This window comes from Callospermophilus lateralis, chromosome 7 (genome assembly GCF_048772815.1).
Source record: "Callospermophilus lateralis isolate mCalLat2 chromosome 7, mCalLat2.hap1, whole genome shotgun sequence".
Taxonomy (NCBI): domain Eukaryota; kingdom Metazoa; phylum Chordata; class Mammalia; order Rodentia; family Sciuridae; genus Callospermophilus; species Callospermophilus lateralis.
Window position 1 is genome coordinate 45,728,751 of NC_135311.1, and position 72,089 is coordinate 45,800,839.

General features: G+C 37.8%; 2 protein-coding genes across 2 annotated transcripts; both read right to left on the bottom strand.

Moving 5' to 3' along the window:
• Window positions 1–16,086: 16,086 nt before the first annotated feature.
• On the bottom strand, window positions 16,087–34,302 carry LOC143404244 (putative vomeronasal receptor-like protein 4). Its single transcript, XM_076862495.1, has 2 exons — window positions 34,165–34,302; window positions 16,087–16,980 (listed from the first exon to the last, which is right to left on the bottom strand). Exons 1-2 carry the CDS (start codon window positions 34,300–34,302, stop codon window positions 16,087–16,089), a joined length of 1,032 nt encoding a protein of 343 aa, XP_076718610.1.
• A 26,347-nt stretch (window positions 34,303–60,649) lies between these two features.
• Window positions 60,650–61,597, bottom strand: LOC143404245 (vomeronasal type-1 receptor 90-like). The gene has a single exon (XM_076862496.1). It carries the CDS (start codon window positions 61,595–61,597, stop codon window positions 60,650–60,652), a length of 948 nt encoding a protein of 315 aa, XP_076718611.1.
• Window positions 61,598–72,089: the final 10,492 nt, after the last annotated feature.

A 72,089-nucleotide genomic window follows, 5' to 3' on the forward strand; every position in this document is an offset into this window, starting at 1 on the left:
TTTGGAGGTGTAGCCTTGGCCTGTGTAGGGTGACTCCAGGAGTTTCACTGCATCTGTAAAGGTGAAAAAGGATGGAAGTGATGCCTGCCTCTCAGGCTATTGTGAAGCAAAGCCCAGATTATGGTTCTCTAAAACACATTTTGATACTGTCATCATTTACTTTTATATATAGAAATATTCTCTTTGTAATAAAAAAAATACTTGTTTTTATTAGTTATACAAGATAGTACAATATATGTTAACATACATATAAGGAGTAGAACTTTTCAGTCTTCTGGATGCACTTGTTGTGGAGTTACACTGGTCATTTAATCATATATGCACATAGAATAGTAATGTCTGATTCATTTTTGTAGCTTTCCTGTTCCCATTTCCCCTCCCTCCCACTTTGTCTAATCTAAACTATTTCTGTTCTTACCTCACCCCCACACCCCTGCATTGTGTATTAGCTTCTGTATATCAAAGAAATCATTCAGCCTTTGATTTTGAGCGGACTGGCTTATTTCATTTAGCATGATAGTCTCCAGTTCCATTAATTTACCTGCAAATGCCCTAATTTCATTCTTCTTTATGACTGAGTAATATTCCCTTGTGTGTGTACACATACCACTTTTTCTTTACCAATTTATCTGTTTAAGGGCACCCATGTTGGTTCCATAGTTTACCTATTGTGAATTGAGCTTCTCTAAACATTGATGTGGCTGTGTTACTGTAGTATTCTTATTTTAAATCCTCTGAGTATACATCAAGGAGTGGGAAATTTGGGTCAAAAGGTAGTTTAATTCTAGGTTTTCCAAGGAATCTCCATACTGCTTTCCAGAGTGGTTGTCCCTATTTGCAGTCCCACCAGCAATATATGTGTGCACTTTTTACAACACATCCTCACCAACATTTATGTTACTTGTATTCTTGACAATTGCCACTCTGACTGGAATGAGATAAGATCTCAGTGAAGTATTAACATTAATTTATCTAATTGTGAGAAATAATAAACACTTTTTTATATGTTTCTTTTTTTTCTTTTTTTTTTCTTTTTTTTTTCTTTTTTCATCTTCCATACATTTGATTTAAATGAATTATGCATTTCCATTTTTACCCCAAATACAGATTGCAGAATCATATCAGTTACACATTCACAATGTTTACATAATACCATATTAGTGACTGTTGTATTCTGCTGACTTTCCTATCCCCTACTATCCCCCCTCCCCTCCCCTCTCATCTTCCCTCTCTATCTCATCTGTTGTTGTTCCATTCTCTCCCTTCGCCCCCTTTCCCCTCACAAACTTGTATATGTGATTTCGTATAAAAATGAGGGTGTCCTTCCGTTTCCATGCACTTTCCCTTCTCTCTCCCTTTCCCTCCTATCACTCGTCTCAGTTTAATGTTAATATTTTCCTCATGCTCTTTTCCTCTGTTCAGTTCTTAGTTGCTCTCCTTAAATCAAAGAAGACATTTGGCATTTGTTTTTTAAGGATTGGCTAGCTTCACTTAGTATAATCTGCTCTAATGCCATCCACTTCCCTGAAAATTCAATGATTTTGTCATTTTTTATTGCTGCATAATACTCCATTGTGTATAGATGCCACATTTTTTTTATCCATTCATCTATTGAAGGGCATCTGGGTTGGTTCCACAGTCTGGCTATTGTGAATTGTGCTGCTATGAACATGGATGTGGCAGTATCCCTATAGCATGCTCTTTTAAGGTCCTCAGGGAATAGTCCGAGGAGGGCGATAGCTGGGTCAAATGGTGGTTCCATTCCCAGCTTTCCCAGGAATCTCCATACTGCTTTCCATATTGGCTGCACCCTTTTGCAGTCCCACCAGCAATGTACAAGTGTACCCTTTTCCCCACATCCTCGCCAGCACTTATTGTTGTTTGACTTCCTAATGGCTGCCAATCTTACTGGAGTGAGATGGTATCTTAGGGTGGTTTTGATTTGCATTTCTCTGACTGCTAGAGAAGGTGAGCATTTTTTCATGTACTTATTAATTGACTGTATGTCTTCTTCTGAGAAGTGTCTGTTCAGGTCCTTGGCCCATTTGTTGATTGGGTTATTTGTTATCTTATTGTTTAATTTTTTGAGTTCTTTGTATATTCTGGAAATTAGGGCTCTATCTGAAGTGTGAGGAGTAAAGATTTGTTCCCAGGATGTAGGCTCCCTATTTACTTCTTTTATTGTTTCTCGTGCTGAGAAAAAACTTTTTAGTTTAAGTAAGTCCCATTTGTTTATTCTTGTTATTAACTCTTGGGCTATGGGCGTCCTATTAAGGAATTTGGATCCTGACCCCACAATATGTAGATCGGAGCCAACTTTTTCTTCTATCAGGTGCAGGGTCTCTGCTTTGATATCAAGCTCCTTGATCCATTTTGAGTTAACTTTTGTGCATGGCGAGAGAAAGGGATTCAGTTTCATTTTGTTGCATATGGATTTCCAATTTTCCCAGCACCATTTGTTGAAGATGCTATCCTTCCTCCATTGCATGTTTTTAGCCCCTTTATCAAATATAAGAAATTTGTAATTTTGTGGATTGGTTTCTGTGTCCTCTATTCTGTACCATTGATCCACCTGCCTGTTTTGGTACCAGTACCACGCTGTTTTTGCTACTATTGCTCTGTAGTACAGTTTGAACTCTGGTATCGCTATACCTCCAGATTCGCACTTCCTGCTTAGTATTGTTTTTGCTATTCTCGGTCTTTTGTTATTCCATATGAATTTCATGATTGCTTTATCTATTTCTACAAGAAATGCCATTGGGATTTTGATTGGCATCGCATTAAACCTGTAGAGAACTTTGGGTAATATCGCCATTTTGATAATGTTAGTTCTGCCTATCCATGAACAGGGTACATTTTTCCATCTTCTAAGATCTTCTTCTATCTCTCACTTTAGGGTTCTGTAGTTTTCATTGTATAAATCTTTCACCTCTTTTGTTAGGTTTATTCCCAAGTATCTTATTTTCTTTGAGGATATTGTGAATGGGGTGGTTTTCCTCATCTCCATTTCAGAAGTTTTGTTGCTGATATACAGGAATGCCTTTGATTTATGCGTATTGATTTTATATCCTGCCACTTTGCTGAATTCATTTATTAACTCTAGCAGTTTCTTTGTAGACCCTTTTGGGTCTGTTAAGTATATTATCATGTCATCCGCAAATAGCGATAATTTAAGTTCTTCTTTTCCTATTTTTATGCCTTTAATTTCTTTTGTCTGTCTAATTGCTCTGGCTAGTATTTCAAGAACTAAGTTGAATAGAAGTGGTGAAAGAGGGCATCCCTGTCTAGTTCCAGATTTTAGAGGGAATGCCTTCAGTTTTTCTCCATTTAGAATGATGTTAGCCTGAGGCTTAGCATAGATAGCTTTTACAATGTTGAGGTAAGTTCCTGTTATCCCTAGTTTTTCTAGTGTTTTGAACATAAAGGGATGCTGTACTTTGTCAAATGCTTTTTCTGCATCTATCGAGATGATCATATGGTTCTTATCTTTAAGTCTATTGATGTGGTGAATAACATTTATTGATTTCCGTATATTGAACCAGCCTTGCATCCCAGGGATGAATCCTACTTGATCATGGTGCACAATTTTTTTGATATGCTTTTGCATTCGATTCGCCAGGATTTTATTGAGAATTTTTGCATCTAAGTTCATTAGAGATATTGGTCTATAGTTTTCTTTCTTTGAAGTGTCTTTGTCTGGTTTTGGGATCAGGGTTATGTTGGCCTCGTAGAATGAATTTGGAAGAGCTCCTTCTTTTTCTATTTCTTGAAATAGCTTGAAAAGTATTGGTATTAATTCTTCTTTGAAGGTTTTGTAAAATTCTGCTGTATACCCATCCGGTCCTGGGCTTTTCTTAGTTGGTAGTCTTTTGATGGCCTCTTCAATTTCTTCTTTTGTTATTGGTCTGTTTAAATCGTGTGTGTCTTCCTGACTCAATCTGGGCAGATCATATGACTTAAGAAATTTATCGATATCTTCACTATCTTCTATTTTATTGGAATATAGAGTTTCAAAATACTTTTTAATTATCTTCTGTATTTCTGTAGTGTCTGTTGTGATATTGCCTTTTTCATCCCGTATGTTAGTAATTTGCGTTCTCTCTCTTCTTCTCTTCGTTAGCGTGGCTAAGGGTCTGTCGATCTTATTTATTTTTTCAAAGAACCAACTTTTAGTTTTATCAATTTTTTCAATGGTTTTTTTTGTTTCAATTTCGTTGATTTCCGCTCTGATTTTAATTATTTCTTGTCTTCTGCTATATTTGCTGTTGTTTTGCTCTTCCTTTTCTAAGGTTTTAAGATGTAGTGTGAGTTCATTTATTTGTTGGTTTTTTCTTTTTTTGAGGAATGAACTCCAGGAAATGAATTTCCCTCTTAAAACTGCTTTCATTGTGTCCCATAGATTCCGGTATGTTGTGTCTGTATTGTCGTTTATTTCTAGGAATTTTTTGATTTCCTCCTTTATATCTTCTGTAACCCATTGATCATTCAGTAACATATTGTTCATTTTCCAGGTGATGCAGGATTTTTCCTTCCTTCTTTTATCATTGATTTCCAGCTTCATTCCATTATGGTCAGATATGGTGCATGGTATTATCTCCACACCTTTATATTTACTGAGAGTCGCCCTATGGCATAATATATGGTCTATCTTTGAGTAGGATCCATGTGCTGCTGAGAAGAATGTGTATCCACTTGATGATGGTTGATATATTCTATATATGTCTGTTAAGTCTAGGTTATTGATTACATTATTAAGTTTTATAGTTTCTTTGTTCAGCTTTTGTCTAGAGGATCTGTCCAATGGCGAGAGTGGTGTGTTGAAGTCCCCCATAATTACTGTGTTGTGGTCTATTTGACTCTTGAACTTGAGGAGAGTTTGTTTTATGAACGTTGCAGCACCATTGTTTGGTGCATATAAATTGATAATTGTTATGTCTTGTTGGTGGATGGTTCCTTTTAACAGTATATAGTGTCCTTCTTTATCCCTTTTGATTACCTTAGGTTTGAAGTTGACTTTATTCGATATGAGAATGGCCACTCCTGCTTGTTTCCGATGGCCATGTGAGTGGTATGATTTTTCCCAACCTTTCACCTTCAGTCTGTGAATGTCTTTTTCTATCATATGAGTCTCCTGAAGGCAGCATATTGTTGGATTTGTTTTTTTAATCCAGGTTACTAGCCTATGTCTCTTGATTGGTGAATTTAAGCCATTAACATTTAAGGTTACAATTGAAATATGGTTTGTACTTCCAGTCATGTTTATTTATTTATTTATTTTAGATTGGTTAGTTTTCCCTCTTTGGTTATTTTTCTTCCCCTTTACTGAGATACCTCCCACTGTTAGTTTTGGGCGCTATTTTTCAGTTCCTCTTCTTGTAATATTTTGGTCAAAATGTTTTGCAGTGCTGGTTTTCTGGCTGCAAATTCTTTTAGCTTTTGTTTATCGTGAAATATTTTAATTTCATTGTCAAATCTGAAGCTTAGTTTTGCTGGATACAGTATTCTTGGTTGGAATCCATTATTTTTCAGTGTTTGAAATACGTTGTTCCAGGATCTTCTCGCTTTCAAAGTCTGTGATGAAAAATCAGTCGTTAACCTAATTAGTTTACCCCTAAATGTAATCTGCTTCTTTTCTCTCGTAGCTTTTAGTATTCTCTCCTTGTCCTGTATGTTAGCTATCTTCATGATTATGTGTCTTGGGGTTGGTCTATTATGGTTTTGGATGTTTGGGGTCCTGTAAGCTTCCAGGATTTGGCAATCCATTCCATCTTTCATCTCTGGGAAGTTTTCTAGTATTATCTCCTTTAGTAAGCCATCCATTCCTTTGGACTGATTCTCTGTGCCTTCTTCTATCCCAATGACTCTCAAATTTGGTTTTTTGATAAGATCCCATATCTCTTGGATAGATTGCTCATGAGATTTCAGCATCTTTTCTGTGTTAACTATATTCTTTTCAAGTTGATAAACTTTGTCTTCATTATCTGATGTTCTGATTTCTACTTGATCTAGTCTGTTTGTAATATTCTCATTAGCGCTTTTAATCTGATTTACGGATTCTTGCATTTCTATGATTAAAACTTGATTTTTTTTTAACACCTCTATCTCCTGATAAAGCTCATTCTTTACTGATTGAATTTGTGTGGTTAGTTCCTCTTCAAAATATACTTTCAATGCTTGGATTTGCTGTCTCATGTCTTCTCTAATATTCCGTTCCATCTGAATTAGGTATGCCTTGATTTCTTTCCCTGTCCATGTTTCTGTTTCTGCTATGTCCTCTTGTACATTTAGATTGTCCTGCATTGTTTGTAACCCTTTTTTCCCTTGTTTTTTCATATTGTTCACGTTGCTATCCAGCTCTGTTTGACTGCTTTGTAACTGCTTTCTCCTATACATTTGTTTTGGCTTTGTATATCTCTGTTGTCTCTCTTTTGTGTTGGGAGATTATGCCTAGAAATGTTGGGCTTTGTTGTGCTTTAAAGCAGATTCATTCAATTCATATAAGGCTTCTAGGTTCCGTATGCATATAATGTTTTGCTGTTTGTTCTTAGGTCTATACATTTAGGTTAGGTGCTCTGGTGGTACGATGGTTAGTATGTCTTTGCTACTTTAGAAGATTGCTCCACTGAAGGTGGATACTACCGGGCAATTGGATCAGGGTGTTGTTAGTAGCTAGGTATTTGGGAGTCTTATAGACAGCCTCGAGATATTCACCTATTTGCATTTAGACAATTACACGCAATGGAAGATGTAATGCTTGGGATGAAAGTTGGGGGGTAAGGGGATGAAGGTGCTGTTAAAAAGATAAAAGGATGGAGGGAGAGATAGATTAGAGGGGAATGAAAAGAACAATAAAACTTGAAATGGGATAGAGAGAGAGAAAGAGTAGGGGGGAAAGGATCAGGGAGAGAATAAGGAGAGAGAAAAAAAATATATCGGCAGCATCAACAACAACAACAAAAAAATAAAAATAAAAATAATAAAAATAAAAATAAAAAATAAAAAATAAATTAAAGTCTTGGAGATCCTCCTTCTTCTCTTCCAGTAGGTGGAGCTGTGCCCTCCAAGTGGAGCGTCTGCTCTGTACCTGCCGAGAGCTATCTCTGTAGGGCGTCTCCTGGGAGTCTCTCAGACTTGTCAGTCCCGAGCCATTTCACTTCTCCAGCTCTTAACCCCCTTCCTCCTGTCAGCCTGCCAGCCAGGTCCTGTTCCCCATAAGTGATTCTCCAGAGGTCTAGTTACACTTGCAGCCCCACCGTGTGTCCCTTTTAAGCCCCAGTGCTGTGGTAAACTGGCGGCTAAGACCCTGGCGGTCACCGCTGGTGATATGGGGGCCTTGGGGTCTGGGATCCCCTCTGCTTCCCTACGGACACGACCCCTGAGAAGTCAATGATGTTTCCTGCCTGCCTGTATCAGTATGGGAAGTCACGCACCTGCTAAAGTGGATTCTGCTGGGAAGGAATTCCGCTGGCCGAACTCCAATGACGTCACCTCTCAGCTATGGCGGGCCCCAGGCTCCTTGCTGTAGTGTCCGAGGGGAGGGGTGAAACTGGTCCGGCCCGGTTCGCCTCAGCTCCTGCGTCGTGGGGGCTTGGCTAAAGACTTCTTCCTGCCAAGCTGTGTCTCGGCATCTAGCAGGACCCAGTCACTTTTGCTGCGGGCGGGTGGACAGATCTGCAGCTGTGCCCGCGGTGCGCGGACTGTGGAAGGTGAATCTGGTACTCCGCATCTAGCGGCAGGGTCCCGCTCGTCCGGGTCACATAGACGTTTTAAAAAAATCCTAGTAGCTCCCGGGCGGTCTCTCTTCAATGGAATTTTGCTAGGAGAATCTCCGTTGGAAGGATCCAAGAGTTATCCTTGCAACTTTATGCCCCCATCACTGGGAGTACAGTGAAAGTGCAGCCTCTCTGCCCGCCGCCATGTTGGATCTCCCCTTTTTTATATGTTTCTTGACTGTTCACATTTCTTCTATGAAGTTCTTGTTCATTTCCTTAGCCCACTTATTGATTGGGTTATTTTTTTTTTTTTATGCTGTTAAGGTTTATGAGGTCTTTGGGAGATTAATGCACTATCTGAGGTGTAGATGGTAAAGATATTTTCTTATTCAGTAGGCTCTCTCTTCATCTTCTTTATTGTTTCTCTTGCTATGAAGAAGCTTTTTAGTTTGATTCCATCCCATTGATTCATCCCTTTTATTTATTTATTTGTGATGCTGGGGATTGAACTAGTGGCCTTATGCCTGTGAGACAAGCTCTCTACAAATTGAGCTATATCCCCAGTCCCCATTGGTTGATTTTTAATTTCACTTCTTGCACTTTATCAGTCTTGTTGAGGAATTTGATTCCTAAACAAACATGATGTAGATTTGGGTCTACTGTTTCTTCTATTAGATACACGGTTTGTGTTCTAATGCCTAAGTTCTTGACCCACTTCGAGTTCAGTTTTGTGTAGGGTGACAGGTAGGGATATAGTATGAGATAACTCTATTTATGTGAGTTTGTCAGGGACTCATATGTGCTAGGCAAATGCTCTACCACTGAGCCACAATCCCAGCCTCCAGGGTCTTCTAAATACAAAATCATACCATTGGCAAATTGAGATTGTATTTTGAGTTTTTAATCTCCTACTTGTATCCTTTTAACTTCTTTCTTTTGTATAATAACTCTGTCTAGAGTTTCAGGGACCAAGTTGAATAAAAGTAGTGAAAGAGGGCATTTTTTCCTTGTTGCAGTTTTTAGAAGGCCTGCTTTTAATTTTTCTCCATTTAGAATGCTATTGGGCTTGGGTTTAGCATATATAGCTTTTACAATGTTGAGGTATGTTCCTAGTATCCCTAGTTTTTCTAGTGTTTTGAACATGAAAGGGTGCCATATTTGTCAAATACTTTTTTTTTCATCTATTGAGGTAATCATATGATGATTATCTTTAAGTCTATTGATAGGATAAATAATGCATATTGATTTTCTTGTGTTGAAACAACCATGCATTTTTGGAATGAACTTCAAATGATTGTGGTGCACTACCTTTTTAATATGCTTTGGTATCCAATTTGCCAGAATTTTATTGAGAATTTTTGCATCTCTGTTTACCAGGGACACTGTCTGAAGAATTCTTTCCTTGTTGTGTCTTGGTAGAAGGGTGTTACTAGCTTTATTGAATGAGTATGGAAGAGTTTCTCTTCTTTTCTATTTCATGGAAGAATTTGAAAATAATTCATGTTAATTTTTTATGGAAGGACTTTTAGAACTAACTCAGCTGAGCATTCATCCTGGGATTTTCTTAGTTGGTAGGCTTTTGGTGGCATCTTCTATTTCTGTATGTTAAATCAACCTTGGGATTTTTATTCCATCCTCAAATCTCAAATTGATCTGTTTAAGTTGTATACATCCTCCTGATTCAGTATGGGTAGGCCATATGTATCTAGAAATTTGTTGATGTCTTCAAGGCTTTCTATTTTATCAGAGTTAAATTTTCAAAATAACTTATAATTGTTATCTGTATTTTAGTACAGATGTCTATACTGTCTGTCATGATATTTTCTTTTTCATCATAAGTTTTAATAATTTATCTCACCTTTAATAATTTATCTCTCCTTATTAGCTTATGTTAATGGTTTATCAATTTTTTTATTTACTTCACAAACCAAATTTTGTCAATTTTTTGAATAATTTCTTTTGTTTTAATTTTATTGATTTTAACTCTGATTTTAATTATTTTTTATCTTATGCTGTTTTGGTATTTATTTGTTCTTTTCCTAGGGTATGAGATGCAATATTAATTTTCTTTTAATTTGACTTTCTTTCTTTCTTTTTTTTTTAATGAATGAGCTCAATGCAGTGAACTGTTCTCTTAGAACTGCTTTCGTAGTGTCTCAGAGATCTTGATATGCTGTGTGGCTGTTCTCATTTACTTGAAAGATTTGGTTTTTTATTCCTGATTTTTTCTGGTATCCATTGGACATTCAATAACATTTTATTTAGTCTTCATTTTTTTATTTTACCCTAGATTTCTAATTTTATTTCATTATTTTCTGATAGATGATATAATATATTCTCTATTTTTTGTATTTGTTAAAAGTTGTTTTGTGGTATAAGATATTATCTCTTCAGAAAAAGATCCATGTGCTCTTTAGAAGAAAGTATACTTCATCATTGATGGATAAAATACTTTATATGTGTCTGTTAAGTCTAAATTAATGATTATAATATTTGAGTATATTTTTTTATTTAGTTTTTGTTTATAGGATCTATCCAGTGATGACAGAGTATGTTAAAGTTACCCAGTATTATTGTATTATAGTCTATTTGATTCTTGAAATTGAGAAGAGATAGTTTGTGTATATAGATGTTCCATTGTTTGGGGCTTAAGTATTCATTATTGTTATCTCTTATTGATGTATGATTCCTTTAAACAATATAGAATGTCATTCTTGGTCTTTTCTAATGAACTTCGGCTTAAAATCCACTTTGTCTGTTATGAGGAGAAAACTCTGTTCATTCAATGACATGTGTGATATGGGTTTTTTCTTTTCAATTTTCACCCTCAGTCTGTGGATGTCTTTGCCTATGAAGTGAGTCTCTCAAAGAGAACATATTTTTGAATTGTATATTTTACTCCAATCTCCCAGTCTATGTCTTTTGATGAATGAATTTATACTTTTATGTTTAAGGCTATTATTGAGAAATGATCTCATTTCCCAGTCATTTTTTATTTATTTCTAGTTTTTATTATGAATTAATTTCTCCTTTGATTATTTATTTAGTGTAATTAAATTAATCTTTTTGTTGGCTTTTACTTTTCAAAAATTTTATCTTCATGAAATATTTTGCTGAAAATATTGTGTAGTGCAGACTTTCTGGTTGTGAATTTTTAATTGTTTTTATGGAAAGCTTCTTATATTCCTCTAATCTGAAGCTTAATTTTGCTGTGTATGGTATTTTTTGTTGGCACCCATTTTATTTCGGAGCTTGGTAAATATTATATTAAGACCTTCTAGCTTTGAGGGTCTGTGTTGAGCAACCAGATGAGGTCTGAATTGGTTTTCCTCTAATGTTACCTGCCATTTTTCTCTGGCAGTATTTAAAACTCTACCCTAATTTTGTACATTAGAAATTTTTATAATCATGTGGCTTGGTGTGAATCTGTTATAATTTCATACATTCAGAGTTCTGTAAGTCTTCAGCATTTGATTTTCCATTTTATGTTTTAGGTTTGGTAATTTTCTGATGTTATTTTACTGAAGAGATAGTACATTCCTTTGGTTTTTATCTCTGCTCCTTTAAATATCCCAATCTTACTTTTGGTCTTTTCAGGTTACCCCCTGTTTCTTGGAAGTTCTGTTCATGGTCTCTTAAAATTATTCTCCATAAACTCTATTTTCAAGGTTATATGTATATATTTTTTTCATTGCATGATACTATCTTCCAAGTGGTCTAGTCTGTTGATGATGATTTCCTTTGAATCTTTAATTTGGATTATTGATTACTTCATTTGGAGGATTTCTGCTTGATGTCTTTCAGAATCTCTCTATTTACTGTTGTGATACTTCACTTCCTGAATTTTATCCCTAATTTCAATACTTAAATTATCCATTACCTTTGGATCAGTTTAATGTGTTCATTTTAATCTCCTTTTATTTCATTTTTCCACTGTGGTATCAATAAATTCTGTTATTGGAGGATCTTGTATTTTTTTTTTGGGGGGGGGGTGATGTGTTCTTTTGTTTTTTCAGGTTCTTTTTTGTTTCTATCCATTTATCAGCATGGATCTGAGGCAATAGGGTTTCTGCCCTATAAACATATTGTGTCCCTACAGGGGAAGACAAATAATCAACCAAAGCAAGCAATATACATCCTCAAACCAAATAGTTTTTACAAAGATATTTATAGTTTTGTCACAACAAATGTAAAGGATATGTTCAGCTATTGCCTATGACTATAAACCATAGGGTCCTTTGGATCACATATCTGATAATTCTTCATATAATTTTGTATAGGCTACATTGAAAACCGAATTATAATTATATATATTTTTTCTACCAGGGACAGTGTGAGCTTCTTCCTGGCTCCAGTAGTTGGGAACAGGGATCTCCTTCCAGTTTTTCTTAGAACATAGTCCTGCTTGGGTTCTGCCTCAGCCTTAATTATGGTCAGTGGGCCTCTGATCAACTCAACCACATCCACCAGCTCTGCCTTGACTTTTCCATATTTTGCTTCATTTGTTCTTTTCTCTTTTATTATGGAGACTTTACGAACTTTTAAATTAAGGTTTAATTGCTGTACATAACAGTTGAGTTTATTCTGACAAACACATACATGCTGTTTCATTTCTTTTTAAATCCTCTTTTAAATTTTATTTGTCTTTTTTTTTTTGTACCAGTGATTGAACCCAGGGACACTTAATCACTGAGCCACATTCACAGCCCTTTTTTCCCTTTCTATTCTGAGACAGGGTCTCACTAAGTTGCTTACAGCTTCACCAAGTTGCTCAAGTTGGCCTTGAATTTGCAATACTGCGTCAGCCTCCTAAGCCACTGGTATTACATGCATGCTTCACCATGTCTGGCTCTTCTTTAAGTTTGACTGGCAGCTTGAATCCTAAAGTTGAAGACTTGGAAATTATGGAACACAGGACCCTGTAGTACCTAGAAACCAAGTGCTCTATGTGACAGCACCATGTCTGGCTCTTCTTTAAGTTTGACTGGCAGCTTGAATCCTAAAGTTGAAGACTTGGAAATCATGGAACACAGGACCCTGTAGTACCTAGAAACCAAGTGCTCTATGTGACAGTGCTAAGGGAAGGGGATTTCTGTCACACATGGCAGGAAGAGGGCCCTCAGAGCCACTGGGAGGACTCAGAAAATGCCAGGAATCTCTCACTCCAAAGTCCAAGAATTGCAAAGTATGAAATAAGTTCACACTAATTTAAAGTTGGGATCAAAGTCCTGAAATTTATATTGACTACATGATCTGACCCTTCAGGTCCTTCACCCCTCTGTATCAGTAGAACTCATGTCAGGGAAAATTTTTGAGTACAGTTCTCCCCTGAGTACTATCATCCAGGAAAGAATTAAAAAATTAATAAGCAAGTGAAATGTTCCACTTGGGACACCATGGTTCTCTCCTCCCCAGGGGAAATCCCAAAACACTTATGGAGGCACTAAAATTGCAGACCTGCAGAGAGATGAGTTATGATGGTTTTTCTCAGGTCATCACATCCTCCTGAAAGTGATCTGGGTAAGTACTTCTCTGTTCCACAGAAGCATGCAGCATCAGAGGGCAGGCAGGGCCTGGGCAGATTATGGAGGAGGCCAGTTGGAATTCTGAGTCAGATTTCTGTAAGTTCAGTTTGGTCAAACAGAGCCTCTCCCAACTATGTAAATCAGCTGATTCCTCCTCACAAAATCATAGTCAAGTGTCCCTAATTATTTCAAAACACTGAATGAGCTGGACTCTTTGAATTTTTTTTTTTTTTTTGCCTAATTATTGTCTTCAGAATCTTGAAATAGATGACTCTCTCTAAAGACAAAGAATTCCATATATTTAATTATTTTTTAACATCTGACTCACTTTTCTCTCTCCTGGTACTTTCAAGAACCAATCCATAATACTCTGAAAATATAAGTACTCTTTTTGTAGTGGAGAGAAAGCCACACCCATTAGGTACCTTTAGTCCAGGAGGCAAGTGGTCTCTGTTCCATGTGCTACCTATTGCCCACATGCCTTGCGGGCAATGGAATTGAGATCAATCTGTGGGGCTTAGGCTGGCAATGAAAAGACCACAGAAACACAAATGTACTGTTTTCACAAAGCAGGGATTTGGGTCAAATCTATGACCTTAGGGGTCCTCCTCCATGTCACAAGGCAAGAGAGCAAGAGACAGAGGGTGCACCTGGAAACCCTCTATTTGTAAGAGAAAAGACATGTAATAGAATATTCCACCCAAATAAGACAGAGGATAGTGTTTCAAAGGAGTTGTTGCCCCATCCCATTGGTTAAAGCTCAAGCCCAGACTTGAGGCACTTCCTTGCCAAGTGGAGGCAAAGGCCCCCAGCTTTGCACAATGTGTGGCATGTGATGCCCGTCCAGTACCCCCATTACCCATGAGTGGGGGTCTTAGCTCATGCTCAGGGAAGCTCCCAACAACTGACTTTATTTTTGTGACAGTTACGTAGTAAACTGGAATTCACATAATGCAATCATCAGAGACTTAGACTGCATGGAAGGTGATTTTGGAACAATTAGTTCTCTCTCAGGCTTTGTTTATGCATCTTTAAGATCAGAATTCTTCCAACCAGGACTCAGAATCCTGGAAAGGTGAAGACAAAGTAAATACTGAACCAGGAATTGTGCCTGACACAGTTGAGGCTCTCAATTTCTTGAATTCAGTGCTACAATCCATGTTTTGGTTGGTGATGAAAAGTACATCTGAGAGTCTGTAACTCCATAGTTCCGTTCTTTTTTATTTTATTGTTCTTTTTAGATATACATGACAGTAGAGTATATTTTGGCAAATTATACATGCTTGAAGTATAATTTATTCTAATGAGGATTCTATTCTTGTGGTTGCACATGATGTGAAGTTACCCTGGTCATGTATTCAAATACAGAGCTAAGAAAGCCATATCTGATTTTATTGGTTCTTTTCTGTCACCTTGAGCTATAGTTGAAGAGACGTTAGTGTTTTAAGAATTATTTTTCATTTTTATTTTATTGAGGTTGAGTTCTCACAAAGAGAGCCCAGTATATAATGTGTGATGTAGTTACATTTACAATGTTGTGGTACAATTACCCCCATTCACCTTGTTTCAAACATTTAATCCCTGCCTGGAAGAAAACCAAGTATCTGATAAGCAGATACTGACTCTCATGCCCTCCAAGGTCCTGGCAATGACATTTCTCCTTTCTTATTCTAAGATTTCCAGTTGTTGGATACATCATATGAATGTAGTTAAAGCACATGTGAATTTTCATGTTTGACTTTATTTACTTCACTTATCATTTTTGAGGTTCATTCATGTTGCAGCCGTTGCAACCTGTGTCAATACTTCATTTTTATGGCAGAGTGATATTTAAACATACATCTAGACGTTATATATAGTTGTATATTTGCTTACATGAATATATCTATATGTACCTGTGCTTACTCAGGAAGGTAAACATACAAATACATACACATTTGTTTATCCATTCTTCCCTTGATGGACATTTGAGTTTTCATCTCTGTCCTTGTGTGAATAGTGATGACATTAACATTCATGAAAAATTGTTTAAGTATCTGTTTTCAATTCTTGGGGCACTATAACTAGGAATGGAATTAGTAGATTATAGGGTAATTCTATGTTTAAATATTTACCAAACATCCAATTATTTTCTATACCTTCTATATCATTTTATATTCTTACCAAAACTCTGTGGGGTTTCTAATTTTCTCACATAATTACCAACAGTTATTGTCCCCCTCTTTTATAAATGAAGCCATTCTATTTGTGAAGTGCTATTACAAGGTATTTGGTGGGTTTAGTTGTTATTGTTGTAATGGTTTTGGTACAGGGAAATAAACTCCAAGGTGGTTCACCACTGATCTTCTGCCATTTTTTTTTATGTAGGGCCAGAGTCTCACTAAATTTCCCAGGGTGCCCTCAAACTTGCAATCCTTTTGCGTTAGTCTCCTGAGTCGCTTGAATATAAGCATGTATCTATTTTTGGAAAAAAAACAAAGACATCAATGTGCCTCTAATAGAATTTCATTGAAAGAAATTTTAAGAAATGCAAAGCTGGAAGAAAACTGACCCAGTATTAAGGTCTGAGATGCAATGTCAACTAAAAATTTATAGTATCAAATGAAACCAGATATAGTGAAAATTAATAAAACTATTGAACAAAACCCAGATGCCTATACAGAAAAAAAATCCACAAAGTACTTGATAAGTATTTAATTTGTTTTAAGATACTATTTAATGTTTTAAATAGTATCTTAATACTATTTAAAACTACTTAATGTTTTTTTTTTTTTGTTTTGTTTTGTTTTGGTCAGAGGAGAAATGTTATGAATTAGAGAAAAAAAATTAAGGAATGTGTCAACTTTGCTTTAGATTAGTTTAGGCAGAAACTGACCTTTGTTTCTCCATTTAGTTTTTAGACTTTTAATTATTTGAGTGTCACCACTGATCAGCACCAAAGGACTGATTGTGCCATAACCATTGGCTAAGAGCATTTGAAGACCAAGCAGGATGGGGTCACTGGTACACACTGCACCTGTGAAGAAGGAGATGATGCAGTCCGCACAGTACAGGATCTCAAAGCAGCTGATGAGCAACAGGATGGTGTTAGTGGCCCTTTGTTCTGGGGAACTTCTTGGAGAAAAATGAGGGCTATGGAGATACTTGGATCTTTGTTTATATCTATGCAAGAAAAGTATCATATATGTACTGGAAAGAACCATAAGACCCAGAAATAGGAGATCTCTGAATGCCATGAAAGCAAGAAAGAAGGTCCTGCTCCTGTAGCTCATGAGCAGAAAGGAACAGTGCTCAGTGAGAAACAGAAGGCCAGGTTGGGTCTTATTGGGAGTCGCCACAGTGCAGAGGAGCAGGTTGCTGGAGAGGGACATGGTGAGGACCCATAAGAAGACAAATAGCCCCACAATGGGATTTGTGGATTTCAGTTTGAAGTGGGCCAACCAGGAGCCACTGGGGCTGATGGTGATGGCCTGAAGCACACTCAGGACACAGGTGGTGCAGATGGAGCGTCCCCTCATGACCCTGTTTAGGAAGGCAAGCACTTTGCATTTGAAGTCACCTGGAATGTCCTGTGTTTCCCAAATGTCTGCAGATACCAAAAGGCCCATGGTGAGGAGCATGAGGATGTGTGTTAGAGCCAGGTGGTTGACAGGGAGGTCGGTGAGCCTGGGCTTGATGCCCACAAAGACAGCAGCAGTGTGGAGACAAAGCAGAAAGGTGTTTGCTGAGATCCCAATGCCAGCCTGAGGATAGAAGGCATTTCTTATGACAACATAACTGAAATGTTGGTCCATCTTTATCAGTATCCTGGGAAGAAAAACAGGAGCATTTGACAGCAACACCTTTTTATTGCCATGCTTCCAGTCCATCTGCCACCTTTACAATGTCTAGAATCATGATTAACAACACATATCTTTGTAAAGAGGACAGGGTCTTATTCTTCACCTTAATTTCAAGTTAAGGGCTGGTTTGTGGTTCCAAGGTAGAGAACTGGCCTACCACGAATGGAGACCTGGCTTTATCCCAAACTCTAAAACAGGAAAAAGTAAATAAAATATAAATTAAAAATAAATTTTGGATGGCCGCGAAGGGAGTGCAGTAACTCCGAGTACTGCGTCACTGTGAGGGAAAATGATGAGTTAGAACGGCTAAAAGCTATCTGGTTAGGAATTTCCAGCAAAATTGGGGTGCTCCAAAACCTAGTGGAAGGATTTTCATCGCACGAGGATCAGCTTCAGGGGCTCAAAAGCGAGCGATTTGTCCGTACGGAGCGCTTATTGTTCGGCAGATCGCCCTGCGGCTGGAGTCTGCGGAGTGCACTGGGAAACGACGGGCTGGTGGCGCAGAGATACAGCGATGCTGATTCTGCGGGCTCCTGCCAGCTAGGCATTTGCTGAGCTCGGAGCTGAATTCTGGGTTGGAGACGGGGAAGGAAACGGTCCAGTTCGGTTCTCCACACCGGTCAGACCACGGAGGAAGCCAGCGGCCACCATCTTGGAGAGCTGACGTCACCATCCTTGTTTTTGACTGATTGCAGCTCTTTCAGCTATAGAACAGGTAATTTCAGGCTGACAATTGTCTGAGTCTCGCAGACAAATTGCTCAGACTTAGTGCTAAATAACACGCGGAAACTGCTTCTTGGAGCCTGCTCCTATCAGAACACGCACCGAGCCCGGAGTGGCGGAGCTCCGGCTACCGGAGCTGCTCTGGCCCAGGGCTATAGAACCCGCGGAAACTGCTTCTTGGAGCCTGCTCCTGTCGGAGCATGCACCAAGTCCGGAGAGGCTGAATTCTGGCTCCCGGAACTGCTCTGGCCCAGGGATAAAGAACCCGCGGAAACTGTCTCTCGGTCCGGGTCCTGCTGAATACTGTGAAGGCCAGAGGGGCGGAGCAGAGCCGCCGCCAGAGCCCGGAACAGGCCCAGCAACCTGCCGGCGTGGTGTCGCGTCGCCCCGGCTAGAGCAGGGGCCGAACAGAGCCGCCGCCAGAGCCCGGAACAGGCACAGCGACCCGCCGGCGTGGTGTCGCGTCGCTCCGGCTAGAGCAGGGGCCGAACAGAGCCGCCGCCAGAGCCCGGAACAGGCACAGCGACCCGCCGGCGTGGTGTCGCGTCGCTCCGGCTAGAGCAGGGGCCGAACAGAGCCGCCGCCAGAGCCCGGAACAGGCACAGCGACCCGCCGGCGTGGTGTCGCGTCGCTCCGGCTAGAGCAGGGGCCGAACAGAGCCGCCGCCAGAGCCCGGAACAGGCACAGCGACCCGCCGGCGTGGTGTCGCGTCGCTCCGGCTAGAGCGGGGGCCGAACAGAGCCGCCGCCAGAGCCCGGAACAGGCACAGCGACCCGTCGGCGTGGTGTCGCGTCGCTCCGGCTAGAGCGGGGGCCGAACAGAGCCGCCGCCAGAGCCCGGAACAGGCACAGCGACCCGCCGGCGTGGTGTCGCGTCGCTCCGGCTAGAGCAGGGGCCGAACAGAGCCGCCGCCGGGGCCCGGAGCAGGCCCAGCGACCCGCCGGCGTGGTGTCGCGTCGCTCCGGCTGGAGCGGGGGCCGATCAGAGCCGCCGCCTGCGCCCGGAACAGGCCCAGCGACCCGCCGGCGTGGTGTCGCGTCGCTCCGGCTGGAGCGGGGGCCGAACAGAGCCGCCGCCAGAGCCCAGAACAGGCCCAGCGACCCGCCGGCGTGGTGTCGCGTCGCTCCGGCTAGAGCGGGGGCCGAACAGAGCCGCTGCCAGAGCCCGGAATAGGCCCAGCGACCCGCCGGCGTGGTTGTCAAGAATCCCCAACTGGAGTAGGGGGAAAGCAGATCCTCCACCCGCGTCCGCAAGGTAGGCAGGCCTGTGACAGTCTGGCAGAACAGCCCCAGCGGCCTGCCGGCGTGGTAGACACGTCACACCACTTGGGGGAGGGGCAGAGCAGAGCCGCTCCCCGAGCCTGGATCAGGCCCAGCGGCCCGCCAGCGTGGCAGTCACATCACTCCATTTGGAGTAGGGGCAGAGCAGAGCCGCAGCCCGCGCCCAGAACAGGCACAGCGACCTGCCGGGGAGGTAGTCACGACAACCCAATTGGAGAAGGGGCAGAGCAGAGCCGCCGCCCACGCCTGCAAGATAGTCAGATCCGCGACTAACTGGTGGAACAGGCCCAGGGGTTCACGGACGTGGTGACGTGGTAGACACGTCACACCAATAGGAGGAAGGGCAGAGCAGAGCCGCTGCCCGCGCCTCCAAGGTAGGCAGACCTGCGACCGACCGGCAGAACAGTCCCAGCGGCCCACCAGCGTGGTAGACAGATCACCCCAATTGGAGGAGGAGCAGAGCTGCCGCCCGCCCCTGCAAGGGAGACTTTTCAACTATACAAGAGCAATATAAATATATAGGGGGAAAAATTTCAAAAACACAATAGTTTCACTAAGCAGAAAGAAACACGAGCAATATGAAAAGACAAGGAAAGAAAGGACCACAAGCAATGCAGGTCAACTCAACTTTAGAAGAGGTTATAGCTGCAGCAGATGGAATGTCAGATAAAGAATTCAGGATATACATGCTGCAAATGATCTGGAGTCTCAAGGAAGACATTAGACAGCAAAATCAGACAATGAAAGATCATTTCGACCACTTCGACAATGTATTACATAAACAAATCCAAGAAGCAAAAGATCAACTATACAGGGAGATAGAGGTAATAAAAAACAAACAAACAGAAATCCTAGAAATGCAGGAAGCAATAAACCAACTTAAAAACTCAATTGAGAATACTACCAGCAGAGTAGAACACTTAGAAGATAGAACATCAGACAATGAAGACAAAGTATTTCAACTTGAAAAGAACATAGATAGCTCAGCAAAACTGTTAAGAAACCATGAGCAGAACATCCAAGAAATATGGGATAATATAAAGAGACCAAACTTAAGAGTCATTGGGATACAGGAAGGTATAGAGGTCCAAACCAAAGGAATGAACCACCTATTCAATGAAATAATACGAGAAAACTTCCCAGACTTGAAGAATGAGACAGAATCCCAAATCCTAGAAGCATACAGGACACCGAATGTGCAAAATCATAAGAGATCCACACCTAGACACATTATAATGAAGATGCCCAACATACAGAATAAGGAGAGAATTTTAAAAGCTACAAGAGAAAGGAAGCAGATTACATTTAGGGGTAAACCAATCAGGATAACAGCTGATCTTTCAACACAGACTCTGAAAGCTAGAAGATCCTGGAATCACATATTTCAAAAACTGAAAGAAAATGGGTTCCAACCAAGAATCATGTATCCAGCGAAATTAAGCTTCAGGATGGAAGATGAAATTAAAACCTTCCACGATAAACAAAAGTTAAAAGAATTTGCAGCTAGAAAACCATGTCTTCAAAACATCCTCGGCAAAACATTACAGGAAGAGGAAATGGAAAATAACAATGAATACCAACAGTGGGAGGTAGGACAGTAAAGAGGGGGAAAATAATCAAAAAAGGAAAACAAACCATGTTTAGTAACATAAATAAACAATTATGGCTGGAAGAACAACCCATATCTCAATAATAACCCTAAATGTTAATGGCTTAAACTCACCAATCAAGAGACACAGACTAGTAGAATGGATCACAAAACAAGACCCAACAATATGCTGCCTACAGGAGACGCATTTGATAGGAAAAGACATACATAGACTGAAGGTGAAAGGTTGGGAAAAATCATATCACTCATATGGACTTAGAAAACAAGCAGGAGTGTCCATACTCATATCAAATAAAATAGATTTCAAGCCAAAGTTAATCAAAAGGGATAAAGAGGGACACTACATACTGCTCAAGGGAACCATACACCAACAAGACATAACTATCATAAATATATATGCCCCAAACAATGGTGCAGCTATGTTCATCAAACAAACTCTTCTTAAGTTTAAGAGTCTAATAGACCAACATACAATAATCATGGGAGACTTCAACACACCTCTCTCACCACAAGACAGATCTTCCAAACAAAAGTTGAATAAGGAAACTATAGAACTCAATTACACAATTAATAACCTAGACTTAATTGATATATATAGAATATACCACCCAACATCAAGCAGTTACACTTTTTTCTCAGCAGCACATGGATCCTTCTCAAAAATAGATCATATATTATGTCACAGGGCAACTCTTAGACAATATAAAGGAGTGGAGATAATACCATGCATCTTATCTGATCATAATGGAATGAAACTGAAAATCAACGATAAAAGAAGGAAGGAAAAAACATGCATCACTTGGAGAATGAACAATTGGTTACTAAATGATCAATGGGTTATAGAAGACATCAAGGAGGAAATTAAAAAATTCTTAGAGATAAATGAAAGCACAGACACAACATATCGGAATCTATGGGACACATTAAAAGCAGTTCTAAGAGGAAAATTCATTGCTTGGAGTTCATTCCTTAAAAAAAGAAAAAACCAACAAATAAATGATCTCATACTCCATCTCAAAATCCTAGAAAAAGAAGAGCAAAACAACAGCAAAAGAAGTAGAAGGCAAGAAATTATTAAAATCAGAGCTGAAATTAATGAAATTGAAACAAAAGAAACAATTGAAAAGATTGACTAAACTAAAAGTTGGTTCTTTGAAAAAATAAATAAAATCGACAGACCCTTAGCCATGCTAACGAAGAGAAGAAGAGAGAGAAATCAAATTACTAGCATACGGGATGAAAAAGGCAATATCACAACAGACACTTCAGAAATACAGAAGATAATCAGAAACTATTTTGAATCCTTATACTCCAATAAAATAGAAGATAGTGAAGGCATCGATAAATTTCTTAAGTCATATGATCTGCCCAGATTAAGGCAGGAGGATATAGACAACCTAAACAGACCAATATCAATTGAGGAAATAGAAGAAACCATCAAAAGACTACCAACTAAGAAAAGCCCAGGACCGGATGGGTATACAGCAGAGTTTTACAAAACCTTTAAAGAGGAACTAACACCAATACTTTTCAAGCTATTTCAGGAAATAGAAAAAGAGGGAGAACTTCCAAATTCTTTCTAAGAGGCCAACATCACCCTGATTCCTAAACCAGACAAAGACACTTCAAAGAAAGAAAACTACAGACCAATATCTCTAATGAACCTAGATGCAAAAATCCTCAATAAAATTTTGGCAAATCGGATTCAAAAACATATCAAAAAAATTGTGCACCATGATCAAGTAGGATTCATCCCTGGGATGCAAGGCTGGTTCAATATACGGAAATCAATTAATGTTATTCACCACATCAATAGACTTAAAAATAAGAACCATATGATCATCTCGATAGATGCAGAAAAAGCATTCGACAAAGTACAGCATCCCTTTATGTTCAAAACGCTAGAAAAACTAGGGATAACAGGAACTTACCTCAACATTGTAAAAGCAATCTATGCTAAACCGCAGGCTAGCATCATTCTGAATGGAGAAAAATTGAAGGCATTCCCTCTAAAATCTGGAACAAGACAGGGATGCCCTCTCTCACCACTTCTGTTCAACATAGTTATCGAATCACTGGCCAGAGCAATTAGACGAAAGAAATTAAAGGCATAAAAATAGGAAAAGAAGAACTTAAATTATCACTATTTGCAGATGACATGATTCTATACCTAGCAGACCCAAAAGGGTCTACAAAGAAACTATTAGAGCTAATAAATGAATTCAGTAAAGTGGCAGGATATAAAATCAACACACATAAATCAAAGGCATTCCTGTATATCAGCGACAAATCCTCTGAAATGGAAATGAGGACAACCACTCCATTCACAATATCCCCCCAAAAAATAAAATACTTAGGAATCAACCTAACAAAAGAGGTGAAAGACTTATACAATGAAAACTACAGAACCCTAAAGAGAGAAATAGAAGAGGATCTTAGAAGATGGAAAAATATACCCTGTTCATGGATAGGCAGAACTAACATCATCAAAATGACAATATTACCAAAAGTTCTCTATAGGTTTAATGCAATACCAATCAAAATCCCAATGGCATTTCTTATAGAAATAGAGAAAGTAATCATGAAATTCATATGGAAAAATAAAAGACCCAGAATAGCAAAAACAATGCTAAGCAGGAAGGGTGAATCAGGCGGTATAGCGATACCAGACTTCAAACTATACTACAGAGCAATAGTAACAAAAACAGCATGGTACTGGTACCAAAACAGGCGGGTGGACCAATGGTACAGAATAGAGGACACAGAAACCAACCCACAAAACTACAACTATCTTATATTTGATAAAGGGGCTAAAAGCATGCAATGGAGGAAGGATAGCATCTTCAACAAATGGTGCTGGGAAAATTGGAAATCCATATGCAACAAAATGAAACTGAATCCCTTTCTCTCGCCATGCACTAAAGTTAACTCAAAATGGATCAAGGAGCTTGATATCAAATCAGAGACACGGCGTCTGATAGAAGAAAAAGTCGGCTACGATCTACATACTGTGGGGTCGGGCTCCAAATTCCTCAATAGGACACCCATAGCACAACAGTTAATAACTAGAATCAACAAATGGGACTTACTCAAACTAAAAAGTTTTTTCTCAGAAAAAGAAACAACAAGAGAGGTAAATAGGGAGCCTACATCCTGGGAACAAATCTTTACTCCTCACACTTCAGATAGAGCCCTAATATCCAGAGTATACAAAGAACTCAAAAAATTAGACAACAAGATAACAAATAACCCAATCAACAAATGGGCCAAAGACATGAACAGACACTTCTCAGAGGAGGACATACAATCAATCAACAAGTACATGAAAAAATGCTCACCATCCCTAGCAGTCAGAGAAATGCAAATCAAAACCACCCTAAGATACCATCTCACTCCAGTAAGATTGGCAGTCATTAGGAAGTCAAACAACAACAAGTGCTGGCGAGGATGTGGGGAAAAGGGTACACTTGTTCATTGTTGGTGGGACTGCAAATTGGTGCAGCCAATCTGGAAAGCAGTATGGAGATTTCTTGGAAAGTTGGGAATGGAACCACCATTTGACCCAGCTATTCCCCTTCTCGGTCTATTCCCTAAAGACCTAAATAGAGCATGCTACAGGGACACTGCTACATCGATGTTCATAGCAGCACAATTCACAATAGCAAGACTGTGGAACCAACCTAGATGCCCTTCAATAGACGAATGGATAAAAAAAATGTGGCATTTATACACAATGGAATATTACTCTGCATTAAGAAATGACAAAATCATAGAATTTGGAGGGAAATGGATGGCATTAGAGCAGATTATGCTGAGTGAAGCCAGCCAATCCCTAAAAAACAAATGCCAAATGTCTTCTTTGATATAAGGAGAGTAACTAAGAACAGAGTAGGGACGAAGAGCATGAGAAGAAGATTAACATTAAACAGGGACGAGAGGTGGGAGGGAAAGGGAGGGAGAAGGGAAATTGCATGGAAATGGAAGGAGACCCTCAGGGTTATACAAAATTACATACAAGAGGTAACGAGGGGAAAGGGAAAAATAATACAAGGGGGAGATATGAACTGCAGTAGAGTGGGTAGAGAGAGAAGAGGGGAGGGGAGGGGAGGGGAGGGGGGTAGTAACGGATCGGAAAGGCAGCAGAATACAACAGACCATAGTATGGCAATATATAAATCAATGGAAGTGTAACTGATGTGATTCTGCAATTTGTAAACGGAGTAAAAATGGGAGTTCATAACCCACTTGAATCAAAGTGTGAAATATGATATATCAAGAACTATGTAATGTTTTGAACAACCAACAATAAAAAAATATATAAAAATAAATAAATAAATAAATAAATTTTATCTCAAGCATTTGTAATTCTTCTGAGTAATGATTTTGTACACTCCTACTTATTTCATGGAAGTGCTCAGATCTTACTCTTGTTATTGAGCCTGTAAACCTTAGGTTTTCCTTAACAGCATAAATTATGTGATTTAGTGGTCAGACTTTCTATCTTCCCTGCAGATTTCTTAAAGATGAACATGCTATTGTATTTGGCTTTGATCTGAAGTATCTAAAATATTGCTGCTTATATAAAAAATATGTTCCACAATCTGTTGATGTAAAGTTAAGATAAGCAGAAATAGGAGTCTTGGCCTGGGGTGTAGCTCTGTGGTATAGTGATGCCTAGCCACTGGGGTCAGTCATGGCCCCCAAACAAAAATAAATAAATAAAAGTATTGTGTCCATCTACAACTAAATTATATATATATATATATATATATATATATATATATATATATATATATATATATATATATATATATCTCCAGGAAAATAATATCAATATGCCCATTCCCATGGTTTCTTTATTCAAGTATAGAATTGTAAAGAGCTTAGTTATTTTTTTTTTCTCCTCAGACTTGGCCTTCATTTAATTCAGGTCCCACAATTTACTGTGAGGATACTGTCATCATACCTAATGATTTGTGCCTCAGTGTATGTCATCCGTTAATGTGGGTCAGGTTAGTACTTTCCTTCTGGTATTGCTGGAGTGAGTAATTAAATATGTGTTTGATATATACAAAGCACAATAAAATCATCCATTATTGTTTTGTCATTTGTCTCTAATCTTGTTGTGGGAGAGTATGTGCAATATGTTAAAGATTTCTTAGTATAGGTAAAAAAATGCCCATGTATGATTGGCTTCCTTTGGCAAAAATTTGATTCTTAAGTCCTATAATATTGGACATTATTTTCTTTTCATTTTAAAATTTCTACATGCAATAAACATAGATGTTTCCACATTCCAATTGTCTTCCAGGGGAACATGTAGAGAGATGGTAGGGTCTCCTTCTTAATTTTTGTCTCTGCTTAGAAATGCCACAGTATATGCTTTCATTTTTGTTAGGTGTTTTGTATCAGTGATGAAAATGAAAAGATCACAAGGAACACTATGAAATACAGATTATGCTCAGATCCTCTTTTGAAAATTCACACTCTAACAAAACATAAAATCTTGACAACATCAACAAATTTCTAGGGACACATGACCTACCCAAATAGAATCAGGAGGACACAGAAATTTAAAAGAGATCAAACTGAAGCAACCAAAAGCCTACCAAGAATAAAAGACCAGGACGATGGATTCTTGGTGGAGTCTACCAGACCTTGAGAAATAAATACCACCAGTCCTCCTCAAATCATCCCATAAATAGAAAAGGAGGTAACCTTTTCAAACTCACTCTAAAAATCTAAAATCACCCTGATAGCAAAAGCAGAAAAAGACACACAAAGGAAAAAAATCTGATTAATATTTCTAATAAACATACATGAAAAAATTATTTATAAATTACTGGAAAATCACCCTCAAAAACATATTAAAACATAGTGCACCAGGTTCATATGGGGTTCTTCCCAGGGATGCGAGGTTGGTTCAATATACAGAAATCAATAAACATAATTCAGCATGTTAATTCACTTACAGACAAGAACCACATTATTATATCAATAGATTAAAAAACACCACACACACACACACACACACACACACACACACACACTTGACTAATTACAGCATCCATTCCTATTCAAAACACTAGAAAAACTAGGGACAGTAGGAACATACATGAACTTTATAAAAGCTACATGGTAAACCCAAGATCAACATCAATAAAATGAAAAATTAAAAGCATGCCCTCTAAAGGTAGAAACAAGAGAACGATGTCCCCTTTCACCACTTCTATTAATCATAGTCCTGAAAACTCTAGCCAGAGCAGTTACACAAAAGAAATATTAAGAGATATAAATAGGAAAATAAAAACACAAACTATCACCATTTACAGATGACATGTTGCTATAATCAGGAGATCCAAAAATTCCACCAGAAAACTTATTGAACACATATCCTGCACAGTGGCAGAATATGAAATTAACACCCACAAATTAATTGTGTTCTTATACATCAGGAATGAATCAACTGAAAGAGAAATTAGGAAAACTTTTTCAGTCACAATAGCCTCAAATAAAATAAAATATTTGTGAATCAATTGAACAAAAGAGGAGAATATCCTCCACCATGAAATCTACATCACACTAAAGAGATAAATTGAAAAAGACCTTAGAAGATGGCAATGTCTCCCATGTTGTTGGATAGGCATAATTAACATGGTCAAAATGGTCATATGACCAAAACATCACACATATTCAGTGTAATTCCCATTAAGATTCTAATGTTGTTCTTATAGAAGCAGAAAAAGCAGTTATGAAACCACTTGGAATAATAAGAGACCCAGAATAGACAAAGCAATCCTCAGCAAGAAAAGTAAAACAGGAGGCATCACCATACCAGACCTTAACTTATACTACAGAGCTATAGTAACAGAACAGCTTGATATTGGCACCAAAACAGGCTTGAAGACAAATGGTACAGAATAGAAGATAAAGAGAAGAAAACCACACGAATGCAGTGTTCTCATAGGAGACAAAGGCACCATAAACATACATTGAAGAAAAGATACTCTTTTCAAAAAAAAAAGGTGCTGGAAAAACTGGAAATCAATGTGTAATAAACTAAAATTAGACTCCTATCTCCCATGCTGTTCAAAATTTAATTCAAATTGGATCAAGGATCTAAGCATTAGACCGGAGAAATTACACCTATTACATGAAAATGTAGACTCAAATCTCTGACTTCCTCAAAAATATTTTTAAACAAAAGAATTATAACCCTCTCTCAAATTAAATACAAAATGGTGTTGTGTATGTGAATAAGTGGTTGTGTGTCCCTGAGTTTAATCCACACTAACCCCTACCCCTCCCACCAAAAAAAAAAAAAAAAAAAAGAGAGAGTAAATTCATGGAATGGTATCAAATTAGAAAGTTTCTTTACAGAAAAGAAAACAAGCAAGATGTGAAGAGAGAGCCTAGAGAATTGGAGAAAATATTTTCAACCTGCACCTCAGAGAGAGAGCAGTAATCATCAGGACATATAAAGAAATAAAAATATAAAAAAACCTGACAACCCAATTAATAAATAGGCAAAGAAGTGAGCAGACACCTCACATAAGAAGAAATATGAATTGTCAACAAATATATGAAGATTTGAAACATTTTAAGTTCTATAAATTTATGTAAAGATACAAATTGTTGGACTTTGAATTATTATTCCTCATGAGTCCTTATACTTTAAAATCGCTCATGTAAGATAATACATATAATATTATAAATTTTTATAATAAAACAAAATAAAATCCTATATAGTACATGAAAATTACTCCCTGCCTTAAACTTAAAGAGGTCCTGTAGCACATTAGGAAAAGTACCTGTGTCCTGGTTATGGTGTGGCAAGAGTTAGATGTAACATTGCATTCCTCCAGTTCCTACCTAGGAGCTTCCCCTTCCTTCTCTTCCACTTAGATTTTGAGCTGTGGCTTCCAAGATGAGGTTATATGGAGCACATAGCTTAAGCTCATCTCTCAATAGACTACTAATCTTGTTGCATCTGAAGTCTGACAGCATCTGTCTTGCAGAATTAGAGAAGGCATCCTCAAAGGAAAAGAAAACTACTACTTCCATTCTCAGACAATGGTAAACAAGCCCCATCTGGATGAAAACTTTTTGCATGTGTAGCTCTCATTTTCCAAAGCAAGTGACCTTGGGTTTTGATGGGTACCAATCATAGAAAACATATCTTAGCTCACTAAAATGGATACAAATGGGGAACAGCCTGGCAAAAAAGAACAAATTATGAAAACTAGATTGTCAGATATGAAGAAATATAAATCAGGAAGATGGATTTCTCAGGTCTGTATGCTGGAAAAAAAACCCTTATAGCCATGACATTCAGATATCAATAAATTTGCCTCTCAAATTTGATTTCTACATACTTTGAGCTAGTAAATCCAGTGAGTTAGGAGACTGAGTCAGGAAGATCACAAGTTTAGAACCAGCCACAGCAACTTAGCAAGACCCTAAGCAACTGAAAGAGACATTTTCTCAAAATGAAATTATAATAATAATTAAATTTTTAAAAAAGGCTTGGAAATGTGCCTCTGTGGTTAAGCACCCCTGGGTTTAATCCCTGGTACCAAAACAAATAAATCCCTTTGTTGAGAGAAGGAAATATATACCTATCACCTGAACCATGCTTGGATATGGACTGGATCAATTCTCAGGTTTAAATACACAGTCCTCACGGAACTTTTCTGGTCCTGCCTAAGCTGGAAGGTGTAAATTTGAGCTTAGCCATGAGCAGGTTGATGTGAGAAATTTGGATTAGGACTTGCTCCTTCCCAGTTTCAGAAATTACAAAAGAGAATGATTTTCCTGTTACATTGGGCAAGCCAAATATCTACTTCTGTGCTCACTGAGAACTTTGTCTCCTGACAATATGAGCTTTGTCTGTTTATCCTACAATGTGCACCCTTTTCCACTTTGCATGATTTCATTGCTGAATTCCCTCCAAAGCTTGACAGGTAAAGTGTTCTCATTTAATGGGTAACAAGAGAGAAGTGAGATGGACTATGAAAAACCCATTTTAAAACACTATCTCCTTATATCAAATCTTTGATATAAGGAGAGCAACTAAGAACAGAGAAGGGAGGAAGAGCATGAGAAGAAGATCACCATTAAACAGGGAGAGGGGGGAGGGAAAGAGAGAGAGAAAGGAAATTGCATGGTAAAGGAAGGAGACCATCATTGTTATACAAAGTTACATATAAGAGGAAGTGACGGGAAAGGGGGAAAAAAACAAGAGAGAGAAATGAATTACAGCAGATGGGGTAGAGAAAGAAGATGGGAGGGGAGGGGAGGGGAGGGGAGGGGAGGGGGGATAGTAGAGGATAAGAAGGGCAGCAGAATACAACATACACTAGTATGGCAGTATGTAAAAAGTGGATGTGTAACCAATGTGAATCTGCAATATGTATACGGGGTAAAAATGGGAGTTCATAAACTGCTGGAATCAAATGTATGAAATATGATATGTCAAGAGCTTTGTAATGTTTTGAACAACTAATAATAAAAAAATTTAAAAAAAATCCAAAAAAACCCCGACTATTTCCTGAAGCACAGGTGGAGTAAAATACCACTAGATCAATTTTTGCTTTAATATGAAGGAGTCACTTCTTAGGAAACAGAGAGACAGATTCTTGGTGTAGGCATTTGAGGGTGTGTGAGCTTCCTTGGGCATTCAAGGTACTCATTTCCTGTCTAAGGTCTTTTTTCCACTGGTCTTCATAAAGAAGGTGAGTATTATAAGAGTTGATTTGGTTGACTTGATGGTAAGAAAAGACCATGAAGACCTCAAAGGAAACATGGCAAACAGAAGAAAGGGCTTTAGTGCTGTGATATTAATTCTCAGTACAGAGGCATCTGTATCACTCATGAGGACTGATGATCTCTCAAGGTAAAAGGATAGAAAATGAGAAAGAAAGGAAAGGAATTCATGCCTGACCTAAGAGTGTCTCCTACTATTTACATCCTTCTTCACTGTGGTGCATTTGATAGAATCACCAAACCAATATGATGTTCCCAAGGTGGGTACAGCATTGTGAAGGGCTGTACAGCTGGAGATGCATTGAGAAAAGCAGTCTTGAATATACACGATTATGCACACCTCCCATCCTGGGACACTGCCTACTTCCTTTCTTCCTTCTTCCTATTGTTTATTTAGATTCAAGTCTTCAGTTGGCACAGCCCCACTTTATACATGGGAACAAGGCTTGCTCAAAGTCACTTTCCACGTGGTCAATCAGGGCAGGAATTGAGATTTGGACCAGCGTCTGCCTGTTGTGGAGACAGTGCTCAGGAGAGTCATTGGGGCCTTGAGATTTGGGACTTGAGTGTTGACATCAAGAGTAAAGAGAATCCCCCTCTGTGAACCTTCTGGGAAGGGTGAAGTATTCTGGACAGGACTCAGGGCTCAGGCTGCCCAAGGGCTCAGATTAGGGACTGTACAGGTTTCCTGTACAGTCTTCCTTCCCAAAAGACCTGAGAAAGGAACTGGTGACACAGGTTCCTGGTTCTATTGGCCTAGATTGTTCCTGAACCTAAGGACTCTGAATAAGAGAGTCAATAATAAGGAAATCGAATGAATCTCTTTTCTCTCTACTAGAAAAAAAAATAATACAGAAATTTCTTCCTTTCACTTGAAAAGAAAACAGCTCTGAACTGTGTAGTCTGGGTTTCTATGGTTATCCAAGCATGCCATCAAGCCCCAGACCCTCCCTATTTTGCATTCCTATTTTGTCTTCTCAAGACAACTAATAGGGTAAGGGGAAGAAAGAAAAAACTAAGAGCTAGAGGCCCAGTGGCTTCCACTGACATCTCATTGGCCAGCACATAATCATAGCTACTCTCGTCTGCAAAGGATATTGGAGAATGTAGTTTGTTTGGGGGGCTTTTTGTTTATTGGTTTTGTCCTATTTTTTGTTCCAGGGACTGAACCCAGGAGTGCTTAACAACTGAGCAACATCTCCAGATCTTTTAATTTATTAGAGACAGGGACTCACTATGTTGCTCTGGGCCTAAGTTGCTGCTGCTGGCCTCTAACATGGGGTCTTCCTGCTTCAGCCTCAGCAGCAGCTGGGATTTCAGGGATGTGCCATTGCACCTGGCTACTTTGTGTTTTATTTATTTAGGTGCTGAGGATGGAATCTGGAGCCACACACATGTGAAGCCCATGCTCTATCACTGAACTGCACCTCCAGCCTAACACTGTCATTTTGAAATGCTGACAACACAATTTTTTTTTAAATGTGGGGCTGCAAGTCATCAGTAGCTAACAAACCTCACTCTTGATCACTGGAAGTTGGTTCCCCAAAAGGCCTGACCACACACCCATGAGAGCCAAAGAAAGATCCTGAATGACTCCCAGGGATAGTCTAGGCCCCATGGAACAAAAGAGGGTTGTCTGGAACTGAGCCCAAGTAACCAGCTATGATGGAATGGCTGTATAGCAGAGCCCATGCAAGGTCTCAAGGGCTGGCAGTGTGGCACGCTAGTAAGGATGGACCCTGGATCTGAATGACCCATGATGGGCTGTTGAAGGGATGGGCAGAGACAGTCAAGTTGAGCTATTGTTCTTTCATGTGTGTTGTGGTGGGGGGATGCAGGTACCAGGTGAGGAGGGGCAAAAGGTGGGAGCATTTGGGAGCAGAGGGATAGCCCAGGGGCCTGTGGCTGGGATACAAGTGTTGGCCATACTAAATACTCTGAGCATGTGAGTACTGAGGTATTATTGGTACATGTGGGTCTTCAAAGGTCCATGAACACCTCCTATGAGACTCAGTGCACATCCCAGACTGGTGAGAGGCACTGCATCCCAAGATGTTGGCACCCCCAGCTTGGAATCCTCCACCTTCTGGCCTCAAGGAGATGCTTGTCTGTTCCATCAGTACTGCCATGTGACTCATGTCCAGCCTACCCATGTGCATGCCATCAGTCACCAAACCCCAGCTCCACTAGGTTTCAGCATCCATGGAAATTGACTGGCTTCCCTACCAAGAAGGAGAAATTCACTCATAATTAGATCCAGGGATTTATATTGTGCCAACTGGAAGTCTCTTTTTATATATCTGCCTTTCTCCATGTAGATGTCACTCTTATGTACTGTCTATTTTTGCTCCCTTCATAGTGACAAGGTGGCCTGCATCCTGACTGGGGCTACAAGTCACCAGAGGCTGACAAACCTCAATCTTGGTCACTGGCAGTTGGTTCCCTGAAGGGTCTGACCACACACCCATGAGAGCCAAGAAATATCCTGAATGACTCCCAAAAGGCTGTGTGACCTTAGACTCCTCACTTGATTGGCTTCTCTGGGCCTCTGCCAACTGGGAAACAGGGTGAGTCTTCCCAATTTCCAGTGTGTGTTGAAGGTGATGGTTTGGTGGGGAAGGTGTTTCAGGCAGGGATGCAGCATGAGCAAAGGAAAGATCTAGAATACTGGGAAACTCCTTCATTGTGGATCTGGCAAGGGCTGGTGATGGGCAGCCATGGCTGGGGCAGGTCCATTGCTCAGCCTGTTATTATGAACTGCAGAGGACTTGGCGGGCCCTTCCCAAAATCAGCAGCCTCAGTGTCTACACCCAAGATGTTGTCACCCCCAGCTTGGCCTCCCCACCTTCTGGCCACAATAAGATGCTTGTCTGTTCCATCAGTACTGCCATGTGACTCGGACCACCATCACTTGTTACAAACAGCCCACCTGCTAGCTGTCCGTTAGAACAGATCTACCACTGGGTCCTCTGGGCAGCACAGTCCCTGGGGTTACCCAGGGCCAGAAGAAAGTGAGGTCCCCTTCAGGGAAGGTGGCTTGAAAGCAGCTTAGTGTAGGACCCCAAGGGTGGGGTGGTGCATTTCCCCCACTCCAGTGAATACCAAGACCCTAAGGTGTGTAAGACTCAGTGCCGCATCTGATTAAGAAGCAGATTCTTGCTGACAAGATGGCTGCGAAGGAAGTGCAGCACCCCCGTGTACTGCGTCACTGAGCAGGAAAAAGACAAGGTAGAATGGCTAAAAGCTAGCTTGTTAGGAATTTCCAGCAAAATTGGGGTGCTCCGAAACCTAGAGGAAGGATTTCCATTGCATAAGGACCAGCTACTGGAGCTCAAACGCGAGAGATTTGTCCGCACTGAGGGTCACGCTGCGTATGCAGCAAATCGCCCCGCGGCCAGAGTCTGCAGCGCTCGCTGGGAAACGATGATAAGATAACAATGCAAAGATACAGCGCTAGGGATTCTGCAGGCTCCCGCCAGCTGTGCAAATACTGTACTCAGAGCTGAATTCTGGGCTTGAGACGGGGAAGGAAGCCATCCAATTCGGTTCTCCACATCGGTCAGACCACAGAGGAAGCCAGTGGCCACCATCTTGGAGAGCTGACGTCATCATCTCTGTTTTTTGACTGAACACAGCTCTTTCAGCTATAGATCAGCGGGGAAAACTTAAGGGCCCCTCCCAGCTCTTCTGTGAGCGCAATAGCCAGACCAAGGGTGGCGCGGGAGCCGGCGGCGCCGCCACAACGGCACGGGAGCCGGCTGGAGCCGGCGGCAGCGGCACGGGAGCCGGCCGGAGCCAGCGGCAGCTGCGGCGGCGCTGGTGCGGGAGCCGGAGGGAGCTGCGCATTGCAGAACTCCCAGCTACTGCTCCCACCAGTGCTGACAACTGAGGTCTCTTGCACCAGATACGGGGGCGTGGCTACCAGAAGGTAAGCAAATTTGCTGGGGGTTCTCAGCCCCAAGCTCTACAAACTTAGGGCCTGAGGGAGGCAAACAAAGAGAGTGTGCCCAGGCACTAATGAAACAGCTGCTCCACGCATGTGCAAGGTAGGCGGAACTGTGACCACCGACAAAACAGGCCCAGTGGACCGCCAGACACATCGCTCCAGTTGGGGGAGGGGCAGAGCCAACGGGCACCTGCAAGGTAGGTGGACCCACTACCCACCAGCAGAACAGTCACAGCAATCCACAGAGCGGCAGAGCCACCCCCGGGCCTGCAAGGTAGGCGCACTTGCCACCCACCGGCAGGTCAGGCCCAACAAACTGCGGAGGGTCACAGCTGCCCCACGAGCCTGCTAGGTAGGCAGAACCCTGACCACCGACAGAACAGGCCCAGAGGCCGGCCAGACACATCGCCCCGCCCCGATTGGGGGAGGAGCAGAGCCGCCAGGCGCCTGCAAGGTAGGCAGACCTGCAACTCACCAGCATATCAGGCCCAGCAACCCGCGGAACGGCAGAGCCACCCCCGGGCCTGCAAGGTAGGCGCACTTGTCACCCACCGGCAGGTCAGGCCCAGCAACTCTCGGAGGGACACAGCTGCTCCACGTGCGTGCAAGGTAGGCGGAACCGTGACCACTGACAAAATAGGCCCAGTGGACCGCCAGATACATCGCCCCAGTTGGGGGAGGGGCAGAGCCACCACCAGCGCCTTTTAGGTAGACAGACCTGCAACCGACAGACAGAACAGGCCTAGCGGCCAGTGGAGGGGCAAAGCCGCTGCTCACGCCTGCAAGGTAGGCGGACCTGTGACCACCGAAAGAACAGGCCCATCGAAAGTACAGGCACAGCGGCCTCCCGGCATGGTAGGCACATTGCCTCAATTGGAGGAGGGGCAGAACCACCGCAAAAGCCTGCGAGGGAGACTTTGCAGCTATACAACAGCAATATAAATATATAGGGGAAAAATCAATAACACAACAGTTTCACCAAGCAGAAAGAAACGCGATCAGTATGAAAAGACAAGGAAAGAAAGGACCACAAGCAATGCAGGTCAACTCAACTTTAGAAGAGGTAATATCTGCAGCAGATGGAATGTCAGATAAAGAATTCAGGATATACATGCTTCAGATGATCTGGAGTCTCAAGGAAGACATTAGACAGCAAAATCAGACAATGAAAGACCACTTCAACAACTTCAACAATGAATTACATAAACAAATCCAAGAAGCAAAAGATCAATTATACAGGGAGATAGAGGTTATAAAAAACAAACAAACAGAAATCCTGGAAATGCAGGAAACAATAAACCAACTTAAAAACTCAATTGAGAATACTACCAGCAGAGTAGAACACTTAGAAGATAGAACATTAGACAATGAAGACAAAGTATTTCAACTGGAGAAGAATATAGACAGCTCAGCAAAGCTGTTAAGAAACCATGAGCAGAACATTCAAGAAATATGGGATAACATAAAGAAACCAAACTTAAGAGTCATTGGGATACAGGAAGGTATTGAGGTCCAAACCAAAGGAATGAGCAATCTATTCAATGAAATAATACGAGAAAACTTCCCAGACTTGAAGAATGAGACAGAATCCCAAATCCTAGAAGCCTACAGGATGCCGAATGTGCAAAATCATAAGAGATCCACACCTAGACACATTATAATGAAGATGCCCAACATACAGAATAAGGAGAGAATTTTAAAAGCTACAAGAGAAAGGAAGCAGATTACATTTAGGGGTAAACCAATCAGGATAACAGCTGATCTTTCAACACAGACTCTGAAAGCTAGAAGATCCTGGAATAACATATTTCAAACACTGAAAGAAAATGGGTTCCAACCAAGAATTGTGTATCCCACGAAATTAAGCTTCAGGATGGAAGATGAAATTAAAACCTTCCATGATAAACAAAAGTTAAAAGAATTTGCAGCTAGGAAACCATGTCTTCAAAACATCCTCGGCAAAATATTACAGGAAGAGGAAATGGAAAATATCAATGAAAACCAACAGCGGGAGGTAGTACAGTAAAGGGGGGGGAATAATCAAAGAGGAAAACAAACCATGTTTAGTAACATAAATAAACAAATATGGCTGGAAGAACAACCCATATCTCAACAATAACCCTAAATGTTAATGTCTTAAACTCACCAATTAAGAGACACAGGCTAGTAGAATGGATCACAAAACAAGACCCAACAATATGCTGCCTTCAGGAGACGCATTTGATAGGAAAAGACATACATAGACTGAAGGTGAAAGGTTGGGAAAAATCATATCACTCATATGGACTTCAGAAACAAGCAGGAGTGTCCATACTCATATCAAATAAAATAGATTTCAAGCCAAAGTTAATCAAAAGGGATGAAGAGGGACACTACATACTTCTCAAGGGAACCATACACCAACAAGACACAACAATCATAAATATATATGCCCCAAACAATGGTGCAGCTATGTTCATCAAACAAACTCTTCTCAAGTTCAAGAGTCTAATAGACCACCATACAATAATCATGGGAGACTTCAACACACCTCTCTCACCACTGGACAGATCTTCCAAACAAAAGTTGAATAAGGAAACTATAGAGCTTAATAACACAATTAATAACCTAGACTTAATTGACATATATAGAATATACCACCCAACATCAAGCAGTTACACTTTTTTTCTCAGCAGCACATGGATCCTTCTCAAAAATAGATCATATATTATGTCACAGGGCAACTCTTAGACAATATAAAGGAGTAGAGATAATACCATGCATCTTATCTGATCATAATGGAATGAAATTGAAAATTAACAATAAAAGAAGTAAGGAAAAATCATGCATCACTTGGAGAATGAACAATAGGTTACTGAATGATCAATGGGTTATAGAAGACATCAAGGAGGAAATTAAAAAATTCTTAGAGATAAATGAAAACACAGACACAACATATCGGAATCTATGGGACACATTGAAAGCAGTTCTACGAGGAAAATTTATTGCTTGGAGTTCATTCCTTAAAAAAAGAAAAAACCAACAAATAAATGATCTAATACTTCAACTCAAAATCCTAGAAAAAGAAGAGCAAAACAACAGCAAAAGAAGTAGAAGACAAGAAATAATTAAAATCAGAGCTGAAATTAATGAAATCGAAACGAAAGAAACAATTGAAAAAATTGACAAAACTAAAAGTTGGTTCTCTGAAAAAATAAATAAAATCGACAGACCTTAGCCACGCTAACGAAGAGAAGAAGAGAGAGAACTCAAATTACCAGCATACGGGATGAAAAAGGCAATATCACAACAGACACTTCAGAAATACAGAAGATTATCAGAAATTATTTTGAATCCTTATACTCCAATAAAATAGAAGATAGTGAAGGCATCGATAAATTTCTTAAGTCATATGATTTGCCCAGATTGAGTCAGGAGGATATTGACAACCTAAACAGACCAATATCAATTGAGGAAATAGAAGATACCATCAAAAGACTACCAACTAAGAAAAGCCCAGGACCGGATGGGTATACAGCAGAGTTTTACAAAACCTTTAAAGAGGAACTAATACCAATACTTTTCAAGCTATTTCAGGAAATAGAAAAAGAGGGAGAACTTCCAAATTCATTCGATGAGGCCAACATCACCCTGATTCCTAAACCAGACAAAGACACTTCAAAGAAAGAAAACTACAGACCAATATCTCTAATGAACCTAGATGCAAAAATCCTCAATAAACTTCTGGCGAACCGGATACAAAAACATATCAAAAAAATTGTGCACCATGATCAGGTAGGATTTATCCCTGGGATGCAAGCCTGGTTCAATATACGGAAATCAATAAATGTTATTCACCACATCAATAGGCTTAAAAATAAGAACCATATGATCATCTCGATAGATGCGGAAAAAGCATTCGACAAAGTACAGCATCCCTTTATGTTCAAAACTCTAGAAAAAATAGGGATAACAGGAACATACCTCAATATTGTAAAAGCAATCTATGCTAAGCCTCAGGCTAGTATCATTCTGAATGGAGAAAAACTGAAGGCATTCCCTCTAAAATCTGGAAGAAGACAGGGATGCCCTCTCTCACCACTTCTGTTCAACATAGTTCTCGAATCACTGGCCAGAGCAATTAGACAGACGAAAGAAATTAAAGGCATAAAAATAGGAAAAGAAGAACTCAAATTATCACTATTTGCAGATGACATGATTCTATACCTAGCAGACCCAAAATGGTCTACAAAGAAACTATTAGAGCTAATAAATAAATTCAGCAAAGTGGCAGGCTATAAAATCAACACGCATAAATCAAAGGCATTCCTGTATATCAGCGACAAATCCTCTGAAATGGAAATGAGGACAACCACCCCATTCACAATATCCTCAAAAAAAATAAAATATTTGGGAATCAACCTAACAAAAGAGGTGAAAGACTTATACAATGAAAACTACAGAACCCTAAAGAGAGAAATAGAAGAAGATCTTAGAAGATGGAAAAATATACCCTGTTCATGGATAGGTAGAAGTAACATCATCAAAATGGCAATATTACCAAAAGTTCTCTATAGGTTTAATGCAATGCCAATCAAAATCCCAATGGCATTTCTTGTAGAAATAGAGAAAGCAATCATGAAATTCATATGGAAAAATAAAAGACCCAGAATAGCAAAAACAATGCTAAGCAGGAAGTGTGAATCAGGCGGTATAGCTATACCAGACTTCAAACTATACTACAGAGCAATAGTAACAAAAACAGCATGGTACTGGTACCAAAACAGGCAGGTGGACCGATGGTACAGAATAGAGGACACATAAACCAATCCACAAAACTACAACTATCTTATATTCGATAAAGCGGCTAAAAGCATGAAATGGAAGAAGGATAGCATCTTCAACAAATGGTGTTGGGAAAACTGGAAATCCATATGCAACAAAATGAAACTGAATCCCTTTCTCTCGCCATGCACAAAAGTTAACTCAAAGTGGATCAAGAAACTTGATATCAAATCAGAGACATGGCGTCTGATAGAAGAAAAAGTTGGCTATGATCTACATACTGTGGGGTCGGGCTCCAAATTCCTCAATAGGACACCCATAGCACAACAGTTAATAACTAGAATCAACAAATGGGACTTACTCAAACTAAAAAGTTTTTTCTCAGCAAAAGAAACAATAAGAGAGGTAAATAGGGAGCCTACGTCCTGGGAACAAATCTTTACTCCTCACACTTCAGACAGAGCCCTAATATCCAGAATATACAAAGAACTAAAAAAATTAGACAATGAGATAACGAATAACCCAATCAACAAATGGGCCAAGGACCTGAACAGAAATTTCTCAGAGGAGGACATACAATCAATCAACAAGTATATGAAAAAATGCTCACCATCTTTAGCAGTCAGAGAAATGCAAATCAAAACCACCCTAAGATACCATCTCATTCCAGTAAGATTGGCAGCCATTAGGAAGTCAAACAGCAACAAGTGCTGGCGAGGATGTATGGAAAAGGGTACTCTTGTACATTGCTGGTGGGACTGCAAATTGGTGCAGCCAATTTGGAAAGCAGTATGGAGATTTCTTGGAAAGCTCGGAATGGAGCCACCATTTGATCCAGCTATTCCCCTACTCGGTCTATTCCCTAAAGACCTAAAAAGAGCACACTATAGGGACACTGCTACATCCATGTTCATAGCAGCACAATTCACAATAGCAAGACTGTGGAACCAACCTAGATGCCCTTCAATAGACGAATGGATAAAAAAAAATGTGGCATTTATACACAATGGAGTATTACTCTGCATTAAAAAATGACAAAATCATAGAATTTGGAGGGAAATGGATGGCATTAGAGCAGATTATGCTAAGTGAAGCTAGCCAATCCCTTAAAAACAAATGCCAAATGTCTTCTTTGATATAAGGAGAGTAACTGAGAACAGAGTAGGGATGAAGAGCATGAGAAGAAGATTAACATTAAACAGGGATGAGAGGTGGGAGGGAATGGGAGAGAGAAGGGAAATGCATGTAAATGGAAGGAGACCCTCAGGGGTATACAAAATTACATACAAGAGGAAGTGAGGGAAAAGGAGGAAAAATATAAGGGGGAGAAATGAATTACAGTAGAGGGGGTAGAGAGAGAAGAGGGGAGGGGAGGGGGAGGGGGGATAGTAGAGGATAGGAAAGGCAGCAGAATACAACAGACACCAGAATGGCAATATGTAAATCAATGGTTCTGTAACTGATGTGATTCTGCAATCTGTATATGGGGTAAAAATGGGAGTTCATATCCCACTTGAATCAAAGTGTGAAATATGATATATCAAGAACTATGTAATGTTTTGAACAACCTACAATAAAAATTAATTTAAAAAAAAAAAGAAGCAGATTCTTTCATCCCCTACCACAACTACGTGCAGCAGATCTGCCTGTGGCCGGCCTCACCCACCTGCCACCCAGAAACTCTTTCCCACTTGTGCAGGGAGGATGCCTTAGGCTAGGTTTCAGGTACCCTCTTCATGCACCATATCCTTGCACCCAGGTTCCTATCAGAGTCTCAAACAACATTCCAATGGACCCAAGTGCCCTTGTGAGCTCTGTACCCAGCTTCCTGACTTCTCTGATGTTCCCTAAACCTTGTGTGTGGTGCCCTTTTTACTTCTTCCCAAGGTCATGTGCACTCTCTATCCTTTGTGTACCTATGTGTCAATGAACACCACCTAAGACAGAGAGGCTTTAGAGTTTTGAATCCAAAAAATTGCACAACCAGTCTGGCATGGTGTAACAAGCATATAACATGTCAGACATAACATTCTCAGACAGAAGGATTACAAATTCAACGTCAACCTTAGCTACTTAGCAAGCACCTAAGCAACTTAAAGAAACCCTGTAACAAAAAAATAAAAATGGGGGCTGAAATTGTGGCTCTGCAGTAGAGTGCTTGCCTAAGCATGTGTGAGGTCCTGGGTTCTATCCTCAGCACCACATAAAAATAAATAAATAAAATAAAATGTATTGTGTCCAACTAAAATAAATATTTAAAAAATAAATAAAATAAAATAAAAAATAAAATGGGTTGAGTTTTGTGTGTGGAGAGAGATAGGGGTTTAATTTCATTTTGTTGCTTATGGATTTCCAGTTTCCCCAGCACCATTTGTTGAAGAGGCTGTCTTTTCTCCAATGTATGTTTTTGGCACTTTTGTCTAATATAAGATCATTGGAATTTTGTGGGTTTGTCTCTGTGTCCTCTATTCTGTACCATTGGACTACTGGTCTATTTTGGTGCCAATAACATGCTGGTTTTGTTACTGTTTTGTTACTGTTGCTCTGTAGTATAGTCTGGTATAGTGATGCCACCTGCTTCACTCTTCTTGTTGAGGATTGCTTTAGCTATTCTGGGTCTCTAATTTTTCCCGATGATTTTCATGACAGCTTTTTCTATTCCTGAGTAACATCTTTGGGATTTTGATTGAAATTGCATTCAATCTGTATAGTGCTTTTGGTAGTATAGTCATTTTGATAATATTAATTCTGCCTATCCAAGAGCAAGGTAGATCTTTCCATCTTATAAGGTCATCTTTGATTTCTTTATTTAGGGTTCTGTAGTTTTCATTGTATAGGTCTTTCAACTCTTTTGTTAAGTTTATTTGCAAGTATTTTTTTGAACCTATTGTAAATGCATTAGTTTTTCTTGTTTTTCTTTCAGAGGATTTGTCAGTGGTATACAGAAATGCTTCTTATTTATGGGGATTAATTTTATATCCTGCTACTTTGCTGAATTTATTTACTAGTTCTAGAAGGGTTTTGTTGGTGAAACTTTTTGGGTCTTCTAGATAATAGAATCATATCATAAGCAATTAGTGCTAATTTGAGTTCTTCTTTTCCTATATATAACTTTTTAATTTCTTTCATCAGTCTAATTGCTCTGGCCAGTGATTCAAGAACGATGTTGAATAAAAGTGTTGAAATAGGTCATTCCTGTCTTGTTCAAGTTTTTAGAGAGAATACCTTCAAGTTTTCTCCATTTAGAATTATGTTGGCCTAAGGTTTAGCATAGATAGCTTTTACAGTGTTGAGACATGTTTCTATCATCCCTAATTTTTCTAGAGTTTTGAACATAAAGGGGTGCTTTCTTTTCTCAATTGCTTTTTTTTGCATCTATTTTGATGATCATATGATTCCTATCTTTGAGTCTATTGATGTAATGAATTGCATTTATTGATTTCTATATGTTGAATCAACCTTGCATCCCTGAAATGAATCCCCCTTGATCATGGTGAACGATCTTTTTGACGTGTTTTTGTATTCAATTTGCCAGAATTTTATTGAGAATTTTTGCATCTATTTTCATTAGAGTTATTAGTCTGAAGTTTTCTTTCTTTGATGTGTCTTTTTCTGGTTTGGGGATCAGGGTGATATTGGCCTCATAGAATGAGTTTGGAAGTGCTGCCTCTTCTTCTAGTTTTTTTTAAAAACAATGGAAAATGTAGATTTAGAGCCATAAAAAGGAAGTAACTCTCTTCACAGTAACTAATATTAAATCATCATATTTATGTGATGAAAATATTTATGAAAATAACAGTACACTTATTTATTTATATATCTTTTCCTTCTTTTGGTTGTATAGTCATTTTGATAATATTTACTTATATCTCTTTGAAGTGCCAACTCTGGGGCAGGCATGTATCTACTGCTGGGTGTCCATCAGTAAAGCAAAAACAGAAAGGCCAGTTCTCCCCTGGCTTGGTGAGCACACACTGTGAACCAAGTGCCTGCTATCTATGACTTCATTTAGTTTTCCTCATAACCTTGGGAAGAAAGTGGCATCAGCCATATATTACAGATGAGTAAACAGAGGCTCTGAGAGGTTAAAATCTATTGAAGGCTCTATAAATATATAAAAAGCCATAATTCAAAAGCATCCTGATCCACTCCAGACCTTGGTCCACTAACATTTATTACTTACTATTCACTACATATGAGAATATCCTTGAAAGCTTTTATAAATCCCATGTTTGAGACCTACCCTCCAGAGTTTCTTGTTAAACTGGTCAGCATTACGGCTCACATATCAGTGTTTTTATGCCTAACTCTGACAATTACAGTCACTTTTCTATTAAAAATCAGGGAAACATAGACAAAAAGATTAAACTCACTTGTCCAAAGACATACAGCAAGTCCACAACAGTACAGGGTGTCTGTCTACACCTCAATACCTCTCCAAAGAGCTCATCATGTCTCCACAAAAAAAAAAAAAAAAGATTTGGGAGGACACTGGCCAACTGTATCCTATGGTTTACTCGGTTTACTCAAGAAGCTTCCCAGAAAGAGAGAGACAGGATTCCAGGAGGCATCTTAGTGATCAATGGGCCATGCCATATCAGGGAGTAGGGCAGAGTCTAGGAAAGAATGGGGGCTGCATGTGGGGATAAACTTTGCACAGCACATGAAGCCTTGATCCTCAGTCTTACCAGATATGTCTTGCCAAATTGCACAGAGGCTAAAATGCTTGCTCAATTATTTAGGATCTTCTCCTATTTTATATCTCCCTCTAACATGGTTTTGGAAGTCTCATGCTTTGGCATTTGTTGTAAATTTCTTCTGCCATTTCCAAACTAGCCCAGGGTCAACCATGTGGAATTTGAGCCTGTATAGGATACAGTGTTCATTTTACAGATTTCCACTTAGTTCAACTTTCCAATTCTCTTTAGAAATAACTTAATTTTCCATTTGTTATCATACCTGCATTAACTCTTCATATATTGATAATGGTTATGATAAAGAAAGTTTCTTCTGATTCCAATACCTGGTGCATCAGTGGATCTACTTGAAATGATTGTACTCTCTTTTGACTCCGAGTCACAGGGTTCCAATTTGTCTTCAATGCTTTATACAACTTTATACAAAATACACTGGAAACAGAACCTAATTTCACATTGTTTCTCTCAGAGAAAGTGTAGGCCTCTCCTCTACCTCCATTAATGAGGCTGATCAGGTAGGTTCCTTAGAGAAAACCCCCAGCTTGGGCTCTGCCTCAGTTCTATGTTCAATCTGCCTGTGATCTCCTCGACCTATGATCTTTAGCTCTGCCACTACTTTTTTTATTTTCCATTTCATTTCAAATGGATTTTAATATTTTACTTAGAGCTTGAAACTCAATACTGCCAGTTTGGAAGTGATGATGTACAGAACCAACACTACCCCAAAACCAGGTGCTCCATGTAAGAACAAACTAGGGAGGAGACACCTGTCACACCCTGTGGGGAGAGGACCCCCAGAGCCACTGGGAAACCATAGGAGGTTCCAGGAATCCCCCTGCCCAAAGTGGAGGCATTCTAAATTATGGAATGAGCTTGGACTAATTAGAACCAGAATGAGAGTAACTGGAGTTGTCAAAAATATGGGGACATGATTCCAATCAAGATCCCCCTCCAGATGTGTCCAGGGAACATAGAGAAAAGTTTAGACCTCAGATCTTCCTAGATTGCTCTCCCTTTATTCCAACAGGAAATAAAATAAAATTTACAGACAGGGGACATGTTCTGCTGGGGAAGCCACACTTCTGTGTTCTCCAGTGGGATCTTGTCACTGTTCTACAGACATAAAAATTACACTCCTGCAGAGACAGAACTTAAAGATGTCCATTCCTTAAAACTCAAGGAGTTCAAACAATTTTGAGCTCTTCTCAGCTGCAAAGAGTCCTCCTTGCCTCAGCCATCTGGGTAAGTGCCTCTGTGTCTTCAGGTGCACAATCAGAGTGCAGGTGGGTCCAAAAAAGGCTGTGGAAGGAGAGAATTTGAGCCTAGTAGTGAGATTTCTAGTAGCTGCAGAGGAGACATCAGCTATAACAGTTGTATTGAGCCCAGAGGACCGTGCTCTGTATGCTGCAATGAGAATATTTTCTTCTAACAATGTTTGATTCTTTAAATTAGATTTTCCTAAAGTTCATAACTTTTTTCATAAGAAATATCAAGAGATTTTAGGTTTTTAATTTGTTTTAATTTAATGAGTTCTAGTAACATGACTTGCATATAGTATGTCATCTAGATATTTTAAATAATATTTATTTGCATATATAGTATCAGGGAAAACATAAGTTTCAAATTATCATTTTATGATTTATAATTTTTCTACTGTCATCTTCATAATTCAAATAGAACCATTATTGATGTAAGCAACTTCTATAATAAAAATAATTATAAATTTAAAAATCTTTAGAAGGAAATGGGGTTCTATGTTCCAAACCTCATTTCATAAAGGGGAATCTAATATTACTATAAACTTTTCATATGTAATTTCCCATGTAGTCTTTGAATCCAATTTAATTTCACAGGAAAAACATCAAATGAGAGGACCATAATGATAAGGTTTGAAAATACATTAAGCATTTTAAAAAATCAAATGAACATGCTAGTAGTTTTCCACCCATGGCTCCAAAACACCCAAGAACATAATTCACAATATTTGGTGAAAGAATATTTATGTTCATTAGTCCTTTTTGTTTTAGTTACTAAAAAATACCTTTTCAATTGCTATCATATTGGAAATGTCTAAATCTGATTTTATTGAGGAACATCTTAGCTCAGTTGAATCCCATTCTGCCCTGGTAAGAGTACCTAACATTTAGATTTTTTTCCCAAACTTAGTTTTTCATGTCTTTAACATGAAAAAAAATAAATGTGAACCTATCTTCTTTTTTGTCACTAAGACACAAAGAATAAGATGAGACCTAAAAACAAAAGCTGTTGATCAGGAAAGCAGGACTTGAATCTTTCATCCCTACATCAATGAGGGAGAAGGACTCTCCTGCAGGATTGATTGGGTTTTCAAGTAGTGACAGCGTGGGGTCCTTGAAGAAGTACCACTAGGGCTTCCTGTTTCTTGACATTAAAAGAACACTTTCTGTTCTAGTGGCTTTTCTCATGAGACAATTAAAATGGTGATAATGTAAATATCATTGCTCTAAGTGTGAATCCTGAGCTGTACTCTACAACCCTGACAATTTACAAAAAGCAACTGATAATTCTCACCTCTATTTCTCAAAGATAGCTGCCACTCATTGCTGAAGGCTTGTTCAGGATTTTGCTCATCATATTACTGGAGTTTGTGTATCTCACAGCAAATATGCCCACAGGATTGACTTCTGCGGGGCGATGGTTTTGCCTTCCCTAAGGAGCTGGTCAACTATCCTTGTGCTCATCATAGATTTCCAGCACAAGTTGTGCCACAAGGTAGAAAGTGCTGCCTACATGGAACTCAGCTCCAAACCCACTTGCAGGAAGCAGGACTGGTCACACCTCCTATTACTTTTGTCAATTTTTACCTTAGTGAATAGAAGGGGAGAATGGGAGGATTTGGCGTAAGTGGTGAAGCTGAGGTTTGTGTTGACAGTCCAAAGCATATGAGTCTGCACACATATAAATAGTGGTGAGTAAATATTATTTATCTGCCATCTCATTTCAAAGAGAGAAGCAAGATGATGCTCACACTGCAGAGGAGAGAACAGATATGTGCTCCCTTCACACCTTCACCCTGAAATCTGCCCACCATGAAGGTCCTAAGACCCCAAACATGCAGTGCAGTCTTCAGCAGGGTGTCCTCCTCCTGTAATTCTCTCTCCTTCTGTCCTGACCTCCAGCTCATGGCCACTATTTCCTAAGCAGTTCTCACTAGTGTGAGGGAACATGCATGATGCTGCATGCATCATACAGCTACACAGGATTTGGTGATTGCAGGTTGGCACACTGTCTGACATGACTGCTTACCTGATCTGAATATTAAAGGGAGTTTTAACCCTGAGGGGTCCCCAGTCTTCACTATGAGCTCTAATAAATGAAAGTTCTGAAAATTTTGGTATTTCTTTTTTTTTTTATGCGTGATCTGTTTTTCTCATTTACTCACTTAGCCTTTCCTTCCTCTTACCAGATGTGGATTCTTCAGATGTGACTTATTCAGAAATTTATGTTAGATTCATTGTGATTTACATATCCTTAAACACAGAATATCAAGTCTGGGAGCAGCACAAGAGGGCCTATTTGGTATCACCTCTAAGACCCTCATTTGAGTACTGTTTCTCAGATCGCCTGATTAATAGCAGACAGCTCACGCTCTGTCCCCTAATCTCCTAGGGTGTGCTGTGCCAGGCTTGAGGGTGATGGATCACAGCTGGGGAGGGACATGCCATGGGATTTCTCTTAGGTCATCTTTATGAATTTTTTACATTCCCCAGGATGCTCTGATGCTTTCTAACAACCATTGTACATCAGCATGGACAATACTATAGAACTTGCTTTACAATTCCAATAAGATATATTTACATAATTTTAATCATATATACTCCCTGTGCAGCATTTACTGATATGATTGTTTGTGGTTCAAAACTGGAGATAATAGGATAATTAGAAAAGTATTTTCTGGGTTTTCTACAGGCACTACGTGGAGAAAGAATTGTTTTGTTTAAGAATATATCAAATTGTTGGGACTGGGATAGAGGCTCAGTGGTAGAGCACTTGCTTAGCACATACGGGGTGCTGGGTTCGATCCTCACCACCACATAAAAATAAAATAAAGGTATTGTGTCCAACTACAAATAAAAACCAAAAATATTTTTAAAAATTGTATATTAAATGCATACATCAGGAAACAATCTAAGATTTTCCTTTTCCTAATACAGAAATTCACTTGTAAAAAACAATTTTCCACTGATTTTAAGGTAATGAACAAACAAACCTATGAATTTCTGAATATGATTGCAAACACATGGCACAGGACACTCCTGATTTTCATTACTCTTGTTTGCAGAACTGCAAATATTTGATCACACTGAACTTAATGTCATCCGAAGGTCTTGAGACACAGGTGATTAAAATATTTCATTTAATGAGTGTTATATTACTTGGTTTTTATAAGGATCAAATGTCTGAAATGAATTAAAGCAGATCCTGTATGTTACAGGAATGATGTGATAGAATAAATTTTTTTTGGTTTTGTTTCATAATACAATTTTTGTTGTTTTTGAAAGAAGACAATTTAAAAACATTTTTTGTATTTTTTTTTTTTTGTTGTTGTTGTTGTTGTTATAAGGGATTAAAGCCAGGGCTAGGGTTAACAACTGAGAAACATACCCAACTATTTTTATTTTTTATTTTTATTTTTTATTTTGAGGCAGGGTCTCACAAATTTGCTTAGAACTATGCTACATTACTGAGACTGGCTTTAACTGGTGATCCTACTGTCTTAGACTCCTGTGCCTGGCCTAGAACAATTTTTAGAAGTTATATATCACATGTTATTATGGATCCATTTAAACTTATACTATAAAGTGCCCAAAGATACTTTACTTATGTAAAACAAATTTGTAAGGATGGGCAAATGCCATTTATATGTACATAGATGTCACAAAATAAGACAGCTCTATTCTAGTGATCCAATATGATCCATAAAAGCTGGAACACATATAGATATTAGATTCCCAACTTTATTTTTTCTGGACTTATGATGGGAGACACCTCCCAAACCTTGAATGAGTGAATGGAAAACTTTTTATTTTACCTGATCATTACTTGGTAGAAAAATTGTCTTTTTCTAGTGGTGGTCAAGAGTTTTCATTTTCCACAAATAGTGCATGTTGGCACTCATGCCTTGAAGCTGAAAAAGTTTATCACACAGAAGCCAAGAACACAAAGACTTTCTATATCAATAATAAGAAAGGGAATTAGACAGATGGTGGGTAAGTAGTGCAAACAAACTTTTAACAGAGCAAAGTTTTATAGCAAATAGTGTGATGAGGCTATAATAATGACTTATAAAATACAAAATAACCAGAGAAGAGTTTGCAGGTTTCCAACATAAAAATGATAACAAATTGAGAAGATGGAAATTCCCCTGATTTGATCAAAGCACAATCTACACACATCTTGGATTATAATGCTAGGTCTCATATTTAAGTACAAATAGCAGATTCCAATTAAAAATCAAAATAAAGAATCAACACTTTGATGTTTTAACCTAGTTTCTACAAATTTTTAAATGATATCTCATGTTCATAAATATTTTATATTTCTGCTTTCTCTTTTATCTTGGGTCATATATAGCTCTATATGTACTACAAAGCTATTTGGCCACACATGCATAATTTTGTGATAAGTGTTATTTTTTAATATATGGCTGGAAATGATTTAAAATACATACTTACTACTATTTCAGACACTTGAGTTAAAGCACAAACATGCCTTGTATAGAAAAACTTCCATTGGTAGATAAACATCAAATTTTCAAATTATCAAATTTATGCTTAGGTATCTGAACTGAAAAATTGCTTCCTTCTTTGAGATGATAATTGAGACTTTTTTGAAGGTCCTTCATTCAGGCTTTGCTCCAATGATTTCTTTAATGAGAACCTTACAATGAAATAACTTGGAATCTATTTTAACTGTGACTTTAGTTACCATACTAATTACAGTTGCCTTAGTAGAAAACATTAGAATATGTTCCTACTAATATTTGGTAGCTGGAATTGGCTCACTTATGATAGTTATTCTGGTGGTGATAAAAATGGGTATGTAAGAGGTATAGCTATACTGGGAATTCAAACACAGTCCTAAAGTGCCACCAAATATTTTTCTACATACATTTTTAAAATGTTCTACCATTATGAAAAAATCTTGAGGTAGCCACAGAGATAGACATTATTAAAATTAATAATGAATTACATATCCCAAGTCATATAAATGAGGAACTGCATTAATTAAAACACATTGGCCAATATATCTAGAAGTCATTATATGTCAGAAACACTTCCATATTTGGTACTTCATCTTCTTGCACAAACAATACCTCTAGAATTCACATAATAGGACTGCCCATATTTCATAGATGAGATGATCACAATTCACCATCAAGGATGACTCAAGGTATCACTTGAAATCAATGGAAGATAACAGATAGAAATTCAAAAAAATTGTCATAAAGTGGGTAATTCTCAATGTTGGCTCAGTTGATGTATTAAAGATGTTAGGTCTGATAATAAACCAGTATAAAGATTTCACCAAAATAATATATTATAGTTTAAAACTACTCCATTGAGATTAATTTCTTGAGAGAGATGGCATTCTCTACAATTATGCAATCCTCCCATTTGAATTCACCAAAATTAGGCATTTTCAATATGCACTTGGGACTTCATTGAGGAGAGAAAGATGAAAAACCAATAAGACACTACTCCAGAAGACTTCAAGATAAAATTATAATGGAGAATTTTTTAAATAATATATAGTAGTTCTGAATGGATAGGAAAGCTGATGTATAGTGGGAACTCAACAATTGTTATGCAATTCAGATTTGATTTGATAAAATAGAAAAAAATACACTTGGCAGGTGTCAGAAAACTTTTGAGTGCTGAATTGGGAAAAGGGTGTGTTAGGGTGAATCCACACATTTTCTGATGGTAATAGGAGAGGCTGAGATTCATGAAGGTGATATTATTTGAATAAAGACTTTTTCTTCATTGCTTCTGAAGATATATACTCTGTGATTCCTTGCCTAAAAGATGAAAAAGACCAACCAACTATATGATTTTTGTTTTTACCATAAGAAATGCATTTTTCTCTGAAAAACAATTTGGGATCTTGATCAACTCCATCCTCCTTCTCTTCCACATCTCCGCATTCCTCCTCCAGCACAGGCTCAAGACCACTGACCTGATCATAGGTCTCTTGGCCCTAATCCACATAGGGATGATGATAATTTTAGGGTACAGAGTTACAAGTGTCTTTGTATCTCAGGATTTTGGGGATTACATCAAGTGTCAATCAGTTATCTACTTGCACAGGTTTCTGAGGGGCTTCTCCATTTGTGCCACCTGCCTGCTGAGTGTTCTCCAGGCCATCACTCTCAGCCCCAGAAGCTCTGCTTGGCCAAGTTCAAACATAAATCCCACAGCAGACTCTGTGTGTCCTTGTTTTCCTATGGGCTTTCTACATGTCCTTGAGTGCTCATTTCTCAATGTCTTCTACTGCCATTCCCAATGTGACCGCACATGGCCATGTATTTATTACTCAATCCTGCACAATTTTACCCATGAGTTACTTCATCAGGCATTTATTTTCTGTATTAGGTGTATTCCGGGATGTCTTTCTTATAGGAACCATGGCCCTCTCAAGTTCATACATGTTGGCTCTCTTTTGTAGACACCAGAGGAACTTCCAGCACCTTCAAAGCACCAGCCTTTCTCCAAAAGCATTCCCTGTACAGAGGGCCACCTGGACCATCCTGTTACTCATGAGTTTCTTTGTGCTCATGTACTGTTTGGATAGCATCTTCTCCTCAAGATCTATGTGGAAAGATGACCATGTTTGCTTTTATGTCCAGATGGTGGTGGCCAATGGCTATGCCACAGCCAGTCCTTTGATGCTAGTCTGCACTGAAAAATGAATTATTAGCTTCTTAAAATCATTTTGGTTAAGATAGCAAAAATTTAAGTACTGATGAAAGATAAGTTCTCCTAATGTGCCAATACACTGGCTTCCAAACAGTGATTCATGTCATACAACAGATACTCTCTGGATTATGTGAATATGGAGATATGCATTTTTTTGTTAAATCTGTTACAGACATGTGAATAACAAATGTGTCACAGAAATGTCAATGCTTTACCTCTTTGAGATATCACAAGGGTCCCACATATCTGCCTGCAAAAGATTCTTATGAGGAAGGTGTGCATTAGCCAGTATAAACACATGAAGAATGTATATCATGTTTTAGTAAGTGCTTTAAATGAGCTGCATTTTTCCCAACTAAATATGTCAATATTCACTGCCATGAATTACCACCAGAACTACCAATTGTTCTTTTACTAATCTGCTAAAAAGAATGGAATGTAGGGATTTAAGATATCATATATAAACTGTTTTTCATAATAGCATTATTAACAATAACCCAAGATGGAAGCAACTCAGTGTCCAAAAGCATATGAAAGTATAAGCAAAACATGGCCTCAGCATATTATGGGATATTCTTCTTCTTGAACAAGAACAACAAAAATTGCATGAGACAGTAATTCACAAACCTTTAATGTGGAAGGGAGAACTGAGTTTAGAAACACATACAGACAGAAAATAGATTTGCAGTTACCAGGACCTGAGGAAAGGTGTCATTGAGGATTTCTTATTTGATAGCAGGGAAGGGACAGATGGAAAGATTTCAGTGAAAGACACCAAGAACAGAATACAAAATCAGTTTGAGTACTTCTATTGAACAGTAGGGTTCATTAAAACAACCTTATGTCTGTTTCAAAATAAAATTCACAATACGTAAAGACAATTAACAGCTGAAGAGGTGAAAACATTTATTACTATGATTTGATTATTACAACTTATGTACATGTACTGAATTACCATATTGTCCCACATAAAAATGCATAAATATATATATTTAAAAATAGTTTTTGGTAACTTTATTACAGCTACAAAAAATCACTGAAATATAAATAATTTTATATCTCATGATTCTAAAGATGCCAAAATATGATTTGTATAATTTTCTAGCAGTTTTAATGCATCTTCTGGGGGAAAAGCAGTTTTTCATCCTTAATAAATTTGCCATCTGATCCAGCAATCACACTTACAGATTGTACCCACATTATTTATAAACTTATGCCCACAGAAATGGAGTATGTTGCTGATGACTTCGTCCTTGTTCCTAATGACAATTGAATTAACAGGACATGGTTTTGAGGAAAAGGAAAAGCAGGTATATTATTGCTTTTGTAAAAAAGAAGATTCACAGTGTACTACAGTTCCAGAGGCTGTAATTCTGCTCATACAGGGAACAAGTTTTTGTTGTTGTTATTTTATTTTGTTTTGTTTTATTTTGCTTTGTTGTTTTTTACACTGGTGATTGCATTCAGGGGCTCTCACCACTGAGCCCCATCCCAAACCAATTTTGTATTTTTACTTTTATTTTTGTATTTTATTTCTGCATACAGCAGAAAAAAAATGAAAATATGATTTGCATACCTATGCTCATAGTAGCATCATTTACAATAGCCAATGTTAAAAACAACACAATGTGCATAAGTAGATGATTCTAGAATCAAAATCTGGCCTGGAATTTATTGGCTTTCTATAGCAAAAAAAAAAAAAAAAAATCATGGCACACCATTCACTACTGAAGAAACTTCAAGACCCTGTATCAAGTAAAATGTGTTGCAAAAGAAAAAATATTATCATAATCTACTTTGAGAAGGTAGAGTTAGATTCTTCTCATTTATAGTGTCAGAAGATAGACTGGCAGGTTTCAAAGATTCAGAAAAAAAGACAATGGTGAATTTGTTTTATTAGATAGAGTTTTATTAGATAGATTGAAAGAAAAAAAGGCACTGGGAATGGCTGATGGTTACAATTCCATAATAAAATAAATGCACTAATTGTTAAAAGTATTACTCATATGTAGGGGCTGGGGATATGGCTCAAGTGAGTAGCACACTCACCTGGCATGTGTGAGGCACTTGGTTCAATCCTCAGCACCACATAAAAATAAAATAAAGATATTGTGTCTGCCTAAACCTAAAAAATAAATATTTTTTTAAAAAAAATATTACTCGTATGTCATATCTACTTTCCATAATAAAAATATAAATTAAGAAAGAGACTTCAGTTGTTGCTCAGTGGTAAAGCATTCTCGTGTTCAATTCCAAGTACTAAATTTTTCAAATGTCAAAAAATAAATTAAGCATGAAAAATAGTCAAATGCATAGAAATAAACTTAACAAAGGAAGTAGAAGACTAACACTGAAAACTATATTACATTATGTTAAAATAAATTAAAGCAGTTACAAATAATTGGGAAAACATCTCATGTTTATGGATTGATAGAAACAGTAAGTTAAAATATCCATTTTACTCACAGCAGTCTGCAGATTCAATAAAATAAAATTCTCATCAGAATTCCAGTAGGATAATTTACAGAAATAGAAAAACAATACTTATCTCTATATAAAGCTAAAATCACCCAACTAGTATTTGAATGTGTCCTCTCCACATTTAAGGCATTGCCAATATAATAGTATTAGGAGGTGGGTCTTCTAAGAAGTGATCAGGCCATGCAGGCTTCAATAGAACAAAGCAGAAGGCATTGCACTTCCTGGCTGCAACATGTATTCCATGCATATATTAAATAAAACATTGTGATTCTGGAATAAGAATAAACGTTCAGACTAATGAAACAGAAGGAAAAATGCAGAAATGTGTTCATACATACACAACCACTCTTTCACATGATGCCAAGAATGTATAATGGGAAAGTTAAGCCCTTTACACTTCCTTTAGTCTACTCAACAGACAGTACTGGGGAAACTTTATATCCACATACAGAAGAAATTAAAATTTTATCTAGCATCATTCTAAGCAACAAATTCAGAACAGATTAAAGATTGAAATGTGGCACCTGAATCTACAACACTCCTAGAAGAAAATATAGTAGATACATTTACCAATTTCTCTTTATCCTTTTACCCCCAATGTTTTAGATATACCAATTACTCTGATTTTATAATTACAGAATATATCCATGTATCAAAATATTACACTGCACACCATAAATAGTTGTCAATATTATCTGTCAATCCAAAATTTATTTTTTTTAATATTACATTCATATATTTGTTTATTTAGTCCTGGGGCTCAAACCAAGGGTTATGCACATCCTAGGCAATCCCTATATCACTGATACACCCTCAACTCAATCTAATTTTTTTTTTCAATCTAAGAAAAAGTTTTAAAATAAACAAAAGAACTATGATGGTGTACTTATAATCCCAGTGACTTCGGAATCTGTGGCAAGAGGTTCAAGACCAGCGTCAGCAACTTAGCAAGACCCTGTCTCAAAATAAGGATTAAAAAAGACTGGGGGGTGGGACTGGGGTTGTGGCTCAGTGGTATGGTACAGTGCTCACCTAACATATGTAGGGTGCTAGGTTCAATCCTCATTACCACATAAAAGTGAAATAAATGTATTGTGTATAAATACAACTAAAAAAACCCTAGTTTTTTTTTTGTTGTTTTTTTTTTTTTTAAAAAGACTGGGGATGTGGCTCAGTGATACAGTAACCCTGGGTTAAATCCTGGTACTGCAAATAATAATAATAATAATAATAATAATAATAATAATATATATATATATATATATATATATATATAATAAAAATAACAATAATAATACATTCAGAATACATAGGAAGTTCCTAGAACTTAATGACAGTAACCTAATAACTTATTTGAAAATGGGCAAAGATAGATGGCAGATGATCCATGGCAATCATTAGGCATGTGACCTTGAGAAAAGTACTTCATTTCCCTATTCTCAGTTTTCTCATTGTTATGATATAACCAGAGTAATTAACCTAAGTATTACCTATTGTTATATATTTATTGTTATTATCTAGATTAAATGCATTCATATGTGTAAAATGCTAAAAAAATAAGTACCTATTGTAATAAATTTATTGTGTTAACATCTAGATTAAATGTATTCATATGTGTAAAATGCTAAAAAAAAAAAGCTAAATGCTTTTTAAATACTAATTATTCTCCTGTTGATTCTCAAATTCTCAAAAGCCTACCTTGTATGTCAGCTGAAGAGATCACAGACAGAGCCAAATCACGACCCTAAGGTAGTGGATTCAGCCACATGGGGTAGTGCACACCTGTAAATACATCACTTCTGGAGGCTAAGACAGGAGGATTCCAAGTTAGAAGCCACACTGAGCTGGTTAAGTGTCCCTGGGTTCAATCCCCAGTACCAAACAAAAACATACATGCACACACACACACACACACACTAGCTTTGGCTATGCTCTTCTTCTCAAGAGAAAAGCTCATGGTTTTTCTGTAGATCCAGTGTTGAGAAAGGTGTTCTTGTAATCCACTCCTTTTTTACCTTAGTGTTTACTTTTGTGCCTTAAATAAGAATTTGTTCCTTGTCTACATTTTTTTTCATATTTTCCTTTGCTTTCCCCTGACTGGGGATCTCAGAAATAAGAATTGAAGGAATGAACTCATGAATAAGTTAGTTTTTTTCCATAAAAATGTGGGCAAAGAACCTGATTAGATATTTATCACAAAGAAGGCATATAAATGGCCCAAATTAGTAATAAAATGCTATCAATTACTCATCAAGGAAATGTAAAACAAAACTAAAAGTAATATATCATAACCCTTATTTAATCATTGCATATTATCTTCACAAATTTTAACCTTATCTTCTACCCAATAAATACAATTGTAATTTGTCAATAAACCAACAAAGAAATCCCACTATGTGACATCATTTCATACTTGTTATGCTATGAACAGAAAACAAAAAAAAAAAACTAAAGATGATGGCTGTTGAGAAAATGGTAGATAAATTGTGATCTTTTTATATTATTGGCAGGGATATAAAATGGTACAGCATGTACAAAAATTAGTATGAAACTGGCATTAAAAAATAAAGTGGGCCCCAGCATGGTGGTACACACTTGTAATCCTAGCAACTAAGGAGAATGAGGCAGAATGATTGCAAGTTGGAGGCCAGCCTCAGTAACTTAGAGAAACCCTAAGCATCTTAATGAGATGCCATCTCAAAATAAAAACTAAATGGGGCTAGAAATGTGGCTCAGTGGTTAAGTGCCCCTGGTTTCAATCCTTGGTACTAAAAAAAGTTAAAAGTAGAATTAACATGTTCCTGCAATCCATCTGCTCAGCGTATGTACAAGTAAACTGCAATCAGTATCCCATGGGACATTAGAACTCCCTGTTTAAGACAGATTAACAAGAGCCAAAATACCCAAATACCCTATGTCCACAGACAGACAGTGGTTAAATAACTCTTTATATTTGGACTTTCAGATAGTTAAGGAAGACATGGTATGTCATTTGTTATGTATAGTGAAGGAAATCTAGAGGATGATTATTTGTTGTCTTAAAAGGCACTCCGTTATGCCAGGCTAGTTTGTAATTTCTCTCTCATCTTCTATTTGTGTCTGTGTTGATCATCAATGTTGGCTTAAGTCAGGCCCAGATGTGCCTGGAGTCAGACAGAGACTTGCACTGGGATAACCACCCACCCAGATTAGAGTTCCACTTCTAGGATCCTCTCTCCTCTGGATTCCCTTCTATAGTTTCTGGTGTCAAAGGTCCTAACACCTGTTTTGTCTGGTCAAAAGGATATGGTTTCTATTACCACTGTCAGGCCACTTCATGGGAAAGATAAAAGTGCATAACAGGAAATAAATGGGAAATAAACCCACTCAGGATAACTCTCTCAGATTTTGACACCAGAGAGTCTTTAAAAAAAACCTAAATATTCATTATCTAAACATTTAATATCTATGTTTATTACACATGTGGTTATAAAATATTTGAAATGGTATTGATTATGTTTTCTTCTCATCAACATCTACAGAACATAGGCTTTGAGTGTTCTATAATGTAAAATTCTCCACCCATATATAGCTAATTAAAATCCAGGTAATTCTTGAGAGTAAATTTTCATTTCCTTTTTTCCTGCTTTGAATCAGTAACATCAGATATTTGAGTCATGTGTAAGTTAAACTTGAAATCCCAGTGAGCTTTAAGGAAAACTTTTATTGACACTGTATCCAAGCTATATCCTCTGTCACCTCTCACCCTCCCTACTCTCATCTTTAATCTCCTACTTAAACTTGCCTGCCACTTCCCATGGACCATCTGCTGTTTATCTAATCAGCTGTAGAAAATTATGTGAACTGTCTCACTCGACCAGATATCTGTCCCAACCAAAATGTGAATATCTGGTATCTGGGCTATCATAGGGGAACACAGATTTCCATTTGCTTTATAATCTAGTTTTAAACAATTCTTTATATTTTGACTTTCAGATTATACCTATTCTTGTAAATATTTCTAAATGTTTAAATTAATATTTATCTTAATTTATCCAGAAGTTAGAACATGAGTCCTTCATACTAACTATCCTGCCCTACAATATGCAGAAAAAAATATTCACATCACTCATGTTAAGAAACAAGATTCTCAGACACATGTGACATAGGTAATAGATTGTTAAAAAAGTGTTTTTGAGAAATTCTGATTTTTGTCTGTGTGCATTCTATGTTACTATTAATATTCTGCTATAAAAATAAGAATTCAAATATTATTTTATTATTTTTAGATGTAAATACAAATATTCAGCATTGAAATCTGTTAAAAAGATATAGCATGCTATTAAAAAGGTTTACCAATGATTGGAACTATAATATTCTGGTATCCAAAGCATATATAAAATAGTTAAAAAATAATTTGGGGGCATACTGGGAATTGAACACAGGGGCACTCAACCACTGAGCCACATCCCCAGACATTGTTATTTTTTATGTAGAGACAAGGTCTTGGTAAGTTTCTTAGCACCTTGATTTTGCTGAGGCTGGCTTTGAACACACAATCCTCCTGCCTCAGGTTCCTGAGTCACTTGGATTGCAGGTATGCATCCCTACATCTGGATAGCTTAACTTTTTTCTTTAATATGATCTACCTGTAATTCCAGTAACTCATCAGGCTCAGGCATGAGGCTCACAAGTTGAAAGGCAGCCTCAACAAATTAGTGAGGCCCTAAGGAACTCAGTAAGATCTTATCACTATAAAGAAAATAATTTTAAAAAGTTTTGGGGATGTGGCTCAATGATTAAGCGCCCATTTGATCTATAGCTTTTTATAGCAGCTTATAGATTTTGCAAGAATATAGATAATTAAATTTCTTATCCTGTATCATTTCATGCTACCATTATTATTAAATTATATCTAGAGTACAAAGATAGTCATAATTTTACTTTATGAAACTTTTAAGTTTTTTTCAAACTTTATACATTACCACAGTTTGAACATCAATTATTACAATGTTACTTACATTCTATGAACACATATAGACATACTGTATAAGTATTTAATTAGTTATATTCACCAAGTTATTTGTCAAGGTATTAGGATCTCTCCATTTCAATTTGTTTTGAATAGGTTTCTTGAGGTATAACTCAAATAAACTGTGCCTATTATGACATACAAATTAACAAATATATAAAACATGTAAAAGTATAATCACAATAATCCTCCAAATATTTTTGGTGAGTCCTTCCAGTGCATTCTCCCTGCTCTTCTTGGCCTCTTGAGCGGTCCCCAGGACTGGTCCACATCCCAGTTATGCTAGGGTAGTAGGACAGGTTGCTGAGAAACTAAAGAAAATGTAAGACATGTGTCTATTGAAATATGCTCATGGGGATGTTCATGGGTGAAGGGCTGGATAAGCAGTGCTTCTATGCATCAGGGCACTTCACCTGCAAGTCAACTGGTGAGCACCTCATGAGCAGAATTTACCCTCCACACTAGAAAAAATAAGTATTTTATAGGTCGGTGCATTAGTCAGTGTTCTCTAGAGGAACAGAATCAACAGGAAGTATAATTATAAAAGGGGGGCTTATTAGGTTGGCTCATGCAACCAGAAACTAAGTAGTCCACAATGGCTGTCTGCAGGCTGGAGAGCTGGAGGAACCAGTAGGTGTGCAGTCTAAAAAACTGAAGCCTCAGAACAAGAGGGATCAATAGTGCTACTATTGATCTGAGATAGTAGGGGGCTTCTCTGAGACTGGAGGCTTCTGGAGAATTTGCTTTGAAAGAGTGAAGAAGGCAGAGTTTCATATCCTGTGATGATAACAGGAGCATTAAGAACCCACTCAAGAAGAATTGAGCTTGTATCTGCTACTTGTGCTGGGATCAGTTGGCCTGTTCCACTGGGACCAGTAATTCTGGTCATATGTACAAGAAAGTTGTTTCTGCAGGTAACACTAGTTTTCTCTGCCTTCCAGTATGCATGGGAGCCAGCCAGTGTCTTTCAAGATGATATTGATCTGAATATTTCACAACAGGTACATTTTCATCATTCCCTTGACTTGGGGATGTCCCTTTTTGGGGACATGGTATTTTAATGTCTTCCTATTTTTTCAATATGGCCATCCAAGAAAATACAGAGGTGTGCTTATTCTTTACAGTCTGATACTGGGTGAGAACATCAGTTCTTATGGGTATGATTTGAATTACAAGATTGCATTTTTTTCAGAGAGTGATAGTGTTTTAAACCTCTGATTCACTTGTCAGCTACTTACATAAAAATACATGCATAAGAGACATATGAGAACATCATAAATTTCAGTGACTTAACAGAAAGTGAAAATATTTACTTATATTGAAACAAAAAAAGCCATTACTGAATAATTAAGCATCTGCCATCCTTACCCCACAGGGATGTTAAGAGCATCATCATTTGTTTCTTGGTGCTGATTAGCACCAAAGGACTCAGTGTGGCATAGCCATTGCCCGCCAGCATCTGGACACAATAACGAACCAGATCATTGTTCCATGACATTGCAGAAGAGGAGGAGACAGCAAAGTCCAAAAAGTACATGACCACAAAAAGACCCATGAGCAGCAGGATGGTCCTGGTGGCTCTCTGTTCTGGGGATGCTTTTGGAGACAGGCTGGTATTGTGAAGGTGCTGGCACTGCCTCTTATGCCTGCACAAGAGGGTCACCATGTACCCACTGGAGAGCGCCATGAGTCCTATAAGGAAGACATCCTGGAAGGTCACAAGGGAGAAATACATATACCTGAACAAGTAATTTGTAGACAAAAGAGAGCAAGACTTAGTAACAAACATGAGACTGTGTGTGGTGACATTGGGAGTGGCAACAATAGAGATCAAGAAGCGACCACTGATGAGCATATTAAAGACCCACAAGAAGGAAAAGCAGCAGAGGCTCTGAGGTGAGGAGTTACACTTGAACTTTGTCAAGCAGCAGCTTCTGGGGCTGAGGGTGACAGCCTGGAGGACACTCAGCAGGCAGGTGGTATAAAAGGACAGGCCCCTCATCAGCCTGTACAAGAAAATAACTGACTTACATATTATGTCATCCCTTAAACCCTGAGACCCCAAAGTGTCTGCAGTTATGAACCCCACGGTCAGCAGCATCACTAGGTGGACAAGAGCTAAGTGACCAATGGTCAGGTCAGTGGGCTTGGGCCTGTGCTGGAGAGGAAATGTGGGGATGTGGGAGAGAAGCAGAGCAGTGTTGGCTATGATCCCAACACTGATTTCACAGAAAAACACGGTGCTCAGGTGAGGAAAGCTGGGAGCTTCACTGTTCCTAGTCATCCTCACGAAGAAGCAGCATTTGGTGAGAATCTGAGAGAAAAATATTTACCATGAGTGTCACCATCCTCATCAATCCTTCCTACACTATGGTCATCAGCAAAATGTGTGGGTTCATCCTGAGGCAGTCTCTCTCCCTGCAGAACCCAAGTCAATCCCACACCCTCCTGAGGATTCAGAGCTCTCTCTCCCCTGCCCTCCAGGACAGACTCACAGCTGGATAGACACACACACTGCTGGACCCCACAGCATCTCCACACCACCATGTTAGACTTTTCAAATGTAAGCAGAATGACTCTTCCGCTCTACAAACCTGATAAAGTCCTCAGTTCAAAGTAATAGCTCTAAATATGGGATTGAATTTGAGTGACAAAATTGTATCAGCGAGGGGGCTGGGGATGTGGCTCAAGCGGTAGCGAGCTCGCCTGGGATGCGTGCGGCCCGGGTTCGATCCTCAGCACCACATGTTGAATCTGCCAAAAACTAAAAATAAATAAATAAATATTAAAATTCTCTCTCTCTCTCTCTCTCTCTCTCTCTCTCTCTCTCTCTCTCTCTCCAAAAAAATAATTGTATGAACGTGGAAATAAGATCCTCTTGGGCAAAGGCTGCCAAGAGGGTAGCCATGCAAACACTTGTATTATGTGAGGGTCTTCTTTGTTCTGGTTAATGGCTAGAATATGATTTATTGGTAGAGTACAAATGTGTCTAAGGAGCATCTGAAGTCACAAACTGTGACTTTACATAATCAATCTGATGCTGGTGACAAATCTACTTTGAACATGCTTTTCAAAGAGGTAGTTTCTACCCTGATAGTTGGAAAATGTTCAGTCTTTCAGGAATATAGTTGAGCATTGATGACTAATATTCCCCATCCTGTTTGATCAAAGAATTTCAATGCTGGGACTTGTCATTAATAAATTTTCAGAGTTCATCTTGAGGTATTTTTGTGACCTAAGAAAATTAGAAATAAGACAAATGTGCATCAAGCACACAAAGAATATGATGGTGTAACTTCATTACTATGAACAAATTTAAGTTGTGTGTAGTAAGTTATTTAACAACATAATAAAATGGATGTTCAAATAATAAGTAATGATACTTGGTATATATTGTGATAAAATTTTTGATTCTAAATTATAACTTAGTTTGTAACTATTAAAAAAGAATGAAGAAGTACAATTTTAATTGCAAAATGTCTTCAGGTTGTGATTATGTTTTTTCTTACATGTGTATATATAGCCCTTCAAATTTCTCAAATTTATATATTTCTCCAAATTTTACTCTCAAAAGCTTACTTTTGTTTTATTTCAGAAATCAGTTCAATGCTCAAGACTACAATCTTTATCATATTGTAAATAAGAGGGATAATAACAAACATACTGTGGTGATTTCTTTATTACAAAATGAAGATCACATTTTTTCACAGCATACTTCTACAAATAGATTTTTAAAATTTTTGACAGGCAGTTTTTCTTAAGATGCATTGAAAAGTTATCAGTGGTGTGGTGGGTATAAGTTATATTTTTCTAATTTATGGATGCTTTTTGAAGAATAAATTCAAACTTTTTATGGCATTCTTTTGACTTAACTTTTTCCAAGAAAAGAGGCTTAAATACATTAGTTTATCTTCTGTTTTTGCCTGTTTGTAATTATGCATATATATGCCCATAACATGTTTAAGAAAATTATTCTGTTACAGAGAAGTGAATTAAAAAATATTTGGCATAATGTTTTGAACAACCTACAATAAAAATTAATTAAAAAAAAATATTTGGCAAACTACTCTATGTCGGTTGAACTCCTACATCTTTCAGTATTTAATTCAAATATTACCTTTTTAAAGAAGGTTTCTGTGGTCTTCTCAGCTGGATGTCATCTCACTCCATTATGTGCACGCTCTCTCAGAGATGACAACTTTAGACTTTATATCTTACATCTTTTATATCTTACCATATTTGCTATGTTTTAATTAATATTATGATCTTTATTTGAATACTTCTTTAAGGATATAATATATATTTTTATGTATCCCTTTAATTATTATTCTGAGTTCTTGAATATGGTATGTAATAATATTTTTGGTTGATTCTCTGGAACATCTGGGCATTTTTATTGTTTCTGTTTACTCTTTTTTCTGTTGTTTACTCTTTTTTTTGAAGAGAGAGGGGAGAGAGAGGGGAGAGAGAGAGAGAGAGAGAGAGAGAGAGAGAGAGAGAGAGAGAGAATTTTAATACTTATTTTTTAGTTCTTGGCGGACACAACATCTTTGTATGTGGTGCTGAGGATCGAACCCGGTCCGCACCCATGCCAGGTGAGCGCGCTACAGCTTGAGCCACATCCCCAGCCTGTTGTTTACTCTTTGAGTCTGAGTGCCTCTAATATTTACATTGGAAATTCAGGACCATCAAATCTGGGATAAGGGTGGAATTTAATGTTAATTTTATATGCTCTACAAAATATTTCCTCTAAAGTACACTTTAGAGCTGCCTTTAATATATCCTATTGGGATTCAAGGATAAAAATCTCCCTTCAATATAAATGAAAATGTTTATTCATTCTAAACACATTCTCTATAAGTTTACAGAGGATTCACCATCTCGGCTGATATTTTCAGACTAAAAACCTTAATCTTTTAAATTAGTTCTCATGGCTGCTACTTAAACTTATTTGTTGTTGTTCTTAAATATAACTAATACAATCAAATCTTTGCCAAGTCTTCAGGACAAAAAATATATCCATTCTCTATTAGACAAAAATAGATTTTTTCTGCTTGGCTGTATTTTAGGGGGCTGAAACCCTGCTACCCTTTTTGGGTACAGCAAGCCCATAGAAAATGATCTTATTTTAATTAAATAAAATTTAAAAATCAGTTCCTTAGCCATAGTAGCTGCATTTGAAAAACGATGCATGATTATTAAATACTTTCTTGATAGTACAGATATAGAATATTCACATCATCACAGAAAATTCTTTGGGGTGACAGTAGTTTACAGCTTGTCTGTTATGGTAGCTTTCATATGGACAATTTAGCTCATCCAACCTTCTGAATTAAAAATAAACTGCTTTTACTGAAAAAAAATTTATATTTCCCTTGTCATTTGTTTTGTAGTTGCAGCATTTAACTCTGACTCCCTATTTTTCTGTCAGAATGTAATCATTTTCCTAACGCCTAACAGCCCCAATTTTCCTCTTTATCACTGCTTTTCAGTAATTTGATTCTGATGTATCTCATATGGTTTTCTATGTATTTATTCTGCTTGTATTTATTCATTGAGATTCTAGGAGTATCATTTTTGTCAGAGTCAGAAGTTCTTTGCCATTTTGTTTCTGAATATTTTTCTGTTGGCTTCTCTGGGACTCTAGAGGCATTTTAAATAACTTGATAATCTTCACTGATCTGTGAGGCTGTTTGCTTTTCATTTACATTTTGGTTATTCTCTATTGGTACAGCTTCAGATTTTCTTCCCTGTTCTACAATGCTTTCTCACCTGTGTTGTCTATACAGTGATTTAAAAAAAAAAAAAAAAACTTTTATATATTTAAATTTTTCTCTTTAAAAGTTCCATTTGATTCATTTGCATATCTTTCATTTCCCTCTTGGTCATGGTCATATTTTTCAGATGCCTCAGATGACTAGGAGGTTTGATCAGATGCTGAGATGGTGTGTTTCCTGTTGCTATTTTTAAAAATAAATATCACTGGGCTGGGGATATGGCTCAAGCAGTAGCGCGCTCGCCTGGCATGCAAACGGGCCGGGTTCCATCCTCAGGACCACATACAAACAAAGTTGTTTTTTCCACCGAAAACTAAAAAATAAATATTAAAAAATTCTCTCTCTCTCTCTCTCTCTCTCTCTCTCTCTCTCTCTCTCTCTCTATCTATCTCAAATAAATAAATAAATAAATAAATAAATAAATAAATATCATGCTTTTCTCTAATAATAATTTTGATTTCTTCAGTTTGATCATCTGGTTTTCATGCTTTACTAGGATTGGCCTAGGTATCATTTATCCCCATTAACTAAGGTCCACGTCTTCTGATGTCTAAATTTGATGCTCTCAGCAATCTGTTAGGACTCTCCAATTTTGCTGATAGACCCACTGTGGATCTTGTGATTAATAGTTCACAGCTTTCCAATAGCTTTTTAAGCAGACACATGCATTTTACCCCATTGTATGTCTGTCATAGAGATCAGCATTGATTCAAGGGACACCCTGAATCAGATTTCTGGAGTTCCTCTTATCCATAGCTCTTTTCTCTCATGAAAACTGCCTCACAGGACTGAGTCTATAGCTCAGTTAGTAGAGTGCTTACCTAACATGCACAAGGCCCTGGGTTCAATCCTCAGTAACACACACACACACACACACACACACACACACACACACACAACCTTCCAAAGTCCTGCTTTCTTAGACACTCTGAGCTCTGGTTTTAAGCTCTTCAACTCAGGTCACTGTCTGTATTTGCAAAACCTCTCCCAACCCCTCTTTATTTCTCTGTGATCTAAAATATGCTTTCTAGGCAGAAAGCTGGGGCTACCCTAGGACTTAATTTGTATTCTCTCATGTCTTGATTTTGTACTGCTTGTGGTTTAATCTGAAAAACAGTTGCTTCATCTGTGTTTGCCTGGTTTTCTAGGTGTTTGAGTCAGGTGGGTTAGTTTAGTTCCTGTTATTTTATCATGACTGAAACTTAAAGTCCTTCCTCACCTAATTGAAAATTCATGTAATACAAAGTTACAAGCCAACCAGTAGACTAATAATGAAGTATTAGTACAATAATAATACACTTGACGCTTGATTTTCAGAGAATGTTGAAGTGATAACACAAGAAACCACAAAAAATCATTCTTTCTCATCAATGCTAACAGAAACTGGCAAGTGAGTTGTTGTGAGGGAGATTAGATGCATATAGACTTTAGGGTACCTAGTAGTCATTGATTACAATTACACAATCTACAGTTGGGAGTTTGTCAGGGGGTTGGTCACCCTCATATGATAAAAGGATGGTGTCAAAGATCACATGTTGACATTTAAAGTGAGAACTCTAGAGTACCAGAGTATCCTGTTATATCTGACCGAGGACCACTGTCTAATGCAGAACACCGGGCTGTGTAAACCATGAGTCCAATCTAATCTAACATTTTTTGTGTTTGCATTTTAACCCACATATCGCTGTCCGGAAAATAAAATGTCAATCATAGAAAATATTTAGTCTAGAAAATGACTATGTTATTTTAAAAATTATCAAATATCAGCAAAAAAAAGTAATATGATATCCATGGATTATCTTACTGACTTTGACCTTTACTGGTAAGAAATGGAACCTAACACTATGTAACACAGCTAACATTGTTATATACACATACTTTGATTTTTGTTGTTGTTTCAGTTGATTCTTGTATCATTTTTCTTGAGGATTACAATAGCTCAAATCCCAAAATTTTAAAAATTGTGACCTTTCTTCTTTAGTCCTAGCTTGATTAGTTTTTAAAGAAGCCATTTAAATGTAGCTAAATTGAAACAATACAAGGCTGTGGTATATTTTTTGTTTCTAATAGTGTCTTACTCTTAATTTTTATGTAAATGGCTTAATATTTTGTTTAGTAAATAGGCCTTCATTATAGACAAACATAATGTTGAGGGGTCTAGTTTGACTTAAAGCTTTAATAACCACAGAAGTAATAATTGGCAGTTTTATTCAAAACACTTTTATGTTGTTTGCTTTTGATTTGGGAGTTCCTGTTTTAAATGTATAGTGGGTAAGTTTTCAGGCATATCCAATTTACATGCCTTTAAGACTTCTTCTATGTTAATGCTTAATTTAGAAATGTCATTTAAAATGGTTCTTAAAGATCAAATGCAATTATTAATTTGGTAGCTGTGATATTTTAAGAATTCTCATATAAATATGTATTAGTTGCTGATTAAGTATATCAATTAGCTAATGTCCAAAATAGAAGTTTAATTGAGTTTGACTAAACACAATTAAGTCTTCTCCCAAGCTCAGAAAACAATTTTTAAAAATATTAGGAGTCCTCAAGCAACATAGAAGCTTTGTATTAAAGGAATAAAAAGTGAGGTTGAGAATAAAATTTCAACAGTTACAAAGTCTGTTAATTTTCTGATTATTATGAACACTGACTACATATGCTTTTTTGTAATTGACATATACTATTGGTTTAATTAAATAACATATACAGCATTAATTCTAATTAAATCTCTTATTCTCAAAATTATTCTTTTTCATGCTAAAGTTTCTAAGTGAACTTCTGATTTTAATACCTTTTTTTTTTTTTTTTTGCTTCCACAGCCTTTAATGGAATTAACTGTTGGTTTCTGATAATAGGGTTTTGATATTGAAATTGATGACATATATACCTATTATAGACAATGGAGAAATAAAAATGCATGTTCTCAAGGAGTAATTGGAGGTTACATTGCTATGTTCCATATTTCATCAGATTTTTTTCTGTTATGGAAGTTGTTTTTCATTCACACAAAAAGGCAGTTTATTCCTAAAATTCTTTTAGCAAATATGGGCTAACTTTGCTTTAGCATCCTGATAAAGGGCAATACCTCCCATATTTCTTAGGATACAAGACCTCTTGTGTTTATCAGTAAACCAATGTGGATCTAAAGTGGAGGTATCTATGTTATAGACTGAAGTGGCTCTGAAATGAGACTAAAAGTTGTGATAGAGGAAAAATGCTGGATAAATTGTGTACTCTTACCAGAAGGAAAAGCCTAGGCAAATTATAGTAGAAGATTCGTAGTAGAGATATTCTCCTTGCCCATAAGGACTCTAATAATTATCTGTCTGTATATCATTGAACCATTCCTTTAGCCCCTAAATTTATAGAAAGAGGAAACTCTTTGTAAACATGCAAGTTAAAGGAAGAGTGTAATAAATGATTGGCACCATTGACACTTTCAGGTAGGATTATGTCATATAAATTTCTACTTGAAAACAAAGAGCCTTGAGTATAGCCTAACATTATTAGTGTATTTTCTTTTTCTTTCTTTTTTTTACATTCTTTAAAAAATATATTTTAATTTTAATTTTTTATATGACAGCAGAATGCATTATGATTCATATTCCACATATATATCACAATTTTTCATTTCTCTGGTTGTATAGAAAGTAGAATTATACCATTTGTGTCTTCATACATGTACTTAGGGTAATGATGTCCATCTCATTCCACCATCTTTATGTTTGACCACCTATTCATAATACTAATTATATGACAGCAAATGTAGAAGAAAAACTGGCTATGTTTTCTCAAGCTTTGAAACACTGTACTGCTTCTCTGCAAGTTGTGAGGATATATATTTTTAGCTGGTAAATATTCATAACAATGGAAGTATTATTACTTGTTTGGAAGAAAAAATAAATGAAATAGATGACAATTTCCATATGTAATTTCAAATTAATGAAATTTTCTTCTCCCTCTTTTCCTCCATTCCTTCCTATTCTCTATGTTATGTCTATTTTACCTACATAGCAATGTATCTTCCAGTAGGAAAGAAGAAAAAAATCCTGTATTAATTTATATATCAAAGTAAAACAGAAAGCTTGGGTAAGTTTTCAAGTGAATTGTCAAGTTGTTTGTACACGTACACCTTGCTTTGTATTCTATTCTCCATTTTCTGCATTTGATAATGATTGGAAATTGCAAAAGAATGTACCATAGAGCTTTATTATTTTCTAGCTATGAAAATAATTTAAAGTAAATTAAATATAGAATAAGTGATCAAAGGATGGGCTAACTGAAAAAAGAAAAAAAAACATTTGGTCATTTTTCGTAAATAAATTTTTGATAAGTGAATCAGGTATTTATTCAAACTTGTATGTTGAGTATTTTTGTTACATTGAGCCATGTAATGTATACCTTTTATATTACTAAATTTGGGATTTGAGCTATCCTAAGTATAATATTGAAAAGCTAAAAAAGCCAGTGATACCTGTGTATCTACTTGTTTCCTTTATGACTGTGTTCTTTTGTTTCTTTGTTTAAGGATTAAAACTAGGTGAGCTAACCATGACTGGCAACACACAGGCCATCAGCATCACCAACAATAATGACCTCAGGTCCATCAATTCCGGTGTTTTCATTGGCAATTTAAACTCAGCCATTGTCAAGAAGTTTTACATTGAAGCCATTTTTTCAAAGTATGGGAAAATAGTTGGATGCTCAGTTCACAGAGGTTATGCATTTGTCCAGTACATGAGGAGTGCGCAGCATGAAGAACTGCAGTGGCTGGGGAAAATGCCTGGATCATCCCTGGTCAATCGCTGGGTAAGCCATGTTCACTTACAGATTGATCATTTCATAAATTTATAAAAAATTTTTAGATAATCCTTCAGAAAATTTTTGTGTCCTTTTGTGTAGACTAATGAAGCTATTAGTCTACAGCTATTTCCTAGAAATAGTTAAAAATTAACACAAACAGTGACAGAACAAAAACTGTAATCATTATCACGAAACTACCACCATTACCAGCAGCAACAACAAAAAACCTTCAATAGACTTCCCAGTGTAGAGTCATGGCCACTTCCTTGGGGAGAAAAGAAGTCAACCTGTGCTTTACACTTGAGTGTTTTAAGTATTTGCATGAGTGATTTTGGATTTGAAATACAGAGGAATTTGCTGGCAGATTTAGCTGAATCTAAAGATACAGCAGCCAATGGTAAGGATGTACCTATGCAATTTCACAGGAAAGGACATATTTTGCTGGTCAAGAGATACTATTACGTATTTTAAGTGCTACAATAGGTACATGTTCTTTTCTGGCCCTGAGTTTATTGCAGCAGCCTGCAAATTTCCTTCCTTCACTTCTGATCTTCAAGCGCTGTTAGCCTTGATAAAATAATCAATGATCACAGGACAACTCAAATATTTCTACTTAGTAAGTCAGCTTCCTAGGAAACAACTTTACAATGACAACAACATACTACCTCTTGTAAGTCTGAGACTGGTAGATACAGTCCCCAGCTACTTTTGGGGAAAACTTTTGAAAGTTATTATATTTCCCCTTTTATTATGGAAATAATTCAAAGTAGCTGTTTGAATTAATAATTTTTTAAAAGGTGACAGCAAAAGCTGGAGTTGTAGCTCAGGGGTAGAGCATTTGCCTTGCAAGTGTGAGGCACTGGGTTTGATTCCTACCACCACATAAAAACAAAGGCATTGAGTCCATATACAACTGAAATAATTAAATAAATAAAAGGTGGCAGCAAAATGTCCTTGAGGCAGATTCTACAGTATATAATTTTTTATAAGTATACTCTTTCCATGTGTGTAGCAGAAACACAGCTCATTCTGTAAGAAATAAAAAAGGGGGGGGGGCTGGTGCAGTTCATGCAGTTCATATCATGCTTACGTTGCACGCACAAGGCCCTGGATTCAATCCCTAGCACCAGGAAATGGAAAGAGAAAAAGAAAAGGGGAAAACCTCACTCATATATGACTACCACTGTCTTCCAATTTTTTCTTATTCAAATAAAATCCATGGAGAATCCTGTGAGGAAAATAGAGTGAAAGTCCATAAAGGGAGACAGAAAAGAAATGAGAACAGGTACCTATTGTAGCACTTAAAATGCATAATAGTATCTCTTGACCTGCTGACCTAAGACCTTCAGAATTGACAGAGAATTCATCATAGGGTTAGGGTTAGGGTTAAGGTTATGAAAATAACACTATATTTCTAATTGTGAAGCAGAAGAACATGGAGAAGGAGGAGGAGAAGGAGAGAGAAAAGGAAGAGAAAGAGGAGAGAAAAAGATAAAAGATGAAGAAAGGAAAGTGTGCTGTGTCCTTGGAAATCTGCCAGGGGCTCCATTGGCTTCCAAACTTCTCCATGATTCTAATAAATATAGTCATCTCCCCCCTCAATACAATGGCAACCCTTCTAGAACTAAGTCCAACCATTTGTGCTCTCTGCCCTGAAATTACAATTCTGCATTTTTCTCTATTGCTGGTTCCTTCACCAACAAGTCTTCTAATCTAATTCAGAACTTAGGAGAGAAAAAAAAAACTCATTCTTCAAACTGTTTTAAAAAATTAATTTGGAGGTTATTAGATTGAGACCCCTCCAGTACTGTGGCTTCCTATTGAAGTAAAACAACCCACAGCTCAATGAAAACAGAAATAGGAAACTCAAGATTAATCACTAGACTCCAATGATTAACTTGCAACTAAGAGCTTTGCAGTTGAACCAATCAAATATTTTATCTTATTTCATTAGCACCTTAATTATTTCCCTGCCACCCATTGAGTGGAGCCTTGATCTTCTACCAACTGAGCTATTAACTTATGAATCAATGCTGGTCAAATAATTATTTAAAATTTTAATGTGACTAATTTTTTCTTTGAGTCAAACAACAAAATCCTCATCTTCCTATTGCTTATGTTAGCCAGCATTGTTTTTCCCTGAATTTTCATCTTATAATCTGTGCTGTGAGGAAAAGAAACAAAAGGCCCTGA

Bases quoted from the DNA above. Each gene is read 5' to 3' on its own strand.
- LOC143404244 (XM_076862495.1), bottom strand. From the start codon at position 34,302: ATGCGCAGCTCCCTCCGGCTCCCGCACCAGCGCCGCCGCAGCTGCCGC. The intron at 16,981-34,164 runs GTCTGGCTATTG...TTCTATCCTCAG, and splicing joins CGGCTCCCGCGCCACCCTTG to GCTGGCATTGGGATCTCAGC.
- LOC143404245 (XM_076862496.1), bottom strand. From the start codon at position 61,597: ATGACTAGGAACAGTGAAGCTCCCAGCTTTCCTCACCTGAGCACCGTG.